This window comes from Drosophila navojoa, chromosome 4 (genome assembly GCF_054131105.1).
Source record: "Drosophila navojoa isolate 15081-1374.11 chromosome 4, UAZ_NAV_1.0, whole genome shotgun sequence".
Classification (NCBI taxonomy): Eukaryota; Metazoa; Arthropoda; class Insecta; order Diptera; family Drosophilidae; genus Drosophila; species Drosophila navojoa.
Genome location: NC_142892.1, coordinates 23,141,556 through 23,213,644, shown reverse-complemented (window position 1 = coordinate 23,213,644; position 72,089 = coordinate 23,141,556). Strand labels below are relative to the sequence as shown.

The 72,089-nt window shown below is 42.1% G+C and overlaps 3 protein-coding genes across 12 annotated transcripts in view; 1 reads left to right on the top strand and 2 right to left on the bottom strand.

Annotated features, from left to right (window-relative positions):
* Nucleotides 1–20,019: 20,019 nt before the first annotated feature.
* LOC108650324 (uncharacterized) lies at nucleotides 20,020–22,235 on the bottom strand. 2 transcript variants are annotated; one of them, XM_030383428.2, is made up of 2 exons: nucleotides 22,152–22,235; nucleotides 20,020–20,639 (listed from the first exon to the last, which is right to left on the bottom strand). In XM_030383428.2, exons 1-2 carry the CDS (start codon nucleotides 22,230–22,232, stop codon nucleotides 20,181–20,183), a joined length of 540 nt encoding a protein of 179 aa, XP_030239288.2. In that variant the 5' UTR covers nucleotides 22,233–22,235; the 3' UTR covers nucleotides 20,020–20,180. The 2 variants fall into 2 exon arrangements, with proteins under 2 accessions (XP_030239288.2, XP_089115851.1); XM_089259725.1 differs by lacking the exon at nucleotides 22,152–22,235 and adding an exon at nucleotides 20,704–20,995.
* A 3,437-nt stretch (nucleotides 22,236–25,672) lies between these two features.
* Nucleotides 25,673–56,301, top strand: Dscam2 (Down syndrome cell adhesion molecule 2). Of its 9 annotated transcripts, none has more exons than XM_089260397.1 (22): nucleotides 25,673–26,387; nucleotides 30,527–30,859; nucleotides 30,960–31,121; nucleotides 33,168–33,314; nucleotides 33,454–33,571; nucleotides 34,676–35,124; nucleotides 35,216–35,360; nucleotides 40,195–40,346; nucleotides 41,738–42,010; nucleotides 43,512–43,796; nucleotides 46,917–47,036; nucleotides 47,208–47,381; nucleotides 47,543–47,693; nucleotides 47,758–48,038; nucleotides 48,118–48,606; nucleotides 48,669–49,981; nucleotides 50,049–50,340; nucleotides 50,400–50,522; nucleotides 50,584–50,744; nucleotides 51,233–51,359; nucleotides 52,216–52,306; nucleotides 53,377–56,301. In XM_089260397.1, exons 1-22 carry the CDS (start codon nucleotides 26,339–26,341, stop codon nucleotides 53,789–53,791), a joined length of 5,850 nt encoding a protein of 1,949 aa, XP_089116523.1. In that variant the 5' UTR covers nucleotides 25,673–26,338; the 3' UTR covers nucleotides 53,792–56,301. The 9 variants fall into 9 exon arrangements, with proteins under 9 accessions (XP_089116523.1, XP_089116518.1, XP_089116517.1 ...); XM_089260392.1 differs by lacking the exon at nucleotides 43,512–43,796 and adding an exon at nucleotides 42,654–42,941; XM_089260391.1 differs by lacking the exon at nucleotides 43,512–43,796 and adding an exon at nucleotides 42,654–42,941 and having other exon boundaries at nucleotides 50,584–50,843.
* A 14,322-nt stretch (nucleotides 56,302–70,623) lies between these two features.
* Nucleotides 70,624–72,089, bottom strand: part of LOC108652417 (uncharacterized) — a 2,372-nt gene continuing 906 nt past the window's right edge. Inside the window, exon 3 of the mRNA XM_018102604.2 lies at nucleotides 70,624–71,881. Within this exon, the coding sequence (XP_017958093.1) occupies nucleotides 70,709–71,881 (1,173 nt within the window). The 3' untranslated portion in view covers nucleotides 70,624–70,708. The remainder of the gene's footprint in view (nucleotides 71,882–72,089) is intronic.

Here is a 72,089-nt window from a genome sequence, read left to right as displayed (position 1 = left end):
ATCGTTATCCAAATCTATCTCATATTCTATAACAACAAATAAAAATGAAATTAATTTCCGTTTCGTCTGCGCCAAAGCCTACGATTTCGTTTTGCTACCGACATCGCATATCTAATAGCGCCCGTAGCGGAAATGGAACTTCGAATACATAGAAATGCGGTTTAATTGCGTGTAATTGACATTCGCTTTGAAATATCAAACGAACAAACCGCAAAACGGATGCCATTATTATGCTCGTCCACGAAGTGCAAATAAAAATATATTCGTTTTGTTGACTGACCATTTGTCCGATTTCAAAACTGGATAAACGAAAATAAATAAGAGCTCAAGAATATATAGAACATATTTCTACACACATTTGAGGACAACTAGATTTAAATGCAAAAAAAGAAAATAAAAAAAATAAAAATAAAAATTAAAAAAAGTAAATGTTCCTTTAAGAACATTTGAATGTATAATTCTTAATATCAAATCTAATAAATTGATAAATTTTACTACTATTATTAAAGTATATTTTGCATTCAGTTATTCCTACTTGATAAATTCTCAAACATATATATAATAAATTTAAATTAGCATTCAGTTACTCTCAGTTCATAAATTCTCCGTGCTTTTTTCTATATCTATTCCGCGGAATTGTCGGATTTGGAGTGGACCTCAACAACTGGCTATGATCATCTGCTTTCGACTGGCAGCATTAGCAAATAGAATAACCTCGATTCTATGTTAAATCTTTAATGGAAATGGAATTAAATTCATTTTGTGCTTGCTGTTCGTAAAATATTTGGCGAGAGTTATCAAGTTATTTTCTCTATGAGTTGTGAAAGCTTAATTAAGTGCAATGCATTCGAATTATTGTTATCGAATAGCTCAAGCAGAGTTTGTTTGATGTAAATTGCTAATTGTGTGCTTAGCAGCACCTGCAACAACACTTTGCTGTCTCTTTGTCATATCTCGAGCGTGTTCATCAATTGGTCAGGCTCAGTTTGTCAAGCGAATAAATTAGCTGGTCAATATCAATGTTATTCCGGCTCGAATGCCCCTCAAAATATACGTTTATGCTCAGACACGCACACACACAGACACACACACAAGCACACTTACTCACACCGGAACCGCTGGCAGACAAAGTCAATTTACCTCGAACTTTTGGCTAATATCCTGTCGTCGCACTGACAAAACTATTTTCAACGTACGTATCAGAATTGTTGTGATTTTTAATTGCTTTTGCTGGGGGCGGTTGAGTCTTAATTATAATTTGAATTTGAATTGCTTTTACGACTGCCCGCAAAACTACAGCAATTATTTTGATTGCTTTGCTCGGGGCTTTAACATTTCGCTATGAAGCTGGGCGCTGTTAAGACTTTCGTTAATGTATGTTGGGAATGTTAAAAACTACGAAATCGTATACGTAATAAATTGTCGAAAATTGCTTTTTATGCTCATTAATTAGAAATACAATTTCCCCAGGCAAACAAAAGCAGCGCCGGCAGCAGCGACAGCAGGAGTAACGACAGCAGCAGGAAACGAACAATGCTCTGGGGCTTTGGCTGACACCTGAACAACAAGAGTCGGTTACATCCGGTCAAAGGACGACCAGCTGGGCTAACTGATGAGATTAATTAAGGCAGAGCAAACAAAAGGATTTTAGTTTCATGTATACACACTTGGTATTTTTGTTGTTGTTGTTGCCATTGTAGTTGCTGCTGCTGCTGCTGTAGCTTTTGTATCCTGACAGGCAGCAATGCGTATGCCTGCTGGCATTTTTATTGACAAGGACACATTAATTACTCAATGACATTGTAATCAAATGTAAGCATTGCCTTCGAGCGTTTCATGATTGTTGTTGTTATTATTATTATTATTATTCAGGTTGCTCCCGTAGCGTGTGCGTGTCTACATGCTAAAGTTCAACTTGCCTCTGTAAATCTTGCGCTGTCAATATTGCGTATACGCCGCCATCACTCAGGCTATGTGAGGCCCTGTTTACCTATATAGTTCCAGCCACAAGCATCAGATGGGCGCCTGGTCTGTGTGTCTGTGTGTGTGTTTGATGGCACCGTGTTTTATTAATTACGTAATTATGTAGCAAATTAAATGTTTGTAGTGTAAGCGAAGTATCTCTCGTGTTATATGGAGCAGAACACATAGAGCTGACTTGGATTTAAGCTACTCAAAGTGTCTGCCCCAACGTGTATACAACCAAATAGGTTAGTTTGCTCAAAGGGTAATATGAAGTGGTACAGTTGATGAAGGAATTGCGTTAGGGCCTTACATGTACTGCTGGATACTCGAGAGCTTATGATGAGCACTCGGTCAGTAGAAAAGAAGCTGATAAAGCAAAGTTTGAAAGTATTTAAAAAACAGCTGCAGAGCTTAACTCAAAGCTTATATTTAGGGGTCGATCTACTTACCCAGCTAACTAATTATAACTTTTTTTATGCATACATAAATACATTGGTCCGGTAAATTTATACGGGTAGGGGGTAAATTACAACAAAAAATCGAGATTATATTAAGTCTACAGTTAAAATTTTGAAGTTATAGATCTAAAGGTTTAGGACAGATAATTGAATAACAAGCTTTCGATTAGCTTTTTAATCAATTTTAAGATATCGTTAGTAGTTATCGATTTGTAGAGAAAAGCTCGATACGCGCGTGATATACACAGACCTAGGAAAAAAGTATCTAGCTCTTATACATTCTGAAGTAGACGCGTTCATACATACGGACTGACGGACGGACGGATAGTTGGACGCACGGACAGGGCTAAGTCGACTCAGCTCGTCGTCCTGATGATGTGGGGTCTGCCACGCCTCCTTCTGCCTGCCTTTTAACAAAACTATTATACCCTGACTTACATTTCCCATTTTCAATAGGTTCAGGGTATAATAATTGCAGTGTAATCCTATGTCTTCAATGTGTGTTTATTATTACGGATATCGAGACAGTGATTCTTAAGATTTAATGGAAGGTTTTATGAATTTATAACAGAGAGAAATACAAACCAGACTTATCTACAACTACTTGAGGCAGTTTGTATACTTGTCAAAAATATCATTGTCATCCAGTCGAACGTATTTGACGAGCATCATAATGATTGCCTTTGAAAAGTTGTAGCGATTCCTATAAAATTCTGCTAACGTTAACATCGATACTTTGTTCACAACCTCAAACTAAAGTTTACAGACCTCTGGTAAAAAACTACCGAAAATAACTGTCTCACTTAAATGAAGAGGTTTAACGCTACTAAAGTAATATTATGTTCAGACATTAATTTGCAGTAAAATTAAAAATATGATATTTTTTATTCGCCCGAGTGAAGGAAAATATATGAACATAGCATGTGCGACTGGAGCACAATGTCTACAAGTCTTAGCTATTGGCTATAGTTAACATAATCAATTAGATGTTGGCTGGAAGCATGACTAACATTGTGGAAGCCAATACGAAGCGAAATCTGAGGTAGCGCTCTAACTTTGTTAACTCGGAAGTCAGTCACACCTGAAGCTGAGACGCCAGGCCGTTGGATGGAGAACTGCGACCTAGAATGGGAGTTGCCTGCCGCAGGCACACGACCGTAAAAAATTTCACTTGGCATTCGTGCCGCACTTCTCTCGTTTTTCATGGAGCAGGCATCGTGCCACAGCTGCGACAAGAGGTAAAGTTGCTTCGCGTCAAGGGTCGCTTCGCTGGTCTTGGATTACGGCGCGGCAGCACGCATTTAAAATCCAAATTAAATATTTCCGCATGAAACAAAAATCTTACAACTGATTTAATAAACCAGCGTCGAACGCCAGCTGTGGATCCTACCGAACGGCTGCGGGGCAAGTCAAAAAGGCGGCGCGCGTGAAATGCCACAAATATATGAATGCGAATTTTCGGTTTGCGTGTTTGTTTAATTGTCGGGCCAGAAGACACACGTTTGGCATGTTTGGTAATTACTGCTCCTCCTGCAGATGCGCTGAAAACGCTTTCAGCATTAAAGAAAGACTCCAGCCACGTCGCTGGCATAATTGTGCTGTTAGTTGCTGGAAGCCCCCTCCGCTGCTGTAAAAACTTTCTCCTAGACAAAAAGTCATTTGACTGTCCGTTGCGCGGATGGCAACAGTACCCAGTTGCACACCTCAAGTATGTCGCCTGGTTTTGCCTGTTCCATGAACACATTCAGCTGCTCGCATTCAGATTTCGACTCGCATTGCAGCTCCAACTTTACCTGCCTGGTTGACTGGCTGACTAGCTGCCTGGCTTGGGGCAGGGCAAATGACAATGAGGCGAATGCCGCAGAAGCGAAGATGAAAATGTTGTCCTTTGCCTTAGCTAGCCGGCTAGCTTCGCCTCGCATCTCCCACTTCTCCCGCATCCCACATCCGATTACCCGCTGCCTCATTGCCTGCAGTTACAACTTGTTCGTGCAGCGACAAGTTGCTCGTCCCGGCCAGGGCGGAATGAAAATCATTTGCACGGTAAAACGTTTTTCGGTAAACTTGACTTGACTTAGATTGTGGAATATAAAATAAAATTACCAACAAATTGAAAATTGCATCCTGCGTGAGCTGGCAAGGGTTCCTGCCAACTAAGCGCCTCCTCCTCCACCTCCCGCTCAGCGTCGCTGCACGAAAAACTTTTCCATTTTATACCCAAGGATTATTCAATGAATATAAAATCTTGCAAAATTACACATATACCCCCATGTAGAAAGTAACTATAAGTTGTGGTCGTGATGTTCCAGCGGTCGTGCCAGGGGTTATGACTGTGGCTGTCTGTCTCCTCAGTTGTGTGTGCGTGTGAGTTTGTATTTGTAGGTTTGGCAACTTTGTGCACTGCAAGAAATTGCAAGTTAACTTAATTGCACCTAACTAGGCAAATTACTAAAATAGATACCTATTGTGGCTCTAAAAGTAGAAGAGCAACTAATTCGAGTCTTTCTGGCAAGGAACACGTTTTTACCTCAACTGATAAAGGGCAACTAGTGTGATTAGAAGAATAAACTGTAAGTAGGTGTGCTTCCGCCTTCCCATCTAGTTTTGAGTTGTTTTTTAGACGCAACTAAAGGTTTTTCATCAATTTTCTTTTACCACCTAAATATATCAAACAATGTTCAAATTAAATTCGATATATAAATGATATCTCAGCTGCACAGGCATAAAATAAGTCTAAGCTCTGTATAAAGCTAGCTTTAAGCAAACTGCAATAAATTGGAAATTAGGTTTATATTAAATTGAATTGAATTGAAATCGGAGCTTAGTTTCATATATGCATATTTCATTTGTTTTGGCCTTATTCTAAGATGTATTCCTATATGAAATGTTTATAGAATTTGACTGTCAGTTAAAAAGGAAAGTTACAAATTAAATATAAGAGCACCAAACATTTTTTTAATTTTCGCTAACCAGAGTGCTTTATATCGCTCATCTACAGCACAGCATTCCATTTGGAGAATTTTCCAAACAAGCTGAGATAAAAACCCCAGGCACCCAATGCTATCAAACATCAATCGATCACAATATACGAAACTTCCACTTATCCATTTTATATAGTTCAATCCAACAGAAATTACTAGAATTAAGTATGATTTAATCATATTTAGTTTGAACTGCATATGGGGGTGATGCTGGGAAAGAATCATACAAAACTATGCACTTACTAGATTTTCAATGATTCAATATTTTGATTTTGATTTAATTAAATTTTGATAAATACTTTATATGTAATAATCTTATCAACTTTCTACAGTGAGCACAAACAATTCTTCTACTTAGTAAGCGTAGGGCATGTTGTTCAGATTGACTGAACTTGTTAGCTTTTCGTCGTTGTGCAACGCTAAAGTGCGCTACAAACTGAGAGCATTTCAAAGGCTCACATAAATAGTCGCTGGCCTCGGGCTAGCTAAGCTCAGTGTAGCATCTCAAATTCGCTGCAATTTAAGCAACTTACTTGCAGTTTTTGTCGCTGCATCCAACGGCAAAACGAGACGCAGAAAGTTCACGCAGCAACAGCAACAGCAGGAGCAGGAGTAGGAGCAGAAGAAGCAGCAGCTGGAGCAGCTGGCAGTGCTGCCGCAAGCGCAATCATAAGCCAACACCTAAGCACGTCAACAACTCTGGCAGTCCCCAGGTACCCCTTGCTGCCCGATGCTGCTGCCTCCTGTTGCTGCTGTTGCTAACGCTATTTAGTGTAAGAGCAAGCGAAACTTCTTGCAGCTACTACAAGTAAAACTAAAATTTGCCAGATCATTGCTTCCGCTACGTGTAAGGATTCACTGGGGCTGCAGCCGAGGCTGAGGATGCAGTTGCTTGGCACAGATTTCATAGTCCTGGCCACTGCTGTGCTGTGCTGCATACATAAGCGGCTGCTGCTTTTTTGGCCAACTGCAGTGTAATGCTATAATGCATATGGTACGGCAACAGCAGCCCATGTTGTGATTGTCACCAGTAAAAAGCTTGTGCTCTGCACAACTTTCCAGGGCCGAGCATGTGGATGAGGCCCTGGCCTAGGGTCCTTTAAGCCATATGGCAAGGCGCAAGTTTGGCCAAATTAAATGTTAATTAAATTTTAAACAGGACATGCAAAGGCCACTTGCCCGTTGTACAACAACCGTTAGAATTCGCTCATCATACCCCTTTGAAAAATTGCCAATCAGAAAAGTATTCTCTACTTATTTACTCATTAAATACAGAATAAACGCTTTAGATATATACCGAAATTCCTGCTTAAAATCCCAGCTTAATATAACTGAGTAACGTCTGGCCTCCGGATTCTGTTGGGAGGACTAAGAGTGAGGATTACAGGGGTTTCGCACAGTCGAGCATTTCAACTTGGCGCTCCCCCACTCTGTCTCTTTCTGTCACTTTCTCTCTCTCCCTCACAAACTACTGTTTTTTACCACTGAAACTCGCTTTGAAAATAAAGTTAAATACAATTTCTGCACGGATTGCCACTTTACAGCTGGCAAAGCTGGCAGCGATAATCAGAGAATACAGCTTATAGTAGCTACGGCACAAATACGGACTGCTTGCTCCTTAAGCGTAAATTGCATGGCTCTGGCACAAGAGTGAGAATCAGAAACAGAATGGGAATGAGAATCAGAATCAGAATTGGAGCCGGAGCCGGAGTCGGAGCCGGAGTGGAGGTCCGAAGCACACAAAGCCGACCACTCAGGCGGCTAAAGTATGGACTGAGGGTAGCTCACAGGGAAGCAAAAGCCAAGTCAGTCAGGCAAGTAAGCAGTTGGCAGCAAACATCGACCAAAAGCCAGTGACCAGCTGCAACTGCACCTGCAACTACCGCTGAAACTAGAGGAGTTGCAGAGGAGTCCGGCTTCGGTTATTGAGGCAGTATACAGCAGCAAAGCAATGAATGGTTAATCAAGCAACCGCCTGAACTGTTTTTGGCTTCACTTTGCACTTTGCAGCTGCACTTGTTCGAGTGGAAAGAGGCCAGTAACTCCCATTTCGAAAATGTAAAGAAATATATCTACATATATGTACATATATATATATAGAGCTAAACGCATATTACAAGCTTAATAAGCAGAGAAGAGAATGTACGACAGCAGAATGCCTAGAATCGATTTTACAGTAACAGATTAATTTGCAAGTAAGACTATCATATATCCTGCGCTAATGGCCATTGCTATTTACTAAAAGTATTAAATTCATATTAAAATCGGGTACTCAAAACTGGTATAAACTGGAAATATCATTAATTATTACAGTCGCTTAAATATAGTTAAACCAAGGAATATGTCTTTGCACTTGATTATGAACAGTGGAAGGCAGTAATCAAGCCTTAAAAATTATACGTACGTGAAATAGAAACGTGAAATATATATTGTTCATACATAACGCCTTCTGAGGCATCCGAATACTGAAAATAAACTTTCTTCTATGGATTTTGAACTCAAATTCCGACCTTGACCTGTTAGCTGCTGTTGACATCATATTGAGATTTACTCAGATTCATGTATACATGGAATTGGTTCAGAGAAACTGGAAGCGGGCGCCGGTTACTGATTTTGCTCGCTGCCAACCGTCTCCAATGTGAGCCCATTGCTGAATCTTTAGGGGCATAATATAGAAGACAATTTTGTTTTATAAAATGAAACAGAAACGATGTCACTTTGGGAGCTACAGAGTCGAAACTAAAAGTATTATATAAAAGTCAGGTGTACGAATATATGGTTTGTACACCAAAGCCTACTGAGTCATTGTTTTATAGCTTTACAAATCGAGATATTAACAGAGTAATACATTATTTGTATATAAACTTATTCCATAGCTTTATATAAAGTTGAGACTTAGTAAGAGTTTTGCATTTATATAAGTCAACAGTCATTTCTATGCCTCTTACGTTGCATGTCTGAAAAAACAGACTCTTATAAAGCCTTTCATTTAACGTCACTGATTATAGAAAACACTCTCCACACATAGACATCTAAATAATATGTTCCATCCATCCTTTATATGGATATTTAACTGTTTTTTAACGAATTCACCGTTCTCAGTTGATTTCTCTGCATTCTTTGCACGCGTTTTGCTGAATAGCTGATAAATATATTTAGCAACTCTCAGGGCTTTTAATATCCGGTCGGCCCAAAAGTATGCAGTGGCAACAACAACAACAAATGCAGTGCAAAGCCAGCGGCCATTGACTGCGACGCGAGCGTGGCCGCGACCGCCATTGTCATTTGCTAGGGCAATGTCAGAGACGTAGGCCGCAAAAACAAACTGCCGGTACCAGCAACAACAACAACCACAACAAAACCACAAAAAACACTCGCAATCACACATACATACATGCACACAGCTGGCGAGTGTGAGCGGCCAAACAGCAAATAACAAAAAGCACACGGCAAAACACTCAACCAACATCCATGCCAACAGCAACAACAACAACAACAACAACGGGAGAAAACGGGAGAGAATCAGGCAGCAGCAGCCGTCAGCCAACAGCGAGCAAAGTAATTTTAATTAAAACTTATGGCAACGTCTGCGAGTGAGTAAAACACGGCGAAACGAGTTGATAAAAGCGCGCACAAACACTCACATACACACTCACACAGACATACTTAAATACAACTACAGCAGAGCTCACAAATACCAACATACAACGCTCGCACATAGAAGCTCAAGGCCCCGTTGGCTTAAACGAGGTAATTAAAAAAGCGTAAGCACCTTCATTCCCAGCCAACAGCGCCGATTCCCAGATCCCATACCTTATATGACCCTTCTTCCCATCGCCCACGTCCAGGCTTTTTCTATATCTCTCTCCCGCTTTCTCTCTCCATGTAATTTCCATTTTATTTTATGTGCGCGTTTTTGTTTGCTGCACTCCTTTTTTTATTCTTTTGCTATTTACCTTTGTTGTTTTGTTATTTTCCTTTATTTTTATTTTTTGCTGTGCTTTTGTTTGTTTGCCTTTAAGCCGGCGCCGTAATCTGATATTACGTATACGATGTGAGCGCCAGATATTTAATAGAAATTCAACGTTTTCATGCTTGACAGCCAATAAAAACTGGAATTCACCTTTAGTTTCTGTTTTTATCGTTGCTTTGCATTATTTATCCTTCTTTTTAGCAGATAGTTAAACTGTCGTTGGGTTGAGACTGCAGCAAAGAAAAGGGGTGACTCCTATTTATCAGCTCCGTTTTGTGTGCACATAATAAATCGAGATGTATTGCTTGTTTATATTATATTGTATATAGGGAAGAGGAGGCATACGATGCGCACCCAAATTAAAGCTCTTATTCATTCATATGAATTATCAATCAGAATCGAATAGAATTATGCACGTATAAGGATATGTAATACATAAATACAAATCTATAATAATATATAAATATAATATTTTCCATTTAATTGTTAGAACCATCAGCTCAAGTATAATCACTGTGCTTGCTCTTTTGTCTGTTCCTCTATTACTTAGGAATCCTTAAATCTGGTGTTTTATTGCTTTGACATGCTACGCCCGTACATAAGTTTTGGAAATCATGATAATGATAATAGAATACATTAATTTATTTTATTTGTTTCAGTATGCTTTGGTATGTAAACTATATATTCGTATACGAGGCTTGTATATCGTTTCAGTGTTTTTTATTTTATTTTTTTTATACAAAATAAAATAAATGCTCCCACCAAATATGTTACAGACACCAATATGTTACGTATATTCCATATACAAATTTTAACGTTGTTTAATCGACTAAAATATCTTATTCAATTTACAGTTTAGAATGAAGAGATGGCAAGACATCGCTGCAGTCTTAAAGGATATGCTTCGATTTAGAATTTTCAATTTATTTTATTATATATATCCTGCTCGAGAGGGATATTTTCACATACACTCCGATTTGCTTGTTTGTATTGTGATTTTTGTGATCACAGACGGCGCGATCTTAAACGAGTCTGATCCGACAACTTAATCAAGCATATATATGATGATGAGGTTATCGATGATAAAATTATGGGAGCTATCGATTTTTAAAGAAAAACTCGATATGCACATGATATACACGGACCTAGGAAAAAAATTCAAGTCTCTAGCTCTATATCTTCTGAGATCGACGCGCTCATGCATATGGACGGACGGACAGGTCTAAATCGACTCAGGTCGTCGCCCTGATCAAGAATATATATACTTTGTGGGGTCTGCCACGCCTCCTTCTGCCTGTTACATACTTTTAACAAAACCACAATACCCTGATTTCCCAGGATCTTTATCTATCACTAGCGATAAGCTAATCCTATTCTCGCTATAATTTGTGAATTAAAAAAAAATAGATTTGTTCTTAGTTATCAGGAGAGGTTGCATGGACGAGGCATATACTTGTAGGCAATTAAGTTCATAAATTAATTGAAAAAAGCTTTAAAAAGTATTGGAATGAATAAATACTAAATTATGTACACTTATCGAATGAAGAGTATATATTGTGAGGAGCAATATAGTGGTAATATGTACGTTCATCTATTTCCTGTTATAGTAGGAGCTGCCCTCGATAGTGAAAAGGGTCTATTATATTATGCCTCTAATTATTCAGCAATTGGATCACTTCGGAGACCGTTGGCAGCGAGTTTACCTGTGGAGTGTATACAGATCAAGTTAAACCCTATATATATAGTAATATATCCGAATATATATATAGTTATATATCCTCCAGCAGTTCATACACCAGCACTTGAACAGAACATAAAAGTCACGCTCCTTTTCTATTATCCACTATAAACATATCACTCCCTCTCAAAAGATCAGACAACCTATTTGTGGGAACCTAATATTCAGCGTAATTCAAAGTGAGCAATCATCATCACACTCCGATTTCGACATTATGTTGCTGTGATTATTGTGATTCACAAATATATAAATATTGAACAGTTTAGGTCTTAACTGAAGTATCTAAACATAATTTTTTTTTTGCTGTCGTTCTTCCCGGCTTTTAAGAATGTCGTTACATATATGTGTCGCCTCTTTAGCTGTTCGTATTTCCGTCTGTGCCAACATGAAATTGCGTTTCAGCTTTTTAACTAATACATTACAAATTTGCATGGCTTGAAGTTTTTCTATAATTTGTTCTACAAATATTAGCATTTCTATTGCCACATGGAGAGTTGGAATATAATAAAATAGTGAGTATAGGAAGTGAATGTAATATGTTGTCTTATAAATTGGTGAATATTATTGTAAATAATATTTTGTAAAAATACAAGAGCTTTGGAAAAATGTATTTGAAACGTATGAAGTGCACATGGCTTGGCTGGAATAATGCAAAGCAGTATTTAACTGGGCGTGACAATTCAATGCCAGTTAGCATCAAAGCGCAGCTTTATGGGCTTTGCACGCTGCTGACGTCGCCATCATTCAAACAATCAGCGAACTGTAAAGCGACGCGCCCAAACGAGCGGCTCTAAACGCGCATTTCAACGCATGGCTTGGCTTGGCTTGGCTCGGCTCGGCTCGGATCCCGGCCTAGGGCCCGGAGATAGGGGGCACGCGGGGGGCCTTTGGCGCTAGCTCAGGCGGGGGTCCTGGAGTATATTTGCCACATGCTGATAAGCAGACATAATAATAAAAAATGTATGAGCTGCCTCGCAAGCGGCAGTCATAATAAAATGTGCAAAATAAAATGAAATGGCGAATAACCACAGAGAGGGGGCAACAGCACGACGAGCAGGACCAGGACCAGGACGGCGGCAACGGATGTGCGCCAAAAGCAGCAGCGGAAACGTTGCACAATTTTGCGGCGACAAAGCGACGCGGGCACAACAACTGAGAGAGCCTGACAGCGAAAAAGAGAGAGAGGGCTGAGGACAGAGCGAGAGAAGAGAACCCGACATAATGAAGTCAAAAGTTGGCCAAAGAGTTCTGAACGCTTTGCTAATGAGAGCTTTGAAAGGCGACCGTGATTATCAGGTTTGGGCTTAAAGTTTATCCGTCTAAAGCGAAAACACAGTTTGAAATTCTCTTCCAGTTGCATTCCGCAAATCATTAACTAAGTTTAGAGATGGATAGGGAGAGAGAGAAAGAGAGAGAGAGAGAGAGAGAAAGAGAGAGAGGGAGAGCGAGAGAGCTAAGTTGCAAGCACATCTATAATAGCTAGAGCGAAAAATATTTTCTGTTGCTGCTGCTGTTGTTATCGCTGTTGCCGGTGTTGATATTTCTCGACCCAAGGCAACACATTCATAGCCATGGCCATTAAGAACCTTCATAAATTTCTGAGAGTGTAGCAGAAAAGCGCTCAGCGGCGTCTATTTTTGATTGATACTTGACGGCGGCAGCGGCGTCGACTGCGTCGCCAAAATGTGCAGAGGAAGCGCTGAAGTTGATATTGGAGTCGATGCGACGTTGCTGTTGTTTGTTTGGGTTGCCAGTGTTATCGTTGTTGTTGCGGTTGTCATTGTAGTTGTTGTTGCTGTTGCTGCTGCTGGCATAAGCAACACAATTTAATAATAGATTCATTACCCACACAGACATAATATTAGCAGTCCCCACGCGCCGACACTCAGACACATATGCTCCTCGGGCGACGCGTCGCCTGTCACCATGGATAGCAAAATATATGGCCAAGCGTTTTTCCCACGAAATTGGAGGGATGCCTCAGCTTTATGCGTGGCATTATGGGTGCGCAGAATAAGCGCCTCTATAAGGAATATAATAAATTGAATATATTTTCATCAGCAATAACAGCAAACAAACTCATCAGCAGCAACAACAATATCATATCAATGAAAACATCATGTTAACAAAATGGCTGCGAATGCCGCCCGAAAATGCGGCCATAAAACTAATAGAGATTGGCGGAGGGTCTCGCAATGGGGCGACAAGTGTTATGTTGTTGTAAACAAATAACAGGGGAGAATCGTCGTAACGGGCTCCAATAAGCGAGCGTAATCAACAAATTCTGTAAAAAACGACTTACGCAAAAAATCTATTTCGCCCAAGCAACTGAGATGAATTTACGTATAAATAGACATACAAACGGACGGACAATTTAGAATTTAGCGTAGAAAAATTAATATTCATTTTCTTTATCATACCTTGATCCCTTGAAAATGGTAAGTCATATACATATATATGTAATGTATGTATGTATATTATATATATATATATAGTTCCAATTATCTGTCAGTCTGTCTTTTTGTTTATTTTTATTATTATTAATATTGTTAATAAAAAATAATAATATTAAATGTCTATAACACTATTTATATTTCAATTTAGAAATTTAATCTGTACTAAATTGAAGTATATTTCATAGAATATGCAGACTATATGCTGATTTCATTGAAATTCGTTAAGTTGTAAATGATTTTTTCAATAAAAAATTTAATCAATAAGTACGTATTTGCGAAAGAGGCGATAGAATTCTATTTGAATAGTGTTTGAACTGCACTTATACTTTAATAGTTATTCGTATACCTTTAACCAATTGAAAAATCAAGAAAATCAAGGAATAATATTTAATTTTTATTTTTATTTAATATTATTATTATTTTAATTTACTTCTGTTTTTATACCCTGAACCCATTGAAAATGGGAAATCAGGGTATAATGTTTTTGTGAAAAAGTATGTAACAGGCGGAAGGAATCATCGCAGACCCCATAAAGTATATATATTCTTGATCAGCACGACGAGCTGAGTCGATATAGCCCTGTCCGTCTGTCCGTCCGTCCGTCCGTCCGTCTGTCCGTATGAACGCCGAGATCTCAGAAGATATAAGAGCTAGAGAGCTGAAATTTTGTGTGCATACTCGTGTATACCATACGCAGTACGAGTTTGCTTTATTTTTTCGATAACTCATCCGAAAACTTTTTTATCGAGAATAATCGAAAAATTGATTTTGTTTTTTGAGCCTCATCGGAGTACTATTAGACGTGGAGTCTTCAGATTTACTGTGTATATACATCTGATGAATACAATTATTTTGTAATCAACAGTTTTTGGATACCACGCCCCCTTCGCCCCCAATTAGTAAAAAACGTATTTCAAGTACTAGAGACTTGTGCTTTGGAATGTACATACATTTTGACCATATAATTACGCCCTTCATTTCATTAAGATCGTATGTTTACAAAAGAAGTTATTCACCAAGTAAATTCTCATACTATTCCCCACACTGCAGCGCAGCCCAAGCGCAGTCGCTGCTTACTGCGCAGTTAGCAGAGCGCGGGCGCGTGAGGGTGGGTGCATATGTATGTATGTGTGCGTGCATAAAAGAAGTGCTGAATGATAAGAATATCAGCTTGTAGGGTTCAGGGTATCTCCTAGTCGAGCAGTCTCGACTAGAGCCTTCTTACTTGTTTATTTTTTATTTATTTATTTACTGCCCACTTTATGTCCAGAAGAGGATTCTCAATCTCTCCGCACCGTACTTCTCCATCGCCATGAAATATCAAAATCTGCTTCACAATCATCTTATTTACAGCTGTTGACAGAAAAAGTTCAATTTCTTTGAGCAGGCGAAACTATAAGCTGGTCTTAACTTGCCCTCTTGAACCTAACATAAATAAACCGGCAATTGCCTGTGCTAATTTTCGTATCGTGTCATATATATTCTACGTATCTGTAACTGTCAGCAGCTCAGCACAATTGAAACGAGGCGATGAAGTGCAAACATTTGGAAGTTTATTTGGCAGCCGGATAAAGAGTAGATGTGAAGCCCGCCAAGATGTGCCAACATTTTAGCGCCATCAGCCGTTGCTCGGGCTTGGCCGCTCTTGTTTATCTGCTGTTGGTGAAGCTTATTATCTTCAGCAGCCAGGCGGACCATGAAACCCCATCAGGAGCAGTAGCTCAAGAAGCCTTTTCCATAACCAGACACGCCTCCTGCGGCTGCCCAGAACTTTCAATGAAGTTTGCCGTCGCCTTGGCATGAAAATTTCATCTCAACTTGCTTTGATAAATTATTTATTTTTATTTTCCCACAACGCTTAAATACCCTTTTAAAGGCTTTTATAATTTCATCATCAAATGTGAAACGAAATTTGTAGCATTTGAAGAATATATAAGAGATATTAAGACTTCTGACGTATTATCATGATTTGAATTATGTATTCGAATAAGCGAGCGCTAAGAGTTCTTTGAGCCCTTTTCATGTCTTCTGAGCTGATACTCTCAATTGGTGTCGCTAGAGCTATAAAAGTAAAGTCTGTATATATTTAGTATATAGATATGTTACTGAGATCGGAAATTCGACTGCTTTCTCAGCCTTTAATATATATATGTATATATATTTACGAATTTCAATATAAATGTACTATATATATATACCTATTTACTCCTTTTGTAATACATGTCCACAAGGGCATTCAGCAATCGGCTTAATATATTATTTCATGGCTTTTGCGTTCTGTTTTGCTTTCGGGCTACTTCTAATCAATTCCAAATCATTAAGCACACGCATTACAACTGTCAGTGGGCTAGGGAGTGCTTGTATGTGTGAGTGTGTTCGTAAGTATGTGGCAATTTCGCTTGAGTTAAAGCTGTGGGGCTTTAAGCGCGCTGCTGGTCATAAATCAGAGGCGTGACGCCGCACAAAAGGCAGCTGACAAAGCTCAAAAGCTGAACGGGTAATTATGACTAATTAACGTGCCGAATAGCACGGCCTCCTTTGCCAATAGCCACACGGCCACCGTCCACCGCCCACCAGAGTCGCCTTTTGAGTTGAGTTGCCTTAAAAAAGGAAAGAAATCATAAAACTTGCCTCCGGCTAACATAAAAGGCTTTTGTCCAGCCATAAAAACGTCGTCACTCGCAGTCCCAATGCCATTTTGATATGCCCCACACGCGCCGTAGCTGATAAACTGAACAGCATCGGGCATTTATGGTCGCACATGGTCACTGGGACGCAATACGTAATGTAAGTGGCCTAAATTGTGGTCAAGAGGCAGGGCCAACCCGAAACTTTCTGCGAGTGTTTGCATGTAGCTGATCAGCAATCTTTCGATATTTTATGGGCGTGTGCAAACTACGACTGTTCACGTCTGTGGCTCGCATAAAATATAATTTCAGTTAGCTGAAAAATTATAAACTGCTCCATGACATTTCTCCACTCTCGACTCTGTTGCTGGTAAGGCGACGCTCCTTTTTCGCGGCTGCTTCCTTAAGTATATTTACTGGCACGGACTGTGCTCCTGCGTCCTTAACATTATTTACTCTCTGGCTGGCCGGAATACGCAATTCTGCACGCTTCTTTTGTACGCCGCAAATGTTCATAAATAAGTTGATTAGTTTTTTATGTGGTTAGAGCTGAGAGACATTTTGAGTGGCAGCCAGAACGACAGAGCTGGGCGTGGAGGGGCCGGGCAGGGCAGGGCAGGGCAGGGCAGGACAATGTCGGACAGGACGCCGCAAGATGCAGCAGCAGGACAGTAATTGAAAATGTTACTTAATGCGTGATTATGATATTCCCTGAAGCCTGCAAATAGCATGATAGGGCGAAAAAGCAACACTCCATTCTTTATTACCCAACCGCACTTTATTGTGTGCGTATGTGCGCTGTGTTGTGTATATTATATGTGTTTACATGTGTGTGAATGGAAAGTGCGTGTTAAGCGGCTTTTGTGCTGATCAGAATGTTGGCCAAATGATTGTACGCAAAGATGGCCGTCAACAGATTACAGATTTCAAATCTCACAGTGATTCTTATTTTTTAAAACGCAGAAAACTTTAGCAAACTTTTCCTAAAGTCGAACACTGACATGGCAAATCGAAATATAATACCTTAAATTATTATAAGTTCTTTTCTAGTTTGCTGCTGTTTGTTTTTGTAAGAAATCATTTGAAAACATGAACGCACATTTATTTATTTCTAGATTAAATAATGCGAATCGGCCAGGGTGATGGATATCTCAAGTTAAGTCTCTTGAGCCTTCTTTTGTGGCGCAATCCTACTACCATAGACTGGGAGTGCTTCTTGCAGTGGAATGTTGTTGTTCATATCTTAAAATAGATGGCTTACAGTACTGTTCATCAATGTTTGAATCTTAATGAATTCTTTGTTGGCATTTAGTTACTAGAACAGTTTTTGCGAGAATAATTTCTAATACATTTAACACATTATAATATATATGTTGCATTGAAAGGAATTTTTTATTTTGGTGTTGAGTAAAAAGCATAGAAAACAATCATTTCAGCAGGTCTTTATGTTCAGTCTATGAAAGAGTAGCTATTGATTATAAGATAGTAAATAAAGTTAGATAGATAGACAGATAGGCAGTAAAGAGAATATCTCTTTATGGATCGTTCTCTATTTGATCAGCTGTAGGTCTGTGTCATTGGAAATTGTCTCATATGTAAATGACATGGATTATGGATGCATGTATTGTGTATTTAAGATTGTTCAATCATTTAATGTGGAATTACAGAAATTTTAGCAAGTTGCAAATGCTTTTCGCATAATTTGCTGTGTGCGCTGAGGCGTGCAGCGGCATCAACAGCGCGTCATCCGCATGTAGCTCTGCTTCGTCCGGGCTATTTGTATGCTGTCATGTGTGCGGCGCATGACTCCTTGCTGCCCCTTGCACTCGGGTTGACACGTAGAGGAGTTGGCGGGCTGAGGGGCTGACGAGCTGAGGGGTTGCGCCTGTCTGTATGCTGAGCCAAAAGCCAGCCCTACCACGCACTTGCACTCTCACTTTAATTTGTGTGCCAGGCAGCGACCCACGAGCCCCCAAACAATGTCACTTGCCTTTGTGAACTCACGTGTTACATGCAAATGTGCTTCCTGCCCAGAACAGAAGACTTACAACTCACAACTTGACGTTGCTGCTGCTCCTGCTGCTGCCTCTGCTGCTGCCTCTGCTGCTGTTAATACTGCTCCTGCTGCTGCGTTTCTTTGTCTTTCGAAGCACAGCCCCACATGTTGTTGGCGGAGGTTAAGAGTGAGCGCAAATAAATATTGTAATGATGTATATGATTTCTTTTATGCCAGACTACACAAAAGATGTTCCTGCCTATCAGTTTATTGAAATCCCTTTAGCTAAGCGACAACTCGGCTCAAGGGCCGACCCACTTGAGCGCAATTCGAAAAAAAAAGAAAGGCAAATGGGAAATGCAACATTTTTATGGCATTCATTTTAATGAAGTAACAGCCTGGCAAAAAGTCATTAAAAACATGCAAAATATATACACAGTGGCATGCAAAAATCAATAAACAATCAGCAATGTATAAAAAAGGTAAAACGGTGCGCTGAGAGGCTGAGAGCCAGCCTCAAGGCTGCAATTATATGTATGTGCTGTTCTCAAAGTTGTCAAAGGAGTTCTGGCTAGGCCAGAAAAAATATATAAACAACATGTGAAGCGCGTTGACGATTGCGTTTTTGAAGTGCACAGCACAGCCGTACGAAGGGTGGTTGTGGCATTGCTTACAATTTTAAAGAGTCTGCGACACACGCAAACATGCACACCGACACATACACATACACACACACACACACACACACATGCACATGGTCATTGCGTTGACGTGCGGAGAAGCATGTATACCAATTTAATGCAACGGACAACGCCCCAAAAAGTATGCTACAAAAATATATGTGTGGCAACTGCTGTCAATGACAGCGCAAATAAGTGCAACAAAGCGCTTGAAAAACACGCAAAAATAAAAATCGATGATGCTGCGCCGCACACACACAGTTCCTATATGCATATTACACATGCACTATGTATGCATATACATCTATGCAGCACTGTATATACATATATATAGCTGTATGGCTTGGCATATAGGCTGCCTGGTCAGCTGCTGTTCGCCGTGTAGTGTGGGCATTTGTCATAACGGCTGCAATAATCAGAGCGACAAGCCTACAGCGGCAACAACAATAGCATCCCTGGTAGACGAGGTGTAGGCGTAACAACAACAACAACAGCAACATGGCATAAACACGGGAAGCGGAAACGGACTGTGCTGGCCCATCCATGTTGACGTCAGTCATACAGCGTGCAAATGTTGACCTACATACAAAACGCCATGCAAACAGGCGCATAAATGCTACGCCAAACAACAACAACTGCAGCAAAATCAACAACAACAACGAGCTCTGCGTGCAGATAAGTCGTTTTTGTGCAGATGGCAACGCATTGTTAGAAATATGACGGACACTGCCATAGCCATCCCTATGGCCATTGCCGTTGTGCAAGTTCGCCCCGTTATTGTTTTTAATACTAACCAGCATCGTAATTGTTATGTAGATTTATCAATTTGGAGTGGACAAGCTGCAGGCAGCAGACAACAGCTCTGGCGCCAGTGGCCAGCGGCAGATGTGCACTTAAAACGAGTCACTTCAAAATGCCCAAGTTTGACTGCTGAATAAACGTCGCTTTTCATTCCGATTTTCGCTAAATTCATCCACATTAACCGCACATAGTTGCTCACTTGCTAATGACAATATTATATAATTTATTCATATATAGAAAATAACAGATATTTCAATGGTATATTGGTATTTTTCTTCTTTATATTTTATATATTCTGATAGATATTAAATTAGCAATTAGGAGAAACCCCTTTTGGCCAAAACATACTTTTAATATTTATAATAACTGCAATTAGCTTTATTATAAATTCGGTATGACGTAAGCATTTTTAATTTTCTCATTTTTTGTCCACTCACAATGACTACCATAGTTAATATATTGGTCGCATTAATGGAGAATCAAACAGAAGACAAGTATTAATTATTTATGTCGCACGCACTTTGTACTTCCAGAGAATTTCCATAATGAATGGAGACGGACTTTCAGCCATTTTAATTTGAACAATTGCCTGATAATATCCAGTTGGATGGAAAGTCGGCGAAATCAAGGCGTTGGTTAAATTCTTGAGGTAGTAAACCTTCGGGACAATCGGGCACTTAAAGAATGAGTTGTTCACAACCAACGTATTGTAGCTCTCGACAAACATCTTCTTATAGAACTGATTTTCCAAAAACTGGCAGCCATCTATCCTTTTTAGCTCGTACAACACCCGTTGAGATTTCACAGAGCGAAGCTCAATGCTGATGGTGAACGATGCAGCCTTCTTTACCACACGAAACGTATAGAGCTCATCTTGATTAGGCACTTTCTTGAAATATTCCACGTAGTCGTGATCGCAATTTATCTCCACCGATTCTATAACAGGTATCCCATTCATATGTACCTATGTGAAAATGCATAAATACATCTGGGATATATTGAATATTCGATCTTGAAGATGAACTCACTTGTTCAACTAATAACAGCACAAGTATCCACAAAAAATTCGTCCGGTGTAGAGTCATTGTGAACTTCAATCTGGCGATCGCTAAGCGACTGAACAATTTTTATACCGATCTTCATTAGATGATTGACTTACACATTCATAGGGCCATCAAGATAAAATGTGATGGATCATTAAATTATATAACGGGACTGGGAACCTGTATACGTTGTCAAAGCGTTGTCAAATTAACATTTATATTGGTTCATGAAGTGAATCGCATTGAACTTGTGTCATGTCCATCAGTCACAGTATGTTATTCTGAATGTTCATTTTACAGATAGATTAAATCTAGAAAATCTCTAAACTTGACGGCCATTCAAATCATTCTCTAAACTGTCATTCCATAATTTCAATTACATGGCTAGGATATTGCCACACAAAATGAGTAGGCGCCCCAAAGCGTCTGTCACATATTCATATTCATTACATGATGCCTCAACTATAGGATTTTTTAAAGATATCGATTTTTTTAATAATAACAGTAGCTTTTATATTCATGGTTCATTCATGGGAGAAAATATTTTGAAAATCTTAATATGTTGGAGTTTAAAAAATTTCTTTTCTGTTATATCAGATGTAAGTAAACTCTCCACACCACAGTATGTATATCGAAATGGTTTTCAGCAACACATTTTTGATTTATTTATTGACTTCACAATGTTTGAATATATATATATATATATATATATATATATATATATATATATATATATATATATATATATATATATATATATTTTAACTCACATTCAATTTAATCAGTCTGGATTAACTTTATATTAATTTTTTTGCAATGTTTCAGTGACTATATGTATATAATGCATTATTCATATTATTGGAAAATCAAGTAAAGAGACATGTCTAAACATATTCTCAAATCCTTATTTGTAGTACACATTGTACTTCCAGACGATTTCCAAAACGAACGGGGCTGAAGTTTCTGGGACTTGCATCCGTGTGCTAAGCTGATAATGTCCGGTTGGATGAAACGTCGGCGAGACCAAGGCGTTGCTTATATTCTTGAGGTAGTACACCTTCGGGGCAATCGGACACTTAAAGAATGAGTTGTTCACAATTAAGGATGCGTAGCTGTCGGCCAATATCTTCTTTAAAAACTGATTTTCCAAAAACTGGCAGCCATCTATCTTTTTTAGCTGGTACAATATGCGTTGCGATTTTACAGCGCGCATCACAATGCTGATGGTGAACGTTGCGGCCGGCTTTACCAGGCGAAAGGCATAGAGACCATTTTGGTTAGGTACTTTCTTGAAATATTCAACAAAGTCATGATCGCAATTTGTCTGCACTGATTGCACAACAACCAGCCGTTTCATACATATCTACGTTAAATTGTAGACTTAAGATATATATATGGAAAATCGAATGCCAAGGGCACAATTTCAGCCTTACTTGCTCAACTGAAAGCAGTAGAAAAATCCACAAAAAATAGACTCGATTTGGAGACATTGTAAATTTCAAACGGGCGTTCATAAGGTGACTGATTATTATTTGTAAGCCCATATTTATTCCAATAATCATTAATCGCTTTAGATGAATGTTTACCATATTAATATGACCATAAAAAGCTAATTTTATGGATCATTAACTTGGATGAATGTGTGCTATTTAATGAACAAAAGACTTAATATAGATGCAATAGTTTTAATTTCTTAATTACGATAATAAAAGCTTTCTTGATTAGAAATGTCAACAAAATACTCTATATGTGTATAGAATATATTTGATTTAATTTGCGAAATAGTTACGGTAAATTGCGCGCTACAAAAAAGTTAGACCTAGTACTAATTCTGATAATAAAACGCTTACTATATAATATTATGTACTAATGTAATATTAATATTATATAGTAAATATGTTTCTTATGACTATTAAATAAATTCAAGTTTCTCGATCGTTAATTTAACGTTTTTTTTTTTAATGTGAAATCTAAAGTCTTGAAACACTTTTTTCATTTTCATAGCCTGGTTGTTCAGCCTTGACATCTTCATCTTCGTTATCATCTTACAGCATTTGGGCTTCAATGCTTCCGTAGCTCTTAATGCGTGCTAGCTTTGTATGTTTGTGTTGAAGGAAGCTAAAGTTGTTAATGAGTGCTGGATTAGGGACATCTCCGGGTCAGGAGGTGATTCTGAGACCCATATTTTATTGTATATATTTTTTATTTTCGACAAAGTCTACCTTAAAGTTCATTTAATGGCTACCACAAAATATTTTGAGATAATCTCCATAATCAACGGCTTTCGATTCTCCGGCATTTCAATCCGTATGCTTAGTTGATAGTAGCCCAACGGGTGAAAGTGGGGCATAATCTTGGGATTGATCACGTTCCTCAGAAAGTAAACGTTCGCTCTGATCGGGCACTCAAATAATGTGTTGTTCGCGACTAAAGCTCGATAGACCTGGGATAGAAATTGGCTCATCATCTGGTTTTGCAAGAATTGACAGCCGTTTAATTTGTCAATTTTGTACATAATCCGTTTGGACTTTACGGTACTGAGGGTAATACTGATTGTGAAGGACGTAGCCGGTTTGACTACACGGAAGGTATAAAGGAATTTTTCATTGGGCACTTTTCTAAAATATTCCACAAAGTCATGATCAGAACTGGTTTGTACTGATTGTATGACAAACTTTCGATTGACTGGCGCTGGCACCTGATGATAAATGATAATTCAGAAATAACATACTGGCGCTACTTTGGCAAAGCTTACCACGTTTTTTATATCTACTGCAAGGGTCACGCCTATCGTTAGAAAAAACACTAGAATCGGACGCATCGTAAGCAAAGTGCTAACTGAAGAGCTTGCTGTGACAATTAAAACTGTTTAAATATTGGCCAGGCCTCAATGGCTGCCCTGAATGAACGTGTAAATAACTAAACTGTTTATAGAGTAATAAAGAGATAAATGTCGTTATGGACCATTAGCTGCCGACCACAAGTGATTGTCGTTTCATATGGTTGTGTGAGTAACAAATATTTTTATGCCTACAGCATTCCGAAAAGAAACAACAGCATAAAATAATATAATTGGGACGCACTGTACAGCTTCAAATAAAAAAGCTATTATTGATAAATGAATGCGATTAGCCTGTTTATTGACTAAACAAGTGTTCTCCTAAAATAGGATTATAATTGGGGGCGAGAACTAAAAGTGTTATTTGATCGAATGTCGGAGCTAAAGCTTAAAGTGGGTTCAATTTATTTTCGGGTCCTTTGCCTTTGCCAAAATTTGTTAGAGTGAACTCTATGAGTTTGAATATGTCCCTTCAAGAGGTCGCTCGGTTTTTGGCAGCGGCGAGTGGCCCAAAGTGCCAAGGCTCTGTAATGTCTGTAATGCCACCTGACAATGTTTAATGATGATGGAGTAAGTGCAGCAGCCACTACATATTCATTGCCATAACGCTACGGCAGCAGACGCAGTGCCCGTTCTGTGGCTGCTGTTGTTGTGGGTGCTGTTGGTGGTGCCGTTGGCTAGATGGAGCCAGTCAACCAACCACCTGGGAACCAACCTCCTGGCTAACAAACAATCTAACATTCCAAGAGAAACCCAGTGCTGCAGTGCTGAGTGTGGAGCCGTCGTAGCGTCAGAGCGTGTTGGCGTTGTGGCGTGGGGGTGTGGCATTGGCGGCTGCTATCGCACACAGGGAAAACTCAATGAGTCAATGACTTTCTGGTGTCGTTCGCTGATGCGCGTCGCGGCTTCGTTGTCATTAGTAACAACACCGACACGCACTCTCTGACAGGTACACACACGCACACGTTCACACATACACACATACACGTGTACAGACACATGTTCAGCTACCTATACACGTTCAGTTCTTGGCTAGGGCTGCTGTACATTCTGGGTTGGTCGCTGTGGGAAATGCGAGCGGGTCCGACAATAAATTTGGCAAACAAACACGTTTTGGCTTATGTTTTATTGGTGTTCGTGTTGCTGTTGCTGTTGTTGTCGTTGCGGCTGATGTTTTGCTGCTGTCCTTGGCGTACCTAATGTGTGTCAACGGCAGGCGAGGCTGTTGTGCTGCGGCTTTCGTTTTTTTGGTTTCTGCTTTTTTTCTCATTTCTGATTGTGATGCGGACTCTTATTGTGAAGCTTTTTACGCATTCACGCGCCCAAATTGGCCAGCAGAATGTGTTGAATACACAAACAAATTATGTGCCTTGCTTACATGCTTTTAGGCTAAAGTAATTATCATTTTTTGGCAGCCAACAACATTTGGCAGACATTTGCTATGGTTTTTTCTGCTGCTCCTCACTACACGGCGTTTCCCTCGATGCTCATTAGCCGCATCCCGTGCTAAATCAGGCCATATTTATGCGCAGGCCCTGACGCTGTAAGTGTTAAATTGTTTGTTCGTAATGCCAAGTAAATTGTGCAAACAATTTAAAGGCTCCGATTTGGGAGTTGCTCTGATTTAATCAAATGCTATTGCATTATAGATATTTTATTATATTTAAATTTTATTTTTTATTTTCTATTTTTTTATTTTATTTTAGTTTAAAAAAAAAAAATTCTTTTTGTTTTAATTTATATCATTTTACTTAATGTTTTTTATTTTACCTTATTTATAGCTGTGTTGCACCAAGTGACATTTTATTCACGCCAATGATTATGCGAGATCAAACATGAGAGGTTTCTTACAGTAATTAAAGAATTTCCATTGCTCTGGCAGGGGGTTCGGTGTTTGACCGATACTTCTAGCAGCCCGGTTGACCACCCAGTGTAAACACAGCTGTTTTGATGCCCCCACTCACGGCTGCCTTCTGTCCGAGTCGCATTCGTGCCTAACCACAGACAACAAGGCGGAGGGGCGCATGCGCCGAGCCGCCGAGTTTGCAGTGCTGCCAACTGCACTGCAAGGCGGAAGCACCATGGCAGAGGCCGGAGCAGCGCTTCGCTCAAGTCAGTTGCTTTTCGAGGCTCGTAGGATACGCACGGCTCTGGCGGTTCATAAAATGCGGAAACTGAGTGTACACTGAGTGCTGTAAGTGAGTGCTGTGCTGGGCTTTGAGTGCGAGCGGTTCGAGTACGAGTGCGAGTGCGAGTGCGAGTGCGAGTGCGAGTTCAAGTGGCATGTGTGGTGAATTCGCATAGTCGAAGAGCGCGCCAAAGAGAGTACAGAATCCGAGTATCTGAGAAACGCAACGAAGAGCTTGACTCGCTGTGTGGTGGCAAAGGCATCGCAGTCAATGCGAATCTTTGCACGCGTGCAGTTGCCTGGACAGGATTGTTGAGTGAGGTTGTGAGTGCGCGCTTGTGCTCGGAGTGTGCCGGCTATCAAAGAAAATCGCCAGCATCATAAAATCAACAAATCATCAGCACTTAGTTCTAGCTATCGCTACACAACATTGGTGCCAAACGACAAAGAGAGAGTGTCTAAAATGTAAATTCGTGTGACAGTGCAACTCAATTCGAATCAAAATTGCGTGAGCCGAAATTCAATCTTTGCCAATTCAATAATACGAAAGCCAAAGTAAACCAAACCAAACGAAAACAAAACAAAAACACACGAACCGGAAAGAGAAACGAATAGTGAAACTAAAATCAAAACAGGAAGCCGAAGAGGAAAGCATGTGGATTAGTAGCCGCCTTTTTGTGATTTGTTTGCTGCTCAGGTTTGGTAGGTGCAACTCGTCATGCTTTTTACCCTTCCCCTCTGTCTTAGCCCAGTCTACCCGGATTACTTTGCCGCACCGCTCGGAATGCGCCGCAAAGTATGCTTAGATTTGTGCTTGAGTGTGTGCTTCGAATACTTATCAACAGCTGTCGGCAAATATTTTCCTTTTACGCGCTCCAAAACTTATTATTCTAAAAAGCGCCCAAGCTCATAAGGCTTTTCGGGGATTTAACGGGTTTTGGGCAAACGGCAAAAGCGTGCACCCTTTTAAGCCCTTACGATATTTAATATGCTTTAAAAATATATCAAATTCAAGTAATGCCTAATTAATCCCCATTATTCCAGCCATAGTTTATTCCGTTAAATATATGTACTGCAATTTCAAGACTTTCCCAAATTTGTAAAATCTTATGCTGAGTCTTGAGCCTCGCAGCTACATAAATCATAAGAGCTCGTATGAATACAGAGCTTCTCAGATAGTGCGAGAGAGAGAGAGGGAGAGAGGTGTTAGCATAATTTATGAGCCAGCATTTACTCTACGAACTAAGTGCAAATGATTTGGACCGTTTATGTTACGCCAAGCCCATAAAATGACGGTCATAACAACAAAAACTAAACCAGCCAACGCGCAAACTGCGTATACATAATATGAAATTGCCTTATGATAAAAACCCAGGCGTCAATTTATGCCAAGCAACTTAAGTGGGCGAGTGTGTGTGTGTGTGTGTGTGTGTGTCAGTGTGCCAGTGTGTTTCTGTGTGTGTGTGAGTGGACTAATGAAATGTGTCAGAAACAGAGTCAGAGCACATGATCGAACCACACTAGACCCATCAAATTGTTCACACACACACACAGAGAGAGAAAGAGAGAGAGAGAGAGAGAGAGAGAGAGAGAGAGAGAGAGAGAGTGTGTGTGTCGTACACACACACATAAAGAAGCTTTTGGAAATTTGATATTTTCCAATTTTCATTGCCCGACTGTTTTCATATTTATGATGGCTCTGGCAATAGCAACTGACATACCTATAGATATACCATGAATATATAAATGTAGTATGATTTCGCACTCTAGCCGAGATGCGAGCAAATGAAAAATATGCAAATGAAATTGTTGCTCAATATCTGAAGGGCATACTTCTTTTATTTTCCGTTGTTATTTCATTTTCATGGGGATAAAAATAAACATAAAATCTAATGCGCTACACAAATTCAGCACCGAAAACAACAGGAATTCGATTATGCTAAAAATTCGATGGGGCCTAAGCCAAGCGAACTTAACCCACAAAGTGGTTGGCCCGCAAAACTGTAACAACAAAATTATGAAATATTTGTATTGGCCTCACACGGGCTGTTGCTCTCCCAGATTGATTGTATTTTAAATCCTTTGTGACAAACGCTTTCATTTCGTGTGCGATTAATGATGCACGCCTCGGCTTCCTGTCAAATGGTCTCCGGGGCAGAGGTCTCATCCTATATGCACTGCTGTCGCTTTTCATGTCAAGTTTCAAAATATTATTAATTTCAAAATTAATTTTATTTGCTGCTAAAATTTTATTCAATTTTAAGCGGTGTAAATAACGATGTCAACTTTTTTATGAGTTGCGAATTCGCTTTGGTTTTTCTCGAAAATCAATTTGCGCTATAAACATTTAAAATTTCTCATTCAGCTGCCTTTTTGTTACGGATTTTCTTCTTTGCGTTACTCTGCCTTTGGTTCGTGTGCAAGTCGGCTTTGAGGGGGCTTAAGGCCATCTCTTTGGTTTCCCGTCGCTCCAACATAAAAAGTTATTTACAATTATTATTACTGCTGCCGTTGTTATTAGTGTGCCTGTCTGAATGCGCGTTGGTCTGTAAACGTTTTAAGTTCTTTCAACTTTAGGTCAAAAACAGTATTGAATTGGAAATACGCCCCGCTTTGAGTGTTTGTATGTGTGCGCCTGTGTGTCTGTGTGTTGACGTTTCCTTTGCTTGTTTTAGCGCATAAAAATTGAATTTCCTGTTTTCTGGGTTGAATACGCAGAGGGCACAGCCCATCATTTCCGGTGCTGGTACAACTGGCAGCACTTCTACTGAGCATTCCCGCAGTACTCGCCGCAGAGCTTTAATGCGCATTGGAAACTGTCAGTTTCGAGGCTGTGTGGGAATGCCTCAGGCTGTTTTACGGCTAGGCCTTTATATAGTATGTCTGCAGTATCATAAACAACAGAACTACACTACTTGCACACACGCAAAGCTCACAGGAGAAAGAAATAATTTCAAAAAGTGCCAAAAGGGCATAATCCAGAAAGGAAACACACAGTCTGAGTCGCCTCGCAAAGGCAAAACCAACCCCTCGAGTCGCCAAGTAGATGCGAAACACACTCATATTCCAAATGAAAGTCAGCGGAAAAGCGAGACGAAAAAGCCGAGCGGAAATTCGAAGAAAAGCTTTGAAGGATGCAAAAGGCAACCGCGGCTGCAGCTGCAGTTGCAGTTGCAGCTATGGGAGTGCAACGAACTGTCAGCCAGTTGACAAGTTGTAAAATAGCAGTAGCTTTAATAGCATTATGAATAAATTGAGATAGCTCTGCGGATAGCTCGACGAATGATATATATAAATATATCGAAATTATCAAAATATGTGAGCATAGTAAATGAAATAATCTCGAAGACAGTGGAATACTTATGTACATTCGATGTTTTTATATTTCAAGAGCGAGTTTTGTTGTTCTATGGGAACTGAGTCGCATCACATTCTTTGTGTGTCACACTCAATCCCTGCTGTCTTAAATTGTTTCATGGCTTTGGCACTAAGTCCGCACAGCCCAAATCGAAAATATTCGCGTGAATGTCGAATTCGTCAGTTAAGCCGCAGCAATAAGCCCAAGTTGAGGTGCTAAAAGAATAAGACGAAGCTGCAGCAGAAGCAGAAGTTGGGGAAGAGGAAGACATACTTGGCTCGGTACACGCCATGCAAGGACAGGAAGAGCAGAAGCAGAACAGACGCACAGTAGCGCTCGCGGCGTAGACCCTTTGTTTTCCCAGGAAAGAATAAAAAACCTACAAGTGGATGTATACACACACACTCGCACACACACGCTTTCATACATATACACATCAGCAAACCCGGACACCCATGTGTGTGCGCTTTGCGGCACATGCTCGTAAAATATACCCTTTCTGGCCGAAACAAAAAATATACCGAGTGCCGGGCGTACTCAAGACATACTTGCAATAATTTTATGGCCTGGCAGAGGCTCGTCCTGCTCGCTCCCGTACAGCGGGAGCCATGAAATCAGCGGGGAAAGCTAAATGAAACGAAACGAACACGGGCCGGAGAGACGAGCAGAAAAATGAAACCAGAAAGAAGTAACATAAAAATCCATGATGCCAAGCATAAAACAAAAAGCGACTGGCCAGGCACAGCAACAACAACAACAACAACAGCAAAGGCAACGGCAACAAAAAAATATACAAAAGCAAAAAGAACAAAAACAACTCTAATTGCAGACACAATGACTTGGCGAGGCGGAACAGCCAAGCGAGCGGGGCAGCTGGCGGGGAGAGCAGTGAGAGGCTCCTAGTGCCAGACTTGAACGAGTTGCAAGGATTTGCAGAGCGCCGCAGGGAGAGCCGTTTGGGTGGCACTGACAGCCGAGGCGTATTCATGTGGAATTTGAAGCGAAATGTCAATTTGAGAAGTACACACATAGCTACATAGATATACAACAACAAAAGTATGTATGTGCATGTGTGCATGCGTGTGTGTATGCATGAAAGAGAGAGCAAAGCATGGCGAAGCCATAGACAAAAATGTTATTCTTATTTAAGATAAGGCGCAATCTGTTTGCCAAGCGGCATGCAGGCGGACAAGTACATTGGAACGGACTTAAATGGAAAGCTTGCCAGATGAAATATAAAAGATTTTGAGCACCCCTCCTCCTTGAAGGAGTTCAGTTGAATGCAGGCTAATAGAACTTTGAGAAATGAGAATCGCGCTATGAATATTTGAATGGCTCCACACTTAATTGCCTTTTAAGATATTTGCGATTTATATTTGCTTGAGTTCATCTTAAATATCCAAGTGCCCAATTCGGAATTTACAATTTACATAAGCACATATATTAATAGAGAGCTAATTTATTTTTAAATTTTTTGTTACAGATGCCACGATTAGCGAGCCCTTTGAAACACATTTGCGTGGCCCCGGCTTTGTCATGGAGCCTCCGGGGCGCGTTGAGTTCTCCAATTCGTCCGGCGGCTGGCTGGATTGCTCCGCCTCGGGCAGTCCCCAGCCAACGATCGATTGGGTGCACGCGGATGGCACGGCGGTTACGGAGATTCATGGCGTGCGTCGTGTGCTCCGCAACGGCACGCTCGTGCTAATGCCCTTTGCTGCGGCTGCCTATCATCAGGATATCCATAATACGATATATCGCTGCATTGCCAGCAACTCTGTGGGCCGCATTGTGTCGCGCGACGTCCAAGTGCGGGCGGGTAAGTTTCGAGTCAGCCAAAATGCATCATATACATGTATATGTGTGTGTGGGTTGTGCATATTTTTTGTATTTTCACATTTTTCGTACTTTTGCGGCAGTCGTGGCCCAGGCCTACAAAGTGGATGTGGAGGTATTATCCGCGTCGCGCGGCTGCACAGCCATTTTGCGTTGTGTGGTGCCCACGTTTGTCAAGGAATTGGTACGAGTGGTCTCGTGGGTTCATGAACCCGCTATCTACATCTATCCCTCGCTGCAAGGCGGTAAGTAACGCGGCTGTTCATACTTGTGCAACGTGCAACGTCTGTCTATCTGTCTCGCTGCCTCGCTGTCTGCGTGTCTGCTGCTGACGTGGCTTCAACTGAAGTCGCAGGCGCGTCCTCGGTGCGCGCCTGCATCCTTGTCCCTCTAGCGGCTTACCAAGCCAACAAAGTGCATTGTTTGTTTTCAGTATTTGCCTGCTTAACTACCATCGCTTTGCCTATATACCATAGCGCGTAAGCATGTGTGCTCGTGTGTGTGTCGTGTGGGTGTATGCAAGCATGCGTGTGTGCTATGCCCTATGCTTTGATGCATAATTAACATTGTCCTTTGGCAATTTGAGAAGAGCTTTTAACTTGCCTTAACCCTGCCCCAACAAAGGTGCAATTTTGTGCAGTGATAAGTAGTTAAGCCTTTGGCAAGCGCTTAGCGATGCAGCTTTCTAAGACACAAGTGTCTTGCAGACTTCTTTAAATGCATAACATAGACGACAGCAATTTAATGCAGGCACATCCGCGTACTCAAACATTTCGCATTCTATTTGTACATTTATTATTAAATTACGCTTGAATCATCTTGTTTTCTAATAACTTTTCCTTCACTGCTCCATAAAAACAGGATATATGATTTTTCAAATGTATTATTGCTTAAATATATAGAGATCATTCTTAATTTTCAAAATTTACTCAGTCTATAGAAAATCATACGAATCCATAAAAACTGATTGTTGTTGTTTGTTCTTCTGTTTATTATTGAAGTAAACTGTCAAAAAGCGAGTTCCTGTAAATTTGAACGTATATGTAAATTTTCAACTCATTCATAGGTTTGCTCTTTATGAATCAAAATAAACATTTAAAGATTTGTTAAACGTATTATTATGTGAGAACTAAAAGCTCGTTTATTCAACATATTTTCTAAATCCTTTTAAATGGCTAAACCCACATTGGGTTTCACCTCTCTTAGGTACACCGTTTCTTGTGATATCATTAATTTGATGAATAAATGTAGTATTTTCTCGCCTAAAAATAGTGTTAGTCCTGTTATTCTTTATGGCATTCATGCCAAAGGACATCTTGTACTTATAAATATTAAATTCGTTAAATCAATATGTCTCTTTCCCAATAAAAGTATGCACACTAGTTGCTTTTAATGGAATACCTACTTTGCAAAGACCAGCTTTTCTTATGGATTTGATACAAATTTTCTTTCGTATTAAGCCTTCAAATTTGTTGGTTGTTTGTTTTTCTGACTTGTTTATATTCATATCAGCTATCAACATATATTTTCAAATAAATAGGCAATCCTGATAAAGTATTCAGATACAAAGTATTAAATATCGCCTACTAGGTAGTCTAACAGCTTAGAATTATAAGTATAAACCAAGGGCCGCCACGATTATAACTTTATAAAAACAATAATTTCATGAAAACAAATAAAATTATTTTAATAAAATTATTTTTTAGGTAATTTAAAAAATTTATATTTTTGATTATTAATAATAATTTGTGTGATAAAAATCAAAAATAATTATTACAAATCAGTTTTTATATGAAATCAAATCATAACTCTTATTTTTAGTTTTTATTATAAAATTTAGTTATATTTTTTATTTTTATCATATAAATTATGTTTAATAATTAAAAAGAGGTTTTTTTTTTACAAGAAATTGCAAATATAAATTTATCATTTTTTTTTTTTTTTTTAATTTTCCGTAAGCAAATAATTTTTGTTTGTTTCCTCCTTTCTTCTTGGGATTTTTTTGTAAGCCTTTTTTTTAAATTCATAACTCTTATTTGCTGTCCCTGCTATAAACTTAACAAAGGATGATCTCCTCGATTGATTTACCTTGGTGGTATAGTAGAATAGAAGAGGGGAGAGGTAGAGGTAGAGGAATTTAGCAACATTTTTCTTGGCTCCTTTATCAACAAATATCAAATTGCTTGTGGACCGCGAATGAGTATTACGTAGTCGGCAGCGCCCGACTGCAACAGTCTTACTCTCTTTGTTGTCATCTCTGAATAATTGTCTATTTTCTTTTCTTTTCACAGATGGCAAATTCCATTTGCTGCCAACTGGAGAGCTGCTCATTCACAATCTGCAGGAGAGCGACGAGTCGCAATCCTTCCGCTGTCGCAGCATGCATCGGCTAACCCGTCAGGTTGTTGTCAGCTCGCCCACGCGTTTGCGCATTAATTGTGAGTGACCCAATCACAGCGACCTGCTGCTACACAAAGAGACAGTCCCACACACTGTGCACAGGTGCACCGCACAGGTGCACAGGTGCACAGAGCTAGCAGCAAGACTAACCAATGTCAATCTCTACATCTCATACAGCGCATCGCGGCATCATCTCACCGAGCGTTGTGGAGCACACATCTCATGTGCAGGTTTCGCAGGACGAGGGCGCGGTGCTGCTGTGCGTGGCCCAGGGATGCCCTTCGCCTGAATACAGGTAGGTGGCAGGTGGTATGCGGGAGGTGGCGGGCGGGGCGTAAAATCGATGGCACTGTCAGCCAGCTAGACACATTACAGGTGAAACTTTTGACGTTGACAGCGCTGCCTTTGTGTGAGTTAATTGGAACGCATATACATTCACACCCACACAGAAGGGTGTTGTGTGTGCGAGCGTTTAGGGCTTCCAAGCATATAAATAAAACTGTGGCCGCTGCAACATGGCCAGTGATTGTGTTAAATGTGGCGAGAGAGTTGCCAGCTTGCCATGGAACGCTAATTAAAATATGAAGTTGAGCGTCGTCTACCTTAAAGTTGGACATGAGCTCGAGCACTAGATGCGGCTCTGATGCAGATATGCGTAACGTGCGTCTGTGTGTGAAATGGTAGCGAATGAAATACATGTGCGTACGTGTGTAGTCGTTTAGCTGCTAGAGGTAGGTGTAGGACACATGTGCACACATAATTACGCTTTGATAAGCAGACAAGTAATAAAAAACTTTCGCTGCACGGCAGCCGGCAGCCGGCAGCCGGCAACCTGCAACCGGCAGCCGCCAGATGAGGCAGCTGAGGCAGCGGCTGTAAATTTCCGAGATACAATGCCAGACTGTAAACGCGAAACAAAAGAATCTATGAGGGCAACCAAACCACTGTCAGATAGATGGATAGATTGCTGAGCAGCAAATAAAACTGCAAAAAAAAGCCAGCAGGAAAATAAAACTCTAGCCATTTCATAATTAATAAAGTCGGGAGACAGGCGGGCAGACAGCGACAGACACATTGGCAAATGAGCCAGCCATTGGGATTAATGCAACATTAAACAAAGGAAGAGTAGATAAAACATTCAGACACAGAGGCAGAGAGCAGCATTCGAGTTTATCTGTGTGTGTGTGTGTGTGTGGACGAAGCTTACTTTAATTATTTAAATAGTTGGGTTTAGCTGGGGCTGGAATTTACTATCACATTTCTTGTATGCAGAACAATTCCTTGTTACTCAAGTAAATCCACCTCCAAGCTGAGTCAGTCAGGCCTGATTTATGTAAAACACATAAAATCTATATAAAATCTAACCACATTCATACTCTAATGCTTGTCTCTCTCCTAGCTGGTACACTCAAAACGGAGCTGGACCGCTGCCTGTGCTGAGCGGGCCGCGGGTGCGACTGCTGGGGCCCATACTGGCCATCGAGGCGGTCACTGGCGAGGACTCGGGCGTCTACAAGTGTACGGCCAGCAATGTGGGCGGCGAGGCCAGCGCTGAGTTGCGGCTGACGGTGGCCACGCCCATACAAGTGGAAATCTCGCCGAATGTGCTGAGCGTGCATATGGGAGGCACGGCCGAGTTTCGCTGTCTGGTGACCAGCAACGGCAGCCCCGTGGGCATGCAGAACATCCTGTGGTATAAGGACGGGCGGCAGCTGCCCTCGTCCGGCCGCATCGAGGACACGTTGGTGGTGCCGCGCGTCAGCCGTGAGAATCGCGGCATGTACCAGTGTGTAGTGCGACGGCCCGAGGGCGATACGTTTCAGGCCACTGCCGAGCTGCAGCTGGGCGGTAAGTAGCGTGGCCGAGAAGCGGCAACAGCCGCCGAGTAATTGCAGCTAAAATATTTATATGAATATCCGCAACCACACTGGCCTTGCAGATGCGCCTCCCGTGCTACTCTACAGCTTCATCGAGCAGACGCTGCAGCCGGGACCCGCTGTTAGTCTCAAATGCTCCGCAGCCGGCAATCCATCCCCGCAAATTTCATGGACACTGGACGGATTTCCTCTGCCATCAAACGGAAGGTAATTGAACTTGTTGAAAACGGGCTCTGCCTAGTGCGCTGTCGGTGGGTGGAGCTCGACTATTGCCAACTCAAAAAAAAAAAAAAAAAAAAAAAAAAAAAAACAGAAAAACTGAAAAAGGAAAAATGAACAGAAACAGAAAAATGCGGCGGAAGCTGCATTTATTGCGCTGGTTGTATATATTTTTCTCTTTTTGCATTTTTTTTTTTTTAGCATTTGGCTTTTAAAACATCGCACGTATAGAAAGTTCTGTCGGTTGTCGACGCCAACGTCGACGGCGACTGCCAGTAGGCGTGCCTAGTGAGTGCGCGGGTCGGCGCCGGCTTCAACGTTCATTCACTCTTTGGAGGGGCACAGCCTTTGGCAACGGTCTAAAGACTTTGCACAGCCCACTCTTGTGTCTGGCCAAGGTTCTGGCTTTGGCTCTCTATTTGTTAATTAAGGCTCGGCAAGTGTGTTGTTTGCCTTACGCATTTAATTACATTTTTAGTCTGGCCCAGAGCCAACATCCAATAGAACTTGCCAATTGCCAACTGGCGACTGGCAACTGGCAAATGTTAAATGGCAACTGCTTATTAAATTCCCAGTGGCTCTTTAATGACATTGACATTTGCATTCAACGGTCAAGCGCTCCAAGTAGTTGCCTTTATTTGCCACAAACAAATAAAATGCAACAGCACATCGATTGATTGGCTGCCTCTACTGCAGCTTTCACTCCCATTCCCATCCTCATTCCCATTCCCATCCCCATTCTCTTGGCCTGGCTTTGATGGCGCTGCTTTGACATTGTCACTGACATTTCATTTGATTTTTACTACGGCACACTCCTCTCTTCTCCGCACTTCATTTTCAGTTTGTTGGCAGCTGCCACTAATTGTTTGAGTTACGTCTGTAATGATTTGCAAGTCAAAGTTGGTCCGTTGTTGACTTCTGTTGTTGATTAAAAATGGCCCCAGTTCGTTTTATTAACATTGACTTTGTCGCTCATTTAGTTCGTCTGTTTGCTGTCCAATAAAAAATAAAAAATCATAGCTGCGCTTCAGCTCCCAACTGCACTCTGTCGCAGCTGCTGTTTTTAATTAAAACTAATGTCATCTGCTGGCCAAAGAGCTCGTTGAACGTTACAAATTGTTGCATAAATAGTTATATACACATACACAAATAACCAGAAACTCCTCCTGTTTTCCCCCTATTTTGATGATATCACATCTGTGTTAGCATTTCACCTATTCAATTCTCGCTTAAGATTGACTTGAGTAAATTCTTTTTGTTTGAGTATTTCATTTGGCAAAGAACGAATGCTGGCAACCTGACAGTTATTGAAGGAATTGTTCTCATCAGGCGCATCTGTCACTCTTCAGCTGCATATCGTGCGCTGGCTGAGCTTCAAAATAATCAAAAACATTATTCATGTAAGGAGCTTGGGACTTTGCCATGAATATGTTTTATTCAAGGGCTGAGCTCTTTCTCGTTGAGCTTCATTTGAATATGTCCAGCACTTTTTGAGGAGTTTGGCCGACCACAGGGCACAAATTGATTACAAGTATTTTCGAGTGGGCAGTGCTAAAGTTTGCCCAGAAGTTGCCGACACTCTGGGTGCTGTCGGCGCCCTTGGCTTCAATTTAAAAGTTATTTAAGCAACACAATTTTGACAAATAATGCCATTAGGCATTATACTCCTCCAGCCCACATTGAAGGCGCTGGGGCAACCTAATTTCAACTGCAGACATTCCGCTGGTAACGCCGCTTGTCGCTTGCTGTAATTGCCGAGTTTTAAGTGGTTTACATTATTCGGCTTAAAGGTATATCAACTCGGTAACTGTATTTATTTAATACACACGCAGACAGCCAGCCAGACAGTCGAGCAAACAGGCTGACAGACAGAGAGTTTGGCAAGAAGACGGACAGACAGACAGACAGACAGCCAGGCAGGCAGCAGGCAATGCGGGGGCTCTGCGAGCAGGAGCCGAGCTAAAGCTGACGCCTTGGGGCGGAAATTAAATGATTGCGCGCACGAGGTAACGCAACACTCAAACGCTCATTTTACGCCATTTGGAGAAGTTTGTCTGAGGCATGTAGCATGTAGCATGTGGCATGTGGCATGTGGCAGCAGTGAAGGCGTCGCCGCTTACTGGCTCGGCATGTGTGTGCGCATGCTGTGCTGCGCTCGTCTACAGCTGCAGGCTGTCTGGAGAGAGTGTGTGTAATTTTGGCTTGAATAATTCAGCGTTAAGTGCGCCCCAAATAGAAAGTTGTGCATAAGTTTATATAAATAAGCAGAGCATTTGCCTATAGCCAGGGTCATTCACTGCAGCTTCAGCTCTTAAATACATTCCAGTCAAGCGCAATTGAGAATGACCGACTGCATAATACCCGTTCACGGTCCGAAATATACTCGTTATTTGTTGGCTTATATGTGGATAAAATGGATAAAATGTGCAATATTCGATATATAGATTATTTTAATATCGGTAAAATGTTTAGCAATTTCCCCACGATTTATGTCCTTATCTGTCCTTATTCCCTTTATTGCGTTACTTACAATCGTTTCAATTTGAATTAATTTTTTTAGCATTTTGTATACAATTCTAATACAATTTTTATACAATTCTAATAATTTCATATAATTGTGATAATATTATTTAATTTTCATGAGTCAATGCCAATACACTCATTTCACTTAGCCAGTTCGTGTAGCTTGTACAATTCTGCTAGGAAGTAATCATAGATTTTACATGCCTAAATATTGACTTAAGTTCTTTGTATTTGGAGTACGTGCTCTACGTATACATTCATCAGATTACTTGAAAATATTTTAGGAACTCACTTCACTTAAATAACAAAAGAGTTAATTAAATACTTGCCCTAAATAAATGTACATATGTAAATATTAAGTAAACACATTGTAAGTAAACACAGAAAACAATCTTCTTCATTTCACCGGTTATGCTTAGCCCTTTGTCAATGCTCTGAAGTTGTTAGCTTAATTTCTCCTAATCGACTTTATTTAAATTGCATCAAGTATTGAATTACATTAGGGGTCTAATAAGTGTCCTCTTGAGAAATTTGCTATCTGTAAAACTTATAAGCGCTCTCATATAATCCATTTAACCGTCAACGAGTTGCAGTGTGCCACGTGGAATCTCGGTTCAGACAAATTGAAATTCATAATTTTGTAAGTTTGCAGACAAAGTTTTTCACTTCGCACTGAATCTTAAGTTGTTGCAACAACTACTTTTATTTTTGTCGAAATTAAGCCACCTAAAAGCTTGTACAGGAGACACACTCACACTCACACTCACACACACACACACACACATAGCCAAACACCCACACACGCGGATTTACACAACAATCAACTAAAACAGCATACAAAAGCTGCGCCAACTATTAGGTTTATTTTGTTGCAACCAAAGCGCTTTATGCCACAGCCAATCCCGTCCCCCGCCCCTGCCAGTTGCCCCTTCCCCTACCCGTTGCCGACTTATAAACTCAACCAGACATCTCACACACTCGCTTCCGCTTAAAGTTTCGTAATGGCGTTTAAGCTGCCACTCCATGGCTGGATGATGCGGGGCCACTTTCGTTCTGCCATCTGCGGATGTGTGCAACTTGCAACTTTGTTGCAATTTTGTCCCGGCATTGTTTCAATGCGCTCAATTGTTGCAGCTGGCTGCCATGTCCATGGCTGAACATTTAGGGATATGAGTGTGCCTGTGTGTGTGAGCGTGGGTATGGGTGTGTGTGGGTGTTTGTACGTCTGAGTTTTGAGCAGCTTCATTTTCATTTAACTACAGTTGTTGTTTTAACTAGCGTCGCGCGACGCTCGTGGGGCACGGCCACTTTATGGAGTGGCAACCGCCAGCCGCTAAGTTTTTCGGTTGGCTTTGTCACTTTCTGGGGAAATCAGCGTCCGAGAACCAAGTGCATTTACGATCGCTGTGCAGCCCGCGCAGGGCTTGGCCCGGACAGCTGCAAAAGTTAATTAAAATTGTAATTACTTTGCCTGCTCCAACTCTAATGCCAATTGAAATGTTGATAGCGCGTCGCCCGCAAACTAATGAGCCTCTGGATGAGATTCCTTGCTTCCTAACGAGAGCCCACAAAGCTGCTTGTGTTTGTGTCTGTGTCTGTGTGTGTGTGAGTGCCATATGGCGTATGCGGAACATTGTTTGCTGTAATTAATGTATTCGCCAATAAGACGGCTTGCAAGCAAATAGACTTAAGCCAGCTTGAGCGCTCATAAAAATCCTTTTTTTCTTCATTATTTGCCATGCCAACGTAAGGGGCGCATTAAGTGGAGCTCGACTGTGGTGTCTATTTGGCTGTGGCTTGTGGGCGTGGCACATGACATTGAAAGCAGAACAGAAACTGTGCTAAGCCTGACAGCTTGTCAGAGCGATACAGCGACAGAGCGACATGGAGGCAGTCGTCATTACAGCTAAATAATGCAATGTTACGTATACGCCGTGTTGTGTCGAAAACAAATGAAGCCCAGAGCCAAAGCAAAGGATTTGGGTCAGCCTGCATACGAGATGTGGCTGTTGAGCCTGTGCAAATATGTGTGTGTGTGTGTGTGTGTGTGTGTGTGTGCATATACAAGGGCTCGTACATGGCTCACTAATATGCATGTAGCTGCTCGTTAATGCCCCTGGCCTGCCGCTTAAATATGCAGCAAAATAAAAACGAATACACGAATACACGACTACTGGAATACACGAATATAAAATGCATATCGCATTGCGCGCTGCGCGCATTCAGCGTGTCGGCCATTCAACTGTTTTTCGTACTAATGCATCTGTTCTCATGGTATTTCTCTGTCTTCTTTTCGCAGATTTATGATCGGACAATACATCACCGTGCATGGAGATGTAATTAGTCATGTTAACATAAGCCATGTCATGGTCGAGGATGGCGGTGAATACTCCTGCATAGCCGAGAATCGTGCGGGTCGAGTGGAGCATGCAGCTCGCTTGAATATTTATGGTATGTGCTACATTCGCAAATCGCACACAACTGTCTCTCTCTCTCTCTCTCTCTCGCTCTCTGTGTGTGTGTGTGTGTAAACAGCTACTTTACACATGCACTTAAACGTTTTTCAGTTCTCTCAGTTTTTGTTTGCATTTTTGGTCTTCTCTTTTTTGGTGATTTTGTGTTGCCTACTTTTGTGCACCATTTTCTTCTTCTTTTTTCTATTTTACATCGCTTTTGCTTTGTTTCCAACACTTCACTCTGTACGCCTTTCTCGCCTATCTATGTATGTATGCAGTATCTGGCTGCAGTTTGCTTTGTAGCTCTAAAGTGTTGTTCAAGGCGCATTCCCCCTAGTACACACAAGCAGAGGGCCTCGTCTCGCTGAGGGCCTCGTCTACCTTGTTTTTGCAAAAAATCAAATATTTTTGTGTCGCCGCGCAAACAAAATGGCGTTGCTAAGCGGAGGGAAGCGCAAGCAACATGACAGCAGTGGAAAAATAAATACAAGAGCCGCGCCAAACGCTTGAGCTTAAAGTTAAACATGAAGCAAAATGAATTCTCGGCTTGTCGACGTTAAAACATCCTGCGAGTCTATATGATAAGGCAAAAACTATTCGCTAATTATCAAATTGTTACACATATAGTATCACATCTGCACATTTAGTCAAGTCAGTGTCTGCACTTCTGCAGATATCCATTAATGCTTCTTATACGATGAACAGATATTCAAAGAGTAAGCGATGTGTACATACATTCATTTGCATAAATGTAATCAATATAATTTTTATATTTATAATATGCTCACATTATGATTCAGATTCATCTTTTTATCATCGACTTTCATATGCCAAGCTGATCTAGTCATCGCTTCTGTTTCACTTCGCATAATGCAAGTATCTCAGAGCAGCGCCTCATCCTGCTTGAGCTCGCGCTGTGTCGCTGATTACGCGACTTGGTAATGGCGGTGATTACAAAAATCTCTGGCGCGGGTGCAGACAGCGACACCAAACTGCTCACGTATGACATGCTAGAAAATTATGCATACTCCGCAGAATCCACAAGAACCAGCGTAAGCAGCAGCCGCAGCAGCGCACAAACAACGTGTTGTTGCTGTTGTTGGTGCTTGGCGGCATTTGCTGCATTGTTTCCTTCCGCATTCTGCAGGCGCAGAGCGAAAAGCGAAAAGCGTTTCGGCGGCACTGCTTAGAGAGTCAGAGTCAGCGTCAGAGTTTGAGTCTGTGACGGCAGCCAGGATATGCATATTACATTTGTGCTGCTTTCTGCCTTTCCTTTTCCCTTGCTTGTTTGCTCGCTGTAATATTTGCTGTTTGCTGCATTATTAAATGAGCAACGTGTACACAAATCTGTTAAGCACTCACGTTTGTCAACCGCTCGCTCCGCAGGTCTGCCCTACATACGCCTCATCCCCAAGGTGACAGCTGTCTCGGGCGAGACATTGAATCTGAAATGCCCCGTCGCCGGCTATCCCATCGAGGAGATACATTGGGAGCGCGGCGGACGCGAGCTGCCCGACGATATACGGCAGCGTGTGCAGCCGGACGGCTCGCTGACCATCAGCCCAGTGCAGAAGCACACCGACTCCGGGGTCTACACGTGCTGGGCCCGCAACAAACAGGGTCACAGCGCCCGGCGCAGCGGCGAGGTGACGGTCATAGGTTAGTATATCTTTGTGAGAGCCAACTGTCGGCCAGTTGGCCAGTCTCCTCCACAGCCACAGCCACAGGCACAAGCACAGCCACAGACACTGCTCACTGCTCACTGCTCACAGCTCACAGTGTGGATTGGATGACGAGGGAACAGACAAATGAAAGCTCCGATGACGTCGAGTGAAAATAACATTTTAATTATTAACAGCAAATTAAGTAGATTGTACGGAGCTTTAAGTTTTGATTTCGCTTTTAATTTTGGCGCGTATGCCGCATCTGCTTATGCCCCTATTAAATATGCGCAATAATCCCAGCTTAAAAGTTTGTAAATTAAAAAATGAAGAAGAAGCAAACCCAAGTGCGGAGGAGTACGAGTCAGCGCATTTGCTGATGGCGGCGTGGGCAGCGACCCTTTTTCTAATTTTTTCTTTTCCAGTTTTATTTTTATTTTAATTAATGAATGCGCGGCTAATGAAGCGCAACGTTAATTAAATGTTGATAATTTGTAACCTTTTTCCGAGATTTGGTCCGTCGCTGCCGCAATCACCGGGCCACAGTTAAAGTTTTCGTAATTACATTGATTGCTGGCACGGTGTGGGTGCTCCTCCCTCATGCTCCTCACTCATGTTTGCCTTGACCCAACCACTTGCAGTGCCGCCTCGCCTCAGTCCGTTCCAAACGTCGATACTGCAGCTGAACATGGGCGATCGCGCCTCGCTCACCTGCTCCGTGGTGAAGGGCGATCTGCCATTGACCATCAACTGGCGCAAGGACGGCCGCCCCATCGACCCCACGCAGCACATGTCCGTCAAGCAGGTGGATCAGTATAATAGCATTCTGGTCATTGACAACCTGGGCAGCGACCACACGGGCAACTACTCCTGCGTGGTGCGCAACTCGGCGGCGGAGGTGGAGAACTCGCAGGCGCTCCTGGTGAATGGTAAACAACTGAGCTGTGAAAATCCTTCACTCCTCTATGAAACTCTATATATCAAGTATTTTACGAATATTATCTTTAGTTAAAAGTAGTTGCGTTTTTCGTATGCACTTTGTTCAATGTAATCAAGAACATCACTAATGAATCGACCATCGAAATTTCACTTGTCCTGCAACATCCTTATACATAAACATATATATATTGTCTATAATATATATACATTCATATAATTGTAAATTGTGTTGAAGAAACGGCATTAGCTATTCCATATATTGTTATGAAACATATCGTATATCTTTATAAATCACTTTCACTTCAAGTTCTGGAATGTTTGTACAACCAAGTAATATACTATTTCGTAGAGTTTAACAATCCTTTAACAAAACTGCGAAGGTTTAGCTGTACATATGAATGTATGTATGAAATTTTAATTAGGAAACATCCACAGCAACAGCAAACAGCAGCACAGCGCGGGATCAGCATCAATTAGTGGATTGGATTACGACGGTTTCAGACATTTAAGTCTGACAGTGAGACTTGTTAACATTTCTGGTTGCTCTTTCCTTCTTGCAGTACCGCCGATCATAGAACCGTTCGCCTTTCAGGATGGCCTGGCCGAGGGCATGCGCACGCGCACTGTCTGTGGCGTTTCGCGCGGCGATGCGCCCTTGAAGCTGATCTGGCTTAAAGACGGCGAGCCGCTGCCCGAGCTGCTGGGTGCGAATATCACCATGCTCGATCAGTATAGCTCGCTGCTGAGCATTCCCTCGCTGTCGGCCTCGCACTCCGGCGAATACACGTGCGTGGCCAAGAATCCGGCAGCTGAGATCAAATATACCGCTCTGTTGCAGGTCAAAGGTAGCGTAATAGGTTACAAGCCCAATACACAATCGACAACACTACTCCAATACACCAATACACCAACACACCAACACACCTACACATTTGTCGCATTCAACACCTAACAGGAACCAATTAACCACCTCAAACTTTCACAACTGCCCCCAAATAATCATTTTTGCTTTCTCGCTGATGTATTCAAGAAAAGCGCTTCTTAATGGTTTTGAGTTTTTGATTTGATTCGTTTAATTTCTAAGAAATCAACTGTTTGATGCTTGTCCTCTGCCCCACAAGCTCAATCGTAACTGAACGTTGCCAAACTCTTGGTGCTTTGTTTTTGACGGTTTCACTCTACCAATATAACAAAAATCAAACAGAAAAAGATCATATAATCTAACAATAAAAAATACAGAACAAATTCCCAAATAAATCCAAATGCCAGAGATTGCCCATCTTAAAACATCCATAAAATTATCTGTACAAATCCTCATACCCGTAAGACGCTTTGGCACGCTGTGGGTTTTTAACAACAGTCTCACCAGGTAACCTCATAAACTGCACTGCTTCTTATTCGCTTCGTAAACAAAACCGCAAAATTTGTTACAAACATATATATATATATATTTATATGAATATATAAATTTAAGTATATCTCACCTATAATAAACAACAACATTTACGCCAATTGACAATGAGTTGCGATATTTCATTTACCACGCTTTTTATACGACTAGAGAAACGACGGCTTGCCGTGGTTGAAATGCGCTCTTTAAAAGTTGATGAAATTTTAATAATCATGAGCATATAATATGCATATTTGTATTAAGGAGTGAATGCTTTCACTCTTGCTTCCTTGGAAAAGCGCACGTCTGGAACATTTTACTCGAATTATAATTTATTCAAATACTTATTCACAACAATATGAAAACATTAGCTGGCTTAACTTTAATTTGCTTATTCGCTTAATCCTTTTTGTTGCCAACTCTCTCGCTGTGTATAGAGTACAATGCATACGAATTTTGGTACCCTTTCTTTTGATTTGTTTTTGTTACTGCCATTTTTTTGGACTTGCAGCTTCAAAACTTAGCGCACACCGGCTGCTGTTTGCCCGCTCCCCCACCAAAAACGAATAAAAATAAAACGCTAACTAATACGAAAACAGAATCATTGAATGGCCAAGCCTTAGCTATAAATGTGCTGTGCTTAATTAACAAGAATATAAACTAACTGATAAAGCAGAATCAGCTATAAATCCACTGAAGACGCCCCGCTTATGCTTCAATTTCGTGTTGGACTCTGTTTAACTGCTGACACTCTGCGTATGTGTGTGTGTGTGTGCGAGTGTGTGTGTGTGCGTGTGTGTGCGAAAGTGTGTGTATGGCCATTTTCTCTGTCTCTGCTTCTGCGTGTGTGTGAACTTTTCATTCTGCTCTCTAAATGCATAAGCATAGTTTTTTTGCAGAATAAAAAGTACAGTGAGACCAAATTACAAACAATATATAAATTAAAGCTTCGCAGTATTTGCTAATGTAGTTAACAATGAATGTACCATGGCAATGTGGCATGTTGTGGCAGCAGCACAATACTTTGCACGCTCCCTTCGATTGCTTTTGTTTTTTGTTTTTTTGCATGCGACTGTACATAATTTACCTCAATTATTTTTTGCAATGCCAGCTGCCAGCTGCCAACTGCCATTGGCATTGCCATTGCCACTGCCATTTGCATGCGCATAGTGCATAGTGCATAGTAGAATGAGTTTTAGTTTCTTTTATTTATGATTTGCTTGCTCTCTGCTCTGTTCTTAAACGCAGTTGGCTCCGATATTGCTTTCAGTCGAGATTTGCCAAGTCCAAACTAATACAATATTTGTATGTAAACTCTTTTCAAATCTGGTTTTCCTTGGCGAAAACGAGTCGAAAACAGTATCGAGAACACATGTGTGAATTGATTTGATTTAGTTTATATGCCCGATTACCCAGGCTGCTGTTGTGTGCAAAGATTTTTCCAACTAGTCGCTATTAGCCAGCGCGCTGTCGTAGACCCAACCAAACCCGCTTTATGTACAACGCAAGAGAGCCAACCCAAACCAGACTACAAACTGCTTTTTAATAAATGCTCTTAATTTCCTTTGTGAACACACATTACGTTCTTTCTTTTGTATTAATAACTGCTTGGCGAGCAAAGAAGGGCTGGCTAGTATATAAATGCATATGTGAAAAAAAAAAAAATTAAAAAAAAAAAACAATTATTGGCCTTATAAATAAATCATTGAAACGCACTTCCCGGCTATGCGAGTGCGTGCTTTTAAAAACTAATTATTGAAGGCCCGTTTGGTTTTTGTGTTGCGCAATCAAGCTTTTCATTTCCATCTGCGTGCTGAACAATAAAACTCATATAACCGTGCATATAAAACATTTATGTCCTTTCTGTTGCAGTTTCATTTTAATGCAAATATTTTCCAATACGTTCTTGGCATGCCTTTGACATTTATTTACCCCACTACAAGGGAAGTTTTTAATTTTATTATTATTATTATATTTTTGTTTTTGTAAATTGTACAATAAAGTGCGAAACAGCGAGCCGCAGAGCGTGGGCACACAAACAAATATAAATTTAAAATACAAAAGAAAAATGAATACAAAACCGAAACAGCAATAATACAAATTAATTAAAATATGACTAAAAAATCCTTGCACAACAACCAACCTCATTAAAGAGTTTACCTCATGGATCTTATGTAAAATAAAGCATCCGGCTTAAAAGCATCGACTATTTAAATTATTTCCATTTTGATTGAGTTGCATAATACCTTTTGTTACAATTACAATTATAAGTAAGATATGAACAGCCCAACTGTACATTAGTTGAATCGTTTTCTATACGCTACAAACCTTCTATTACTCTCAACCTATTTGAATAGTCACAGAACATTATTTTGCCGTTTATACTTTGCCAAATATCTTCACTTTTCCTCTCCGTCTCTCTATCTCTCTCTCTCTCTCTATCTATCTCTCTGTATCTGTCTGTCTCTATAACTCTCAAATTAATACCTATTCTGTATGTCTTAGAGGACTTTTCATTTGAGCCTTTTTCGCATTGCCAGTTACACATATTTAATATTACGTATACGTTCTGTAGTGCCGCCCCGTTGGATTGTCGAGCCAACCGACGCGAATGTGGAGCGCAATCGTCACATAATGCTGCACTGTCAGGCACAGGGCGTGCCCACGCCCAGTATCGTATGGAAGAAGGCAACAGGTCAGATATGTCCAAGAAATATTTTTGATTGACTCACATCTCTTCATTCAATGTATAAATTAGATTAGATCATTAAATCTAATCTTATAAACTATGAATTTATAGTATAACAGGAACAAGAAAAAGAGAAATAAGTCTTGGCTACTCTAAGTTTATGATTCCCATCAACAGGCAGCAAATCGGGCGACTATGAAGAGGTGCGAGAACGTCCGTTTACCAAGCTGTTGGGCAACGGCTCGATGCTGCTGCAGCATGTGAAGGAGGATCGCGAGGGATTCTATTTGTGCCAGGCGAGCAATGGCATCGGCACGGGCATTGGCAAGGTCATACAGCTGAAAGTCAACTGTGAGTATCAGGAGGATGCGCTAGATAAAACGAAAGTTGGCAATTTTCCTAATTGCAACGGCAATTGTGATTCGGGTGCATTTGTATTGGGTGCAAGTGCATCTGCTGCTGCTACTGCGGAGATAATTGAAATGTGAAATTTTGCATTTTGCATTTTGCAGCCTCCCCATACTTCTCCTCCACGTCGCGCTCGGTCACCGTTAAAAAGGGCGACACGGCTCTGCTGCAATGCGCCGTCAGCGGCGACAAGCCGATAAATATTGTGTGGATGCGCTCGGGCAAGAATACGTTGAATCCGTCAACCAATTACAAGTGAGTGTGAATGAAAGGGATATCGCTCATGCTCTTACTTATGTGACAAACTCAATCGCTGCAGAATCTCGGTCAAGCAGGAGGCCACACCGGATGGTGTTTCGGCGGAGCTGCAGATACGCACAGTGGACGCGACGGACAGTGGGCCGTACTTCTGCCGTGCCAGCAATCTCTACGGCAATGACCAGCAGCTGGTGCAGCTACAAGTGCAGGAGCCACCGCAGCCGCCCAGTGTGCTGGAGGCGGCCATGATCAGCAGCCGCTCCGTGAACCTCAAATGGCAGCCCAAGGCGCTCAACACGGGCGACGTGTCCAAGTACATAGTGGAGTACCGCGAGGCAGATCGTAAGCATTCCGCTGTGAAACCTTCTTCTTCTAGCTAACTCTCTCTCACTTCCACTCTCTCCACCTCCTCGTATCTTAGCCGTTCTCTTCATCGACCAGTGGCAGCATTTGGAAGTCAAAGATCCGCCCAGCTTCAATGCATTGATTGAGAATCTGAAGCCAGCGACTCGCTACGCGTTCAGGGTGATAGCTGAGGGAAATGCGGGACGCAGTGCACCCAGTCAGGAGCTGATTGTGCGCACAGAGCCTCAACGGCCCGCTGGCCCACCCCTGAATCTGTCTGCTCGTCCACTCTCGTCCACGGAACTACTGATTAGCTGGGCGGCTCCACTGCCAGAGCTGCGCCATGGCGATATCCAGGGCTACAATGTGGGCTACAAGCTGATCAGCTCGGGCAACTCGGCCTACAACTTTACGTCCGTTGCGGGCGACGGTGAGGGCGGCAACGGAGAGCTCCTGCTCAGTGGACTGTCGAAGTTCGCGCGCTACAATATCGTGGTGCAGGCCTTTAATCAAGTGGGACCTGGCCCACTGTCAGAGCCAATCGGGGCGCAGACTATGGAGGATGGTAAGCTCTCATAACTGCGATCTTCTCAAACATTTAATACTCATGTTTACTTTGCTGTGTAGTGCCCAGTCGTCCGCCGGAGGATGTACGCTGCGCTGCCCTAACGTCCCAGTCGCTGCAAGTCTCGTGGCAGCCGCCGCCAATTTACCACACGAACGGCCTGCTGCAGGGCTACAAGCTCATCTTCGAGCCCATCATCGACGACGTCATGCCCAACAAGGACGAGGTCGAGTCGCGCAAGACCACGGCCCTGACCACGGTGCTGACCGGGCTGCGCAAGTACACCAACTACAGCATTCAGGTGCTGGCGCACACGCGCATGGGCGACGGCGTCCTCTCCAAGCCGCTCTTCTGCCACACCGAGGAGGACGTGCCCGAGGCGCCGGCTGACATCAAGGTTGTGGTCAGCTCGCCGCAGTCGCTCTTCATCTCCTGGCAGTCCCCGACCGAGCCGAACGGCGTCATCACCAAGTTCAGCCTCTACACACGCGTGGTCAACGGCCGCGAGGAGCTGAACAACGAGAAGCGTAGCCTGCCCTCGCAGCAGGCCTACTACGAGGCCAAGAATCTGCATCCGCACATGGAGTACCAGTTCTGGGTGACAGCCTCCACTCGCGTGGGTGAGGGTAAGAGCTCGCGCGTTGCCTCCCAGATTACCACGAATCGTGTGCCGGCCAGGATCATCTCCTTCGGTGGCTCCGTGGTGCGTCCCTGGCGCTCCACAGTTACGCTGCCCTGCACAGCTGTGGGCAAGCCCAAGCGGGAGTGGTTCAAGGGCGATGTGGCGCTACGTCAGGGCGGCCTGCACAACTCGCAGCTGCTGGACACCGGCGACCTGATCATCTCCAGCCTGCAGCTGGCCGACAGCGGCAACTACAGCTGCCAGGTGGACAATGGCATTGGCACGGACCGCCTGACGCACATGCTGGTCGTCCAGGTGCCGCCCTCTGCTCCCGTGCTCTACGTGACCAGCGCCACCTCGAGCAGCATTCTGATGCACTGGAAGTGCGGCTTCACGGGCAACGCCCCCATCACCGGCTACACCCTGTTCTACCGGCGCGCCACGGGCAACACCGAGGAGATGCAGCTCTCTCGACACGCCTCCAGCCACGAGCTGAAGGGCCTGGTCTGCGGCAGCACCTACCAGATCCACCTGAATGCCCACAACAAGGTGGGCAGCTCTCCGGCGAGCGTCATGCTGCACGTGCGCACCCAAGGCCAGGCGCCAGGCATGCCGGCGACCACCAGCTTGCTGGCTCCTAACTCCACCTCGGTGCTGATCCGACTGCACTCCTGGCCGGACAACGGCTGCCCCTTGATGTACTTTGTGCTGCAGTACCGCCCGGTCACAGACGACCCCGACAAGGAATGGATCCTAGGTGGGCAGAACCAGCTCAAGTGGCAGCTAACAAGATTATGATTGACCGCATTTCATTTCCCACTTAGTTTCGAATGCTCTGAAGCCGCAACGTCGCGTCGTCATCTCCAATCTGCAGCCATCGACGCTCTATCAGCTGCGCATGGAGGCGCACAATGTGGCGGGCGTGTCCCAGGCAGAGTTCAGCTTCGTCACGCTCACCAAGGACGGCGACCCGCCCCCGCCGGAGATTGTGCAGCGCGGGCAGCGGGGACCGAGTGTGTTCTACGGCAACGTGAACCTGCTCATTCCGAGCATTGCCGCCGTCTCTGGCATGATTTGCACCATTGCCTTGGTTATCATATGCTATCGCCACAGTAAGTAGAAGCGCGTCTAACGCCAAGCCCCTCACTGAGTGTCTGCCTTGCATCGCCAGAACAAAGCAACCACATACAAAAGGAGTCGCTGGAGAACCGCGCCAACTCTGAGGCGGCGCAGCGTGAGCGCTACTATGCGACCATCCACAAGGTTTCCATGCAGAACAATGACAAGATTCCGGGTAAGTGTCAGCGCTCAATCGGTTGGCACGGCCAAGCTCTAAGCCCGGGGCTCTTCCACAGAAACCTCTGAGGACATTTCGCCGTACGCCACCTTCCAATTGTCGGAAGCGGGCAACATGTCACAGCCGCATCATGCCGGTCCGGCCAATACGCTGCTGCACTCGTTCATGTACCACGAGAGGGCTCTGGCCGAGGGCTGCTCGTCGCCACCACCAGCTGCGGTACTAAAACCAACCACCACCCATCACCACCACCACCACAACCAACGTCCACAAAAGACAATTCATAATTATTATCAAACCTCACCGTTTCATAATATCGTGCGTTTGTTTATTCATTTCTTTGATTTTAGCTCTCTCTCTCTCTCTCTCTCTCTCTCTCTTCTTGTATGCCCCCTCTCCTCTCGGAGGGGGCACTAGACCTACAATTAGTGTGTATTTTTCCATAGAATACTACGTGCTTTTTATGTTGTTTCGCTGCTCGAATCTTACGTTTATCTAAGTTCCATTAAGTGCAATGCCGTCTATCGTGTGGGCATTGAGTGACGCGCTCTGCCTCGCCTCACATGTCAGTTTTCTTTTTGAGTTTTAGTTGATCCTTTGTTTCGTTCGAGAGCGTTTACCATCCCCAAGCGCTTTTGTAGTCGCTAGTCGAGCCAGGCGAGCATTAACCCAGTCTCTGCTAATGTTATGCTTTGTTCTATGCGCAGTCCAAGAATCGACGGCGCCACTCACGCAAAACGGAGCCAGAGAGCGAGGAGTCCGAGTCCGACCAGGATCAACTTACTTCCAGCCGCACCGAGTCTTCCAATCAGCACGAGGGCAAGATCAAGCACAGTAAGTCCATCGACCCTCTGGCCCTAGTCACAGCACCTGGCAAGTGTCGCTTATGAAGGTCGATATACATTCAGATATACATATATATATTGTAGGGAACGCATAGACAGATACAGGGAATTAGTCAAAATAGGTTTTTTGTTGTCTGTATCTGCTATTCCATATAGCTAAAAACGATGTACACTCTTGTCGTATATGGCAATGGATAGCTCAATGTACACATACAAATATTACTTTTCCATTCAGTTCCTTATGTCTGTATTTGAGTATTTGATTGGGCTCGACTATATTCAACTCCTGCAAGGAGCATGAAAAGAGTCTCGTTTAGTCAGGCCATGTCGACTTAAGACTTTTTAATATGGATGTGCCTCCCAGATTTCAGTATGTTAAGTAAGGCTCTCATAGCGTGATGCTTCCAGGTGCTTTAAGTTAATTTCCCGCAATAGTTTGTAGCTCTTAGTGGACCTGGACCTGTAACATGGAGTAATCTACTGGCTATTTCTCTCTCTCTCTCTCTTTTTGCGTTACTTTACTTTGCAGACTCAGACTCTAGACTAATACAACAGTTTCCAAACCACAACATATCGATAACATATCTATAGTAGATCAACGCGCTTTGCACCACTTTTGCCACACAATGCACTTAAGCTTTACACTAACTTACCTACTTATAATACTTGGCCAGTACGAAGAAAAGACTAAGAAACTATGAATTAACAATATTGTAACTTTCGCTGGTTAGCCTTAATGTAGCTTTAAGTTTGTGTTACCCCATCCACATGCCGATTCTCTATTTGCCCGTATTTTCTTTCTTTCTTTCTCTCTTTCCAAAACGTGAATGCTCTATGCGATGCAGGCATCATCTACCATGGAGCACAATCAAGCACATCCTCCGATCTGTCACCAATGTCCGAACAAAAATCATTACCACGACGCGGTCGCTCCAGGTATCATCATCAGCAATATCAGTTTTCCACCAATACAACACCGCGTCATCACAATAGCAACAAAAGCAACAACAACATCACAAACACGGCCACAAACACGAACACAGCCACATCAGTGAACAGCTCGAGCAAAATTCTGTCACCGCGCAACGGCAGCGGCAATCTGAAATCCATATCGAGCACATTCAAATCACAAGACTCCATACAATGTCACATACCCACGTTGGTCAAATCGCCATCGATAAGCACACAACAGCAACACCAGAAACAGTTCCACAAACAACAGTCGAATAGTAAACCCGGCCCTAACCAGAACCAGAACCAGAACCAAAACCCCAATCATAGTCAGACCCAGTGCAGTAGTAGCAGTAGTTTGAAGCAACAGCAACCGCTGCTGATCCAGCCCAAGCTGCATCAGCTCGAGCAGACGGCCACGCATGCTGGTGGCCAGGAGCTGTTGGGCCTGGACGGAGGCGTTAGTACCCTAGCATCTGTTGTGCCCGTAACTTGCATGCCACCCTCTTCACAGTTTCGCCCCATTCCACACAAGTCCATAATGCCCGCGCATGACTCACATCAAAACCACCATCAGCAGCTACACCAAGGAGGGGGCGGGGGCGGGGGCGGCCTGCTGAATCCCTCGACGGCTCTGCTGTCCTCAAAGTTCTTCACGGCGCCGACGCTGCCGTTGCCCAAATAGGATACGGCCAATGGGGGGAGTGAGTACGGCGGCGGAGGCGGAGGCGGAGGCGGGGCAGATAGCAACAGCTTCGGCTATAATGGCGGCGAGATATCGTGCACTTACATGGACCCCATAGATCACACATGAGACTTGGCCTATGGTGAGGTGTGTGGGCCCGAGGGCGCCCATTAGCCAGCAGCTCTCGGCGGGAAGCACACCACACCACCACCAACAACCATGTACACAGCTTGGAACACTTGAACACATCTAAGTCTCTCTCTCTCTCTCTCTGTCTCTGTTATACTGAATGCTTGAGTGTGGTTGCTAGAGAACTCAAATAGTATCAAACAACTCTGGATACTCTTCTTCCTCTTACAAAACCATGCAGAGCTGGCATCCTGCGCACGCTGCACCCGCTCCAGCTGCAGGCCGAGTGCAGCGCCGGCGCCTTCCACCACGGCGAGCGCGACGGCGGCGATCACATTGAGCTGGCCGAGGTTGAGTGTGATGTAGACACGATTAAGAAGTTGAAGCTGGGCCAGCGATCCTCGCTGTGGTCACGCCCGAACTCCACCACATCCCAGTTACAGCAGGAGCATCAGCAGCAGCAGCACCAACAGCAACAGCAACAGCAGCAGCAGCAGCAACGTCAGCAACAGCAACCACCACACAAGCGAGCACATTCAAAGTCGCCGCAGCCGCAGCAACAGCAGCCCCTGCAACAGCAACGCCCACAGCAGCATTCACCCGCTCCAGGCCAGAAATTGCTTAGCGAGAAATCGGATTATTCGATATCTGTGTGAGACATTGGTAAGATCTGATCCAAGCCTGATCAGCAGCTAGGATGAGGTCGGCCCAATGGACCACCAGGTGGCAATCAATTGAAATTAAATTTGGGCATTCGTGAGTCGTGAGACTCCTTGAGTGAATTTTAGGTATGCAACAACAACAGCAGCAGCTGCGCCGTACCTACGTTTATGTAATGCCACAACTCCCGTTACATCCGCTCTACCCCAAGTCCACACCGCCCCGCATTGACCCAGTAACCAACCAGCCTGCTTGAACACCCAACCCCAACCAATACAAAGACAAAACACAAGAACTTTCGGACAATCAATATCAAAATTCTTTGCACAGCCATCGAGAGGCGAGGCAACTCGCCAAGCTCACCCACACGCACACACTTCCCATTTGTTACTCTCTCCATTTCCCCGTATTCACATAGCGCTCATATAACCGTATAAACTTACAAATATTACAAAGTATTTATAACAACTACATAGGTAATAGTATTTACGATTTGTGCATGTTGTACGAACGGCATGCACCCACAACCCAGGTCAGTTATCGAACTTCCAAATGTTGTACATAGACTCGTATATCTATACGCATATATCCGTTATACACTCGATCTAATCTAATCGAATCGAATCGAGCCTAATCTAATCTAGTGTTAAGTACTAACGACTTGTGTAACTCAAACTACTAACGACGTGTAACTCGAATACTAATGCATATACTAACGCGTATTACTCGTACTACCCATAATCGAACTGTTTTTCTATGAATGTATGTGTGTAGAGAGGTTGTACGAATTTTGTGGTTTGATCAATGCAAAAACTGTTTCTTTTTTTTTTTTTTTTTTATTGAGTTATACATATATCGTCTATACATACATATATAGGTAACGTTTAGGCACTTGAGATATTTTTGTAAGTTCTCTCGAATTGAATCCGCATGCTCCACATGCAAAACGAGGAATTTAAAACATGCAATTCAAACTAATAATTAACTCAAGACATATGCTGTGTACAAATCTATTTATATTTATGTCTAATGTACTAAATTCTAATTGTCTGTACATACACACACACACACAGTTACAAGAAAATCAAGAATCTCTAGTTGTTAGCGCTACATCTTGTAAATAGGCAAAAGTAAAAAGAAATTGACTGAAACAAAAGATCAGAAACAGAAATAATTTCATAAATAACAAATTTACATATATATATATATATATATATATATATATATATATATATATATATATATATATATATATATATATATATATATATATATATATATATATATATATATATACATATATATATATATATATATATAGAATGAAGAATGTTAACTAAATGTATTTGATATATTCAATGTATACACGAACGAGCCCGAGCAGGAGCAGGTAGAGGAGCAGGAGTCGCCAGCTGAATCAGTATTCATATACGATATACATATGTTATATGACACGATATCGCAGCATCTGCACAGTTAGTGTTTCCATTACAATAATCGGTCGTTCGCCAGCGTGTAGATAGATGTTTTTAACACCAACGTATAGAAATCAAAAGCAAATGGTAATCAAAGTAGAAGCAAGCATTGAGCAGCTCTCGAGCAAATAACTGTCGGGATGGAAAGCGAGGAGGAAAGGCCAAGTGGAGAGAGCGGAAAACCAACTACAAATTACAATTAGTGAATATGAATAATCCACATATTAATTAGATGTATTTTAAACTAGCCAACAAAACTTATATGAAGTCTAGCCGGACAGAGATCAGAGAACTTTCAGAACCGTTTAGGAAACCATGTGCCAAAATTTGTTTGAAAGCAAAGTCAACAAGAAATCTTATTAAGAAAATATACAATAAATAAAGCCCTCGAATGGATTTATTAGCTCCATGGAAAACAAAAACAAAAACGAAAAACAAAAAAAATAAATACGTTATATAAGTATATAGCAACTTCAGAGATACATATATATATATACATCTATATATAGGTTGTCGGACCGACAGAGACAGACGGACGGCCGTGGATTCTTGGCAGCCAAAAGAGTCCGCAAATTCGAGTTTCATTTGCAAACTGAAAGTATTTAAACAAAACTAGACACTTGATAGAATTCGTATGCAGCACTTTTTTAATTATTATTTATCAATATATATATAGTATATATATGTATGGAATAATCCAGCAATGGAGTTGCAGTATTTTTAATCCGTTTTTATATGCATTTATTTATATAATGTGTAATAAATGGTTTATTAAATTTAACATCGAATTTTACGAATTTAACACAAAGTTGCAAGATGAAAATCACATCACAGAGCAAGTCTGCGAATCAAAGCAAATCAAATCAAATTGAATCGGATTGAATCAAAAGATCGCGTTTTACTCGAACAACCAGAAAATACAATCAAAAGGCAAAAACAACCAAACGATATACTTATGTCTGTATGGGTAAAATAAGCAAACAACAATTTTTATGTTTAACAATATAATTAGCACAAAAAGACAAACAAAACCAAAAGCAAAAAAAAAAAAAAAAACTGCAAAATAAAAACTATTAATGTAAAAAAAAAAAAACAAGAAAACCATTAAAGAGTAAAAAACTAATAATCAAATATCGTTTTCTTATTTTTGTATAAAATTTTAATGTGGGGAGTGTTCGACTACTTTTAGAGACATCCAGATCTAAGCGAAAGGAAAGGGTAGACGGGAAGTAACATTACCCATTATAATGCATTACCTAAAACGACTACAGTTGAATCCGGGCTTACCGACGCCAAAGACCTTTCGTTACACCTGGAAGACGCTATAACCCTAGAAGTTTACTCATTTTGAGTCTGTCTCTTCAATCAAAAAGTGCATAAATGAGTCTAAGCGGGATTAGTCTTCTTCCAATACTTCCATAAATCTGACAATGGTCGCACTCGACCAGAATACATATACATTTTGGGGGCGGGGGGCTGCCGCGCCCCTTTCTGCCCGTTACACACATTGTGAAAAAACAATTATACCGAGACTACCCATTTCCAGTCGACACGGGGTATAACGTAAATACATACCCGCAGCGCGATTCATTCGCAGGGTGAGTCATTCAACAGCCAAATTTTAATTACTGGAATATTTATATATGTATTTGTACTACAATAAATACAGCCTTGCAATCTGCCAATCTTTTCTTTCCCAATATAAAACCAAATTTATGCGTGGCTGCATTTTTGCTGCATAATACGTAGATTAGATAAGACTTAGATAAGTATTTTGATGAGTTACTATGTATCAAATAATATATATTATAATATAAATTAAAAATTATAAATTTATAAAAAATAAAATATATTACATGTATTATTGATTCAATGGGTCTCAAATTATGGCTTAAAACCAAGTGAGAAAACATTGACTGTTATCAAGACTCAAGAAATGTTTATGTGTATAAAGCAAATTGAGTATCCATGGCTCAGATTACAGTGTCCAGGGTATCTGCTAGTTGCGATACTAATTTTTAACTAATATATCGTGGAATCTTTAGTCTTAACATTTATTTCGTTAGCAAACGTAGCCAGAGCCAGCGGCTGCTTAACGTCGGCAATGTTTAACGAGTCAACACGGAATAATATGTGGGGCGAAGGGGCAGAGCGAGAGCAGGAAAAAAGCAGCCGACGTGCTGCCTAAACGTTTGCCCGTTGGCTATTAAAGCATTGGAGCTGCCATCAGAATGATTTGTGTATCAAGTGAGGCAACAGCAGCAGCCGCCGCAGCCGCCTCAGCGACTACGTAAGTTCAATTGTTATCAGTGTCGTGTGTAAAACAGCAGCGGGAGCAAGAGCCAGAGCAACAATGTCACCGGCTAACAGCGGGCCAGGCGAACAGGCGAAGGCGAGGGCGAGGGCGAGGCAGCCGCCGAAGGCCTGTAGGGGATGCAGTGGGCTGCAGCCTGGGTCTGGCCTCATGGATGTGGAGGATATGGGCAACCTGGGCCTGGAGAGACTCAGGCGCAAGGCGAACATTGCTCAGCAAATGTTGACGGATGTTATGGAGCAGCTAACAAAGCTGCAACCGAGCCACAGGCATCCCACGGAAAGCAAACAAAAATTTAATTCCCTAAGAGGATTTAATCGAAGGAGTATCAACTTCTGTTTCTTTAATTCGAGCAGTGTTTCATGCTAAGCGATAAACCTGAACTATATAATTGATGTATAACAAATTTATACTATTCAGTTTATTTAGAAACGGGATTTTGCTAATAAAAGTACTGTTAATAATGCCAGTATTACATTTTAAATTTGTCATGTTACCCAAGCTAACAAGGTTCTTAGCTCAGCTATTTTCTATATCTAACTGTCTGGTAGCATTATAGCAATCTACAGTGTAGATGGTTTGAGTCTTTGATGTGTCGTGGCAAAAATGAAATCACTGTACTACAGTATACTAGAATTTTGTCTTTACCATCCACACTCTTTTCGAGCATTATAACAGTGTTCTAAGCTTAACGAAGCATGAGGTTAGTTGACGAACCTACTTGAACTGCTCCACACTAAGCAATTCTGCTCCTCATGTTTTTAAATACAACGAAAGACCTGATAACAGACTTGCTGCAAAGCAAATGCTCATACATTGCTCCAACTGTTATATTCCTCTGTGCATCAGATAATAGGTATAAAATATACCCATCTGAAAGGATACTTTCTTCTCGAGATTATGCCTTGATAAAATGACCAAATTAAATTATAATTGTCAGCTTGGTTTTGGCCTTATCTCCTTGCCCAACCTTTTCGTGGGATATCATCAATCACCATGGCTCGCTCACACCCATGCACATTTACACGCACGTTCGCTCACGTACACACACGCGCACGCACACTCTTCTGCCGTGACAGACAAGTTTTTGTACGGTAAAATAAGGAAAACGTCGATCAAGTTAAGACCAATGAAAATCGGTGAGTGAAGCAAAGCAGAATGCAAACTGTAAAAATAAATGGCCAGCTAATTAACATTCCAAGCACCTACGAACTGCGAATACAGGCGCGCGGTCTGAGGCTTGCCAGCGTTGCCATATTTTTCGTTCGCCTCATTTTTACTCAAACACAATTTAAATTTGGTGCCAAAATAATTGCGTTTAATAACAATTTGCTGGTTAGAGAACGCATGAAATGAATGACGCAGCAGGTCAGATGAAATCATTTGCGATATCTGCAAATCGAGGCGGGCAGCAGCCTGAGAACTGTGAAATTGTTTGTCTGTCATTTTGTAGGCATTTTTTATATGCGCCCAAACAGTTTCGTGTCTGGTCAGTTGTGAACTATTGAGTAAATTTATACATATATACATATATATGTATATGTATGTATACATGTATTTATATATAAAGTACGCACGTGACCATAAATGCGTTTGGTTTGCCCTTGCTTTTGGCATTGCTTTTGCCGTGGCCTTTGCTGCTGCCTTCCTTTTGGCATTTTGTGTATTTCAGTCATGTAGAGGTAAAAATTGTTTGCATATTGTTTTGTGCTTCCATTGTGATTTCCTCAGCTCTGTATAGCGTCAACTATTGTGAAACGTGTGCCAGATTCAATAAGGCAAATGAAGCACTCGTAATGACGCTGAAGATGCCAAAGCGACGTCAACGGCGACGGCGACGGCGACGGCGACGGCGACAGCGACAAGCGACAAACCCAACGAACATTCGCTTTCGCTTTGGCCATTGTCGGGCAAATTAAAATAAAATATGTGCCAGTCATATCTATATACATATGTACATATATGTGTGTGTGCTCAGGTTCTGCACCTAGCAGCCAGCCTTCTCTGGTCACGCACGTGCGCCTGTGGCTATGCAACGTTTGTTCCCTGCCCCCTCTCTGGCTGGCTGCTTCTCTGCTTCTGTCGCCCTTTGTGCCCTTTGCTGCATGTGTCTTGCATGTGTGCAGACTCAAATTAATGGCTCCCACTGCCATAAGTTATGCTGCTGCATATTAAACGCATATGTGTGAGTGTGTGTGCATATTTGGTGTTTGTGTGCGTGCGAGCGAGAGACAATAAATGAGCCTATTTCTGGCGCTTGTCCCTTGCCGATGCCTGCGGTCTTTACACCAATTATCAGACCCCACACACACACACACACACACACACACACACGCAAACAGACACTCGAACAGACACACACACACACATAGACACAACAGACCAACAAGTTATATCATATTGAGATTGAGAATATATTGCATTGCTAATGGTCAATTTTCACACGCCTGCTTAAGCAAATGTTGGTCAATTCAGTTGAGCAGCTGGAGGAGAGGAGAGAGGGTACCTCCTCCTCTGGCCCATTCCCCTCTGGCCTTTGGCAATCTTGTCTCCCTTGTCCAATGTGCGCTGCATAAACAAACAAGCTGCTCGGATAGCACCAATAGAGATGGAGCTGGAGACTCCTGCTTGCATATTTACACATTAAGTGCGATCATAAATCAGCTATTCAATTCACTCGGGTCCATTCCGAGTGCTAATTTTGCCAGGCAGCTCAAAGCTGTCGATGGCACGAGCTGAAAGCAGAAGCTGAAGCTGCAGCCCAATCAGCCTCACATATCTCACAATTTCTCACTCGATCCATGGCGAATTCGCGCAGCAGTCACAACAGCTATTAGTCCTCCAACGAGCTAACGAGGCTTTAATACGTGCTGGCCAGGCTTTGGGCAGACAGTTGGCGGGATTTAAAAGTTGATTGCATGCAGGAGAAAATGGAAAATGGGGCGCTAGTGACAAGTGTGAAGGACAACGTCTCGTTGACGGCGCGCTGAGGCGTTGCCAAACAGCGCGTAAAGTTGAAGAGCACACACAGAGGAAAACATTCACGCACACAGACAGGAGACAGACACACACACACACACACACACACACACATGTTTATAGACGTACTCTTGCAGCAATGTCCTATGTCTGCTACAACTCAACGCAATTCCAAAGTCTGCAATCTATCTCAACCCTCACTTACTCACTCTCTCTCTCTCTCTCTCTCTCTCTCTCTCTCTATATTGCTCTCTTTCTATAAGTGCTGTCGTTTGCTCTTGATGGCATTTGGTGATGATGCGTTTAACTGTGTTGATTGCACAAAAATTGAATCTTATGAACATATTTGCATATGATTATTTGTTGCTTGTAATTTACATGCAAAATTAGAGCAGGAATCTGCTCCCAGCTTCCTGCCAGCAGATAATATTTATAAATGTGCGTCCTCTGTATGTGAGTGACATATTTTATGTTTCATTTGATTACGTATCGAGGCAAACAAAGGCCACAAACTATTTCAATTTTTGCCAAAAATGCTAAATGAGTATTGCAAATCGTTTTCCTTCCATCAACTTTTTTGCGGCATACTAATTGAATATTATTTTTAATATGTCTGAAAGCTTTCGCGGTGCAAGTCGCAGTCAGGAGGCGGACCCTCATATGTCACAAGTATTCTCTACTCATATTTTTGCACGGATTTGTTTGCCCAATTCGGAGTCGATGCTGCTCGGGATCTGTTTGCTCTGGGCCGCTGCCGAGATGCTGGGGAATATGTGAATGCTTTAATTTCACAGCCGGAGCATAAAAAACCAGACGGTTGTGCATTACTTGCCTTCCCCGGTTTCACGCATCTTCGATACTCGCCCCCACATTGAACTTCCCATTTCGCATTTCCCCTCTCCATTTCCTCTTGCCGCTTCCCTTTTCCCATTTTCATGTAATTCGATAGACTTTCTGCCGTCTCCTTCGTGCTTGCGGTCGCCAAAAAGCGCGTGGCCTGCGCTCGCGCTGAATGTGTTGAAAACAAGCCAAGTGATGCGAATGTGAATGCGGACGCGGACGCGGATACGAATGAGAAAAACACGTAAAGCAAAGTTGCACTTGCGTAAAAGTTTTGGTTTCTCCACGTTTTGTTGCAAATAAATTAAGTGCAGGCGACGTTGAGGCTTATTGGCACAGCTTTCGCTTATTTTGTAAACAAGCGCTTGGTGGCAGGAGCGCAAGTTGAGAGGGGCTTACACAGCGCACCACAACACACCACACCACACAACAGTTCAGCGCAGAGCACACAGAACACGAACCTTCGACGCGACCTGTTTCCGCTGTCAGTTAATTCAAATGTCTCTGAGAACACACGAAGCTGTTGCAGTTGCAGTTGCAGTTGTCAATGCACCGGCAGACATCCTTGCCCGCCGCCACACCCCTGGGTACTTAGACTGCTCCCCTACTTCATTGACTTGCTCGACGGATGTCAATCGATTTTATTTCTTTCTTTTCTTTTACTTTTCATTCGCATGTCAAAAACCAGAAGAATAAACACCTGCCACAGAGCATATTCCTTGGCATTCAACATTTAGAATGTCGATGTATTGAGGACTCATAGCAGATACTCGGCACATTGATTAAATTAATTGTAAAAACAGTTGGGAAAGACTCATATAATAATATTGCTTTAATTATTTTATATATTTAAAAAATATCTTTTTAAGGATCATCTCAGTCCAACAATCCATAGCTATGCATTTGAGTTAAATTTAATTATATCAGATCGTTACCACAAGATTCAGTTTCAGCTTACGTCACACCAAAGGAGCGCTGACGCCGGCTGGCAGACCCTATTAAAGTCCAAAGCTCTGCAGTTTGAAGTGGGTGCGGAGACAGCTACGAGTCTGCATCATACCAAAGAGCAACAAATCAGGAGTGAACAGGAGCGTGGCGCAGTCACCATGTTCTCTGTAATCAACATCAGTTACGTCAAGGAATGCAATGCACCGGGCTGCCATTCGGGAATTCCCGCACAGCGCTCCATATATGTGTGTATGCACATAAATCCCAACAACACCAATGAACAGCTACTCCTCTCTCCGTGCGAGGATGCATCAATCGCATAAAAAATGGATGCAGCGCCATCACCGCGGCTCATAGCGGATGCGAAGCATACGCATCTTTTCGTGGACCTATGGCCGTGCTTAAGCTGTAAGCTCTCATCTAAGGCCTCGGTCCATGTGGAATGCATTTATTATAATCCCCGCTGTTATGGACACTCAACTTTTTTTCTGGGACTTACTTATCGGGGATTCGGTGTAAGCGAAAGTCCATATTTAACTTGTAGAAATATGCTGTGCTGCTCCTCTGTAAGCTCAAACATTTTGAGTGCTACCAGTGAGATTACTATTCAGATAGTATATTATAAAATAATAAGGCTAAGGAACTACAAATAAATAATCTGATATAATTTTGAAGCCTGGGCATGTGGAGGGTTGTAAATTATCAGGGAAGGAACTAATTTCCACAAAATTCTTGTATCATTATTGTAGCATTTTCATTTACGACCATGCTCAACGTCAAAGCTAATAAGAAGTCGTAGGAAGCCATGGATAAGAAACTAAGAATTAAATAAGGGTAGACGATCGTCGAAAAAACGATTTATTTGGACAAGATCGCTATAGTTCACTTATCACTCATTCATTTAGCCGTCACTCTGCGAGAGGAGAGAGATCAGATCAGACCCTTGAGCAGCATGGATGTCGTCTAAATAACTCACAGAACAATGTTTACATTCAGCTTTTCATGTATTGCTCACAAATAAATTATATTCATATAGTCGGGCTTAAGATATACGTTTGAGATGCACTTTCCAGAAACGAGCTCTTGCTGTTCGTTGTTGCCGATCTGTAATTTATGTATTTCCACGTGTCAACGGGATTATTATTTGCCATTTGGAAAGCTTAATTTTAAACATGTTCATTGATACAAAAAGCAGAATAAGAAAAAAGTTGCAATTACAGTTTCCACTGCAGTTTCTGTTGCATTTGCAGTTGCCGTTGCAGTTGCCGTTGCAGTTGCAGTTAATTAGTATGCAGTGATTTTTAATGGCGTTAATATCATGCCATAAATGACGCTCAGCAGAGACGCCAGCTCAATTTTGTGTTAATCAAAAAATTAATTAACTACAGTGGACGCGTGTACAAAATATAAATAAAAATATTTACAAAAAAATAAATACATAATATCAGACAAGAGCTTAAAGTCCAACAAATTGTGGTAGCAAAAACACAATAAATAGCATTTAAAAAACACAAATACTCTCCGTATGCCCATAGCTGGCGTTTTCCTACTTCAAAAGGTGCCCTAGCTGTATATTCACATTGGTATTTGTTGGAGGTCTCCAGCTCGTTATCTAGTAAGTTGTCGATTTTCGGATTCTTTCATAATTTTGAGAGCAGTTAACAGTTAAGTAAATTGTTGAAATGCATGCAGCTATCATAGCTCGAAGTGGCCCTCGAACGACGTTCCCTGGGCTGCCTGACTCCTGCTGCCTTGCAGGAGAAAGTTTGTCGACAGGAAGTGACAGTTGATTTAACATGAACACACACACACTACACCTGCACTTTATATATATAGACAGACAGGCATGCACCTGTCGTCGAAACTTGCATAAGTCATGAAAATGCATGCGCTCAGCTCGACAGGCCCCGTCCAGAGTTTTTGTGAACTGGCTGGCACAGACTCTTCCGCCGCTCCTCTCTGTTCCGCCTCCATTAAAAATGTCAACTCGAATGATTTTCGTGCTTACCTTGCTTTTCACTTTGACGCAAATGCCAGACCACAGCCTTAGTCCTTGCCCCAGGCCCAGCCCCGACCCCCCTGCGACAGCCACAGCTGCACAAGCAGAGTCAACACCAGCCAAAGATTCAAATTCAGCTTTACATTCCAATTCAGTGCTGCAAATTTATGTCAGCTAATTAAATTTAATGCCCATTGTGTGGCAGTCTGCACTGAAAAGAAGAAGTCGAGTCGCTTGACACGAATTCGACAAGCTAAGCTATTCACCTCAGACTGCATATTGCGAAGACAAGGAAGGCACTTTAATATTTAAGCACTTCTGCAGCTTAAATAAAAGATTAACTACGCAATGAACGCTGCCCTGTAGACCAAACACTCTAGTTGGCCCTGACAGCTAGCAGACACAGTAACTTGGCCAGCAACAAATAACAGCAAACATGTCAATTTGTATGTGACAAAGGAAATTTCTGGCAAACTCGAAATGAATGCATATACGACAGCTCCCCATGTCTACCTTTCGTTTAAGAAATATCTTTGCGTTGAAGTCTTGGTCTGATGACTTTTGCTTTGTTGCCAAAAAGCAGAAAAATGTTTTTATATAGAACATTGAATTTCGTTTTAAAAATGGAAGTTTGCGTGAGGTGTTGAGCAACTGATATGTCTCTGAGCAGCTTTAAGATCATGCAACAGTTTCTTCTTTACATTGGTTTCCTTCAGTGTTCGGCTTACACTTTACACTCGGAGAAGGGATTGAATGAGCGAGCATCTAAATTTTTCCCTTGATGTTCTCATATTTACTCACGTGTTTGTATGTAGTAAAATTAAACATATTAATTCCTTCCAAATGATTATCATGTTCACTATAATCGAATTTCATAGCTCGAACTGAAAGCACAGTCATCAATATCAAGCTGATGCTATATGAAAAACAACACGAATGAAAAAATTTTCCTTACAATCTACATTTTTTTTTTATTTAGAAAAACCCATATAGTCCCGGGTACTCGAAACACGTGTAAAATTAATGTGTCGATAAGTTCTAAATATCATACAAATCCTAATCTATTGAACCATATACAGCGCAATTGAATGCGAGACAAAGCAGAGATTGCTAATTGACCCTTGATGCGACTTTAAATTGTCTGTTGAAGGATCAACCAAATGTAATTTATTCGACCATACTCCATACTCCAAACTTAACGAGCCTTTAAATAGAAAAAAAATATTCAGTTGCATATTATTCAAAGTGCATATTGTCATAACGTCAATTGTCGTCTTGAACTGAATGCTTAGGCTAGTCCTCTCTTAGTATACAGTTTATGATGAGTGAGCTGGGTTAGCGGCAGAGCTATGGCCCATTGAATCCAGTCAGGAAAATAAGAAGAATTTTTAGCAGCATTGATATAAATTAAAAACATAAGCAAAGACAATTGTTGTTTATTAATTTTTATATTATCTGTATTTACTTTCTATAAAGCGTAATATTCAAATTTCAGTCATCAAAGCATAGCATTTTATTTCATTAAGTCAATTACTTGCTTCAGACTGTTGTCAACGTAGTCGCAGTCGCAGCAACTCTTCGCCCTAAGGTTTCATTTGACTTATTTGGCTTTGCAGTTCAATGAATCAATGAATTTGAATAATTTAATTTCCGTAAATTTTTATTATTTTATTATTTAATATGCTTCAACATCACAAATAATTTCAATTTCAACGCGGTTTGATTCAAGTTCCGTCTGACTTTTGACCTGATTCCCTCCCATTGTGCTCTTTTCATTTTCCCATTGACGCTTTAATTTTATTAAAGCAAAATTGTGAAATTGATTAAGGTGCAGTCCACTGCCTACAAACTGCTTCGTTTCTCGGTAAGTGTATGAGTTGATCTCGAGAAAGAGGAACCCTTTGAGTTAGCCGCTGCCTAAGCAACTGCCGAATCCAGCTCCTGTTTACGCGCTTATTTATTATTTCACTTTTATATGGGCAGAGCGCTTCTCGGGCTGTGGTTTGCCAACGATTCGGGTTTCATTCTTCGGGCTTCATTTTTATGGCAATTTGACGCCATTTTATTGTCACACCGCAGCGTTGGCCACTTTAGAGTTGTCTCCGGCAGTCATAAATTCCGCCACGTTGGCCATTTCGTGGCATGCCGAGACATTAATTCGCTGCCAATGTCCGTGTTGCTGGTGTGGCCCCTATGCCATTGCTGCTGCTGTTGCTGCTGTTCCTGTTGCTGCCTCTTACAGGTCTTACGCTTCCGCTAGGCGAGCGAACAAAATTTATTTGCACTCGTTTTTGCTGTTCAAGAAACTTCATATTTTGTCGGTATTTCAAGCTGATTGGAAATCTACCAAACACAAACATTCACACATACATACACGCTCACTTGTGTGCATGCTTTTTCAATTTCATGCGAGAACAACAACAACAAGAAGTGCAGCCAAAGCTATGGTAGGAAAATCAACACCTTAAGAGTTGCCTTATCCAGCGGCAAAGGAGTAACATTGCAGTGGTGTGTGTGTGTGTGCGTGGGTGTGTGAAGGACACGGTAAGCAGTAAAATGTCAAACGCAAATGTCGCCAATATCCCAATGGCAATCAATGAAAATTTATAGAAAATTGCGCACAAATAAAATTTTACGTTTGTTTGCTTTTTTCATTAACGACGGCAGCACGCGCTTTTCTCTTTCTTCCGCTCGCCCTCTCTCTCTCTCTCTCTCTCTTTTTCTTTCTCTCCCATCTATCTCGCTTTGGTTGCTTAGCCCGTTTTGTTGGCTTATTGAAATGCATTTTCTTGACTGTTGCTCGTCATTGCATTGTTCTTTTTGTTATGTTTTTCGTTTTGCTTGTGGCCGCAGCAAAACGATTTGCTTGCCTGCAATTGTTCTAGTTCTGTTTGTCGTCCAAACAGATGCTTCTACTGCCACGCCTCCCTCTCCCTGCACTTGTGGCTGTGCAGCACAGCATGAGGCGAGCTTCCCAAAGCTGTTAATACTTACGATAGTCGTTTACCATTTCAGTTAATTGAAACATACAAGAGCAGCCCCGTGGCACGATGCGGGAGAATATTCTCTATACACACAGCATTGACCATGTCCTGTCGCCTGCCAAGTGCCAAAACTACGAGCTCCTTCATATTTTCAAATGCTTTTTGTTGGCCACTGTTTTTAAATTTCCAGCTCAAAGAAAAGTTGCGAAGCCCTTGGCGTTGCTTTCACTTTGTACGCACTTGGCACAGAAAAAACCAAGCTGAGCGCATTGCAGTCGGCTGAAACGGGTGAAACCAGCTGAGCACTACCCTGTAATCAAGCTGCTCAATATAATAAGATAATTAGATCGATCAGTAAGTGGACTGTCTGCCCATGCTGTTCGCCCTTCTCTGAAGATATAGTTTTCTTTTTCTTGTCATTCAAGTTTCATGTCTTTACAGCAGATGATGAAGAAAAACTACTATCGAGTGTGTTTGATTTAATCATCTTTTACCTTTGCCAGTATTGAATCGATTTATGCAAACTCCACTGCAAATGTGACATGAATATACTTTCTCCCTCTCTCTCTCTCTCTCTTCCATCTCATTTAGTGCACAAAGTACACAGATAAACAAAGCTTTAGTTCGTGCTTCCTGCTTTTTGTGCAGCACACTTTTCGAAATGCAGTGTAAAAAGTAACTTTGTTGAACTATGTGAAACTTGAACCGTTGCAATCGCTGTGAGCAGCTGCGCTTATCTAGAGCCAAAAAAGTGCCTCATGTATTTCCAGAGAACGTTTAAATAAGCCGAGCAAATTAGGAGAGACGGATAGTTAGGTGTATGTCTTAAGTGCGCTGTTTTCTTAAAACGCTTTTTTGAAGCAGTTCTCGTCAAATAGAGTACTTCAAGCGAACTTTTCATTAGCCGAATAACATTTATCACTCCAGTTTAAGAAAAAATACAGGTCGAGGTTATGCAAGTCTAACTAACAAATGAATGTTTAGTATTTAAATGTAGTTTTGTTTTTCATTTAATTATTAATCGTCAATACATGTGGTTGAAAAACACATTATCATCGATAAAAATGGAATTATTTGTAGTATTTTTTTTCTCTAAGGTCTACATTAGGATTGATGTTTTCCGTGATGGTAGACTATGATTGCTGAAAGGGTTTTCTCACTCTTCTTGTCACATGTTTAATGTTGGGTTTGATTTAACTCCTGTATGTTGTTTGTATTATGCAGGTTGAGAATCAGGTGTGTTAAGAGGATTAAGCTAAAGATGACATGAAATTATAATTATTTCAATTATAGAAGATAGGGTTATGTATGGTATCCAATCTGATTTCAATGCATCTGATCGGGATATCCAAATACGAGTTGTTGAATTCTATATTCAATTGATGGCTGTTTCCTTCTTTTATAGGAAGCGACCGTTGCCCAAATATGCTTTATAATCCTAATCGTCTTTGGATAATCAAGTGTTTCATTAAATTGTATTTATAATATCTAATAATGTCTTTATTATTCTTTGTTAGGACGCGAAGAGTATATATGAGATCAAATCATCAAATTCACATTGATAGGGCGTATATATTGAGTAGATAGATTCTACATGGGTATCAATAATATAAAATTAATACTAAAAGTAACCTTATTAAGAGAAAGACTTATTTAAAGCTGATTAATTATATAATAGTAACGGGATCGTCATTTGCTGTAGGTTGCTTCAGCTTGAATATTCACATTAATAACGTTCCCAGGAGCAGGTCCTTGCTTTAGGTGCCTGTGCGTGTGCGTATGTGCTGGTAAATGTATAGGTGTTTGTGTGTGCATTAAGCAATTATGAAACTTACACCGCCTCCTTGCTCTTATCGTGTATATTTTTATGGGTAACAAGTTTTGTGGGCCAGGCTGTATAATTAGCTTAAGCTTAAAGTTCTCAGCAAGGCCATTGAGAAACGTGTACGCAGAAACAACAAAAACAACAACTACTACAACAACACTAAAACCAACAACATCTGCATAAACAAACAAATATTGAAAAAGTTTCTATATACATATATCTGCTTTTTTTTTTGGCGTACGCTAATTAATACAATTAAAGATTAAACAACTTTAAACTTAATTCCCGACGCTTCATTTACCCGAGCTGAGCTTTGGGGCCGTTATGCTGAGCTCCCCGGGGACTGTTGGTGCAGTCGATATTGCTGTTGTTGTTGGTTACATGTTATTGCCCTGTGAGTATCGGCCTATACCACAACTGCTAATTGTGGGCATATTTGCTTTGGTCCAGGCTCAAAGCAGTCTGCTCCACACGACCGCAGAGAGACGTGGAAGCAGAGAGCTCAGCCAATCCTTACGCCAAGTAGCATAGCCAAGCGTGGAAACCAACGCCACTTTATGCACAAACGAGACCCCAAAGTGCCTTCAACCAGCCCCCACGGACGCCACCGCAGAATGAAGATGTGTGCAACAAAAACACAAATATTGCATATCAATAATAACTCTTTCTATGTCAGCCTGGGATGCGTGTGTGTGTGTGCGGGCGTATGAGTATTTGCATGCTTACATCTAGGTGTATGTGTGTGTGCGAATGTGGAATACATCTACATTTTTGGGTGGGCGAACAAATTTTCCGCATCATTAGATGGGAAAGCACTCGAGTGAGCTATCCGGGGAGTTATTTTGCTTGTTTCCTTGGCTTTCCTTGGCTTTCGCTGGCTTTAAGCAGACGTTCTACGCAGCAACTGTTTTTTCTTTTTTCTTTTTCGGTTACTGCTGCGAGTGCCATTCAAACTCATCACTCGCCATATTCATCAACTTGATTTCTGTTTGTGCCATGTGTCTTACGCTCTTGCGCTATCGCTGTCTCGCTCCCTCGCTCGGTCGCTCTCCCTCTCTCTCGCCTGCTCTCTGGCAGAGGGCGCCTTTAACTCACAAAAGCCCCAAGTCGCGTATTGGAGGGCAATGCCAGTCCTAAATAAGTTGTACACGTTGAATGGGCAAAAGCTAACCAGAAGCCGGCTGAGCGAAAAGCACGCGTGTTTACAATGTTTACAGTTAAAATAATGGGATATTTGTAAGTGCATTCCAGCGAAAGCTTTGGAACTCGAAATACTGGTGACGGACCGTGACAGTGCCATAAAAAAGCTCAAGCTCTGCGGGATAAGCTTTAGCGTACTTCAAAGCACTTGGCCCATGCTAACCAAAAAGTTTCCCCATCAGAAGCAAATACACCTTCCAAGCAGAGTCGCCTTTACATCGCAATAGCTGGCCAATTAGAATTATTTATTTTATGTACATAGAACGAAAGTATTATCACTAATGGGGAGATGAATGCATATGACTAAGGATACATAAGTAGAGATAGATAATCGATTTGAGGTTAAGGTCTAGGGAAGTTTCTTAAACTTCAGCAGGCACTCGTACAGCGTGAGCTGGCGAGTCTCGGGCATCAGCATGAAGACCAGCAGCCCGAAGACGAAGCTCAGGCCACCAAAGGTGAAGAAGAATACCGAGTCCCGCAGACTGTGCTCGAAGGCGGCCGCCATGAGACCCAGGTGCAGTGCCTGCTCCAAGATGAGGACGCCGGCCAAGCACCTTGCCTTGTGCGCCACGCTGAAGGCCTCGCCCGTGTAGACCAGGGCGGGCACGGCGACGCCGGCAGCTACAATCAGCTCGAAGAGCAGCATGAGCAGGGCAATTGCTTGCAGGTTGATGTCGTAGTAGGTCTTCTTGACGGCCTCCAGATGCTCGAAGACGCCGCCCACGATGACGATGACAATGCCGGCCACAAAGAGCGACAGCGAGCACAATTTGCGGCGCCCCTGCCAATCCACCAGCAAAGCGCCGCTCACGCTGCCCAGCAGGCCACAGAAGGCCAGCCAGTACAGGCAGTTCATGTCGCACTCGAGTCCGTGCCAGCTGACCACCAGGAAGGCGCGATTGTAGGGCAACGAGAGCGCCAGTGCCGCGAAGCACCGCAGGAAGAGCACCTTGAGAAGCGGCAGCAGACGACGCGACCAACGCTGCCAACAGGAGTCGAGCGAGCCCACCGTGAATCGCTCCCAGTCGCTGGAGTTGTGCAGCTGGTGGCAGTCCTCGCGCAGGCGCATGAGCTCCGTGCCGGACTGCGCATGGCCATTGAGCTGTTTGAGCGTGTCGCTGACCGCCATGTCCCGCTCCTGGCGCAAGAGCAACAGCGGCGACTCCAGCCGATATGACAAGGACAGGATGACCGCAGCCACGCCCAAGGCGGCCAGCAGGATGCCGTGCAGCTGATCAATGTGCATGGTGTATCCCCTCTCCACGGGTTCCAGGGTGTACCAGAGGCGCGTGTAGAACACCTGCACGCAGACGCCCAGCCACAGGAAGATGCGCTCGCAGCTGAGCAGCATGCCGCGTATGGACTTGTTGGCCATCTCCGAGCCCGTGACCAGGGCCTGCACCTGGGTGAGGCCGTACGCGGCGCCCACGCTCACGCTGCTGTAGCAGGCGCAGATGAAGTGGCGCGGCAGCAACAGGTTCAGTATGCCAGCCACGAGCAGCAGGAATCCGCTGGAGGTCTGCAAGGACAGAGAGCCAAGTTAGCGAATCTATGATAAATGACATCAATATAGAATATACAAAGAGCGACTGCCGTTTGATATACGGTACATCCCCGAACTCAGTTAAGGCTAATGGCTAATGGCTAACAGCTAATGGCCAATACTAGTCGAAGCTTATCAGTTATTGGCAGCGAGATTAGTCCCTAGTTGCTGGAGCAGCACTTAC

What these genes read in the sequence shown, in the direction of transcription:
- LOC108650324 (XM_030383428.2), bottom strand. Translation starts at nt 22,232, where the DNA reads ATGAACGCCCGTTTGAAATTTACAATGTCTCCAAATCGAGTCTATTTT. An exon ending in TACTGCTTTCAGTTGAGCAA is followed by an intron (nt 20,640 to 22,151) that starts GTAAGGCTGAAA and finishes ATTTTCACATAG; the next exon opens with GTACATATGAATGGGATACC.
- Dscam2 (XM_089260390.1), top strand. Translation starts at nt 26,339, where the DNA reads ATGTGGATTAGTAGCCGCCTTTTTGTGATTTGTTTGCTGCTCAGGTTT. An exon ending in TGCCCTTCGCCTGAATACAG is followed by an intron (nt 33,572 to 34,675) that starts GTAGGTGGCAGG and finishes TCTCTCTCCTAG; the next exon opens with CTGGTACACTCAAAACGGAG. An exon ending in GAACAATGACAAGATTCCGG is followed by an intron (nt 50,523 to 50,583) that starts GTAAGTGTCAGC and finishes GCTCTTCCACAG; the next exon opens with AAACCTCTGAGGACATTTCG.